Here is a 68,306-nt window from a genome sequence, read left to right as displayed (position 1 = left end):
AGCAATGGCAGACGGTGACGGGTCTCGCATCTCTCACCTTTTCGTTAGAGGAATCTATATCTCACTAGTCATTTTAAATGTATATTGCCATTTCTAATCAATCTTTAACTATGCTCGAGCTTGTTTGAACTAGGAACTCTGCGCCAACGGCAAGTGATTTCGATCATCTAATATAAGCGGACAAAATTGTCGCGTGGAAGCGTCCAATCCTGGGCACTTATCTACGACCCAGCGCCTAGTTGCTGCTGAGAAGTATTTGACGAATGATGAGGGTGAGCGAGCTTATCACTACCGCCACTCGGCGACTGCCATGTCAAGAGGAAGCCATCACTGATGAGTGCCTCGTAGTCTCTGGCGTTCACCTCTTGAGACGCCCCTAGCACTGGCACAGCGGTGGCGCTGCATCCCTCCAAAGTGTACCCGCCGGTCCAGTTGTATCGCCCTCCGGCACAGACAAAAGTGTTGTTGCGGCACACCGTCTCCACCAGCCCTGCTTGGCCTGCCGGCACCTTGGTGCAGTTGTAGAAGACGAGGTTCTGATTCGGAGGACTTAACGAGAACGGAGGCCCGACTTTGGTGGCGGTGTTGGCCGTCGGGACACGGCATCCTTTCTTGTCGGAGAGATTGAAGCCTCCGATCTTGTGGACGTCGGAGACTAGAAGGACCATTGTTGTAGAAGATGTCGAGGATCTTAAGCCCGTACTCCGGCTCGTAGTACCCAAGGTAGGGGACGCCGTCGGTGCAGTGGACCTGGAACCCGAGCTGGGCCTGGGCGCACCTGTTCTCCTCAGAACCTGAGACGACCCCGAACGGGGCTGAGATGCTCAGGTTACCACATCGCTCGGGTTCGCAGGCTGCCGCGAGCAACAGCGCCGGCATCGTGGAGATGATGAGGAAGGATAGGAAGAGGCATGGAGGCCCAAGCCATGGGAACATCGCGGAGAACTTTGGTCGACAATTTTTTGCCACAAGTCCATGAACTGCACATGTATATGAGGAGCGGGGGTCAGTGAGCGAGTCGTGTGTGCAGGAACATTTGACTGCTTTGTGACTTGGCAACCATCGTCCACACACGATAATTCCATCGCCGGTGCCCGGTCTCGATCAGGTCCATCAGTGCTGGCTGGTGCATGCACTTGTTGACCATGGTTGAGTTAGTTGGGTGTACTTGACTGGTAAGTGTCTGTAGTCTGTACACAGTACAGACGTGAATCGGCCGGTGAACAGAAAGCACAGACTGGTAAATTAATGAACTTCCGTCCTGGTACACATTCAACATTCTAAAGTGTGGGATGCAGAGACAGAAAAGCAGAAAAGGACACCAAGAAAAGAGCTATGGCACTGTGTGGCTAGAAGATTGCCCCAAAACATGAGGTCCTCTTTATCCTGTTGCCTAGTAGCTCTGCAGCACCAGAGACGGAGCAAATCTGCTGCATAGAACCTTATGTAAGATTCAGTCCGTGATCGTGAGTTAAAGGTCCGATCCTTCCTCGCGTGCCAAAGACTGATGGCACAAGCTGCAAAGGCCACATTCCATTTGCGCCTGAACCTTAGATGAGTAGCAGCTTGTTGAACAAACGACAGTATGTCCGGTGATCTGCAAGCTAGAGATGCCAGGTGCAACCGATGCCAGAGGGTAGACGATGAACACATCTAGCCACAGAAATATCAGTCCTAGAGAACGAGAAGGCCAATATGCATGGAAGATCGGAAGGACAACACTAATTATCGCAAGGCCAATATGCATGCCACCATGCAGCCAAGATATATTCCGTGATGCCGAGATGCCATGGAGTATTGGCCAGTGGCCAAGTCGCCCCACGGCTGGGCGGATGCAGCGAACATCGGCCACACGATCAACTAAAACCTTATTCTCGGTTGATTGGTTTGTTCAATTGTGCGGCAAATCCAGCAAATTAATTAGCACTGCGCGTCCTAGTAGCTTAGCTACGAACTTCATGAAAAGATGATTTGGCGGCTGAAGAACTTACGTGCAGGGGGTGGATCCCATGTCAGGAGGAAGCCATCGCGCTGATGACACGCTTGTAGTTACTTGCTTTCCCTTCACCTGACGAGCCTGGAACCGGCATGACAATAGCATCACAGCCGTCCAAAGCGTAGCCGGCATAGCCCCCCGTCATATGTCGTAGCGCACTCCCGCGCGGACAAACGCGTTGCTCGTGTTCACGCATCTCACCTCCACAAACGCCACCGTCTTCGTGCAGTTGTAGAAGATGAGGTTCAAGTTGATGGGATTGACCTTAAACGGGTGTCCTAGTTTGCGGGAGGTGTTCCACCTCAGGAAATTGCAGCCGTTGGAGACGTTAAAGTCTTCCTCTTTGTACAGTTCAACGACACGCAAACTGCGTTCCTCGTTCAAGATGTCCTTGATTGCAAAGCCACTTTATCCCCAGTGGATCCAAAGCTCCGGAAAACTGGGATACTGTTATTGCAATTGAGCTCGAAATCCAAGGAACCACACGATCTTCTTGCTGCTCCTTACCCCCGGCGAACATGAATGGCAACCAGCAAACCCAGACGAAAACTAAGAGCCAGCAGGCCATAGCCATCAGAGAATAAGCTTGAAATTTGGTGCAGCAAAAAAAAGAAGGGGGCTTGTGGGGAGATACAATACGATACAAGAGAGAATACTGTGCTTTAGAATGAGTGATACTATATACAGTAGTATATACTGGCGTAGTGGAGTCCTTTCCAGTCATAGTACGTCTAACATGCGTATTCTCTGAGTATCCCAATTGACGGGGCAAGGGAAGACTTGAGACAAAAAAATACTAGTCCCACGCGGCCTAACAATTGCCGCAACCGTCCACGGTCAAAGTATCATTGTCTTTTACTTTCTCATGACTTGAAAATCTTCATTGGTCAAATATCTTTGTGTGGAGTTCACAGATCGGAAGGATCGTGCCATTTTGCCACTAGCAATGACAGACGGTGACAGGTCTGGCATCTCTCACTTCTCTTCTTTGGAGGAATCCATTTATCACTAATCGTTTCCAGCTTGGTTGAGACTAGCAGAGGCACGCGAACTGCAGTGCAGAGGCACGCGAATTCCGTGGCAGGACTGGCTAATGCTAGAGACGCAGGTAGTGCCCGCCCAATCCAGGACGGTGCACAGACGGTGCCATATCGCCACTAGCAATGACAGACGGTCACAAGTCTCACATCTCTCACCTTTTCGTTGGGCGAATCCATATCTCATTTTAAATGTATTGTCATTTCTAATTAAATCTTATACTGTGCTCCAGCTTGTTTGAAACTGGGGATTCTACGCCAACGGCAGGCGATGTTGATCATCTCAGTGGGCAAAATTGTCGCGTCGATGCGTCCAGTCCTTGGAACTAATCTACTGCCCGTCGCCTAGTTGCTCCCGAGAAGTATTTGACGACTAACGAGGGTGAGTGAGCTTACCACTACGGTAATTTGGCGGCTGCCATGCATGTCAGGAGGAAGCCATCGCTGATGAGCTCCTCGTAGTTGCTGGGGTTCGCCTCTCCAGATGCCCCCAGCACCGGCACAGCATTGGCGCTGCATCCTTCCAAATTGTAGGTGCCGTCTATCACGCCCTCCCGCGTTATAACGCCCTCCCGCGTGGACAAACGTGTTGTTCCGTCACAACGTGTCCACCAGCCCCGCTCGGGCCGCCGGCGCCCTGGTGCAGTTGTAGAAGATGGGGTTCTGATTCAAGTTGCTTACTGAGAACGGGTGCCCAATTTTGGTGGCCGTGTTGGCCTTCGGGACATGGCACCCTGTCTCGCCAAAGAGATTGAAGTCCTTGAGCTTGTGGACGTCCCAGACGAGCAAGGAACCGTTGCTGTAGAAGATGTCGAGGATCTGGAGCCCGAACTCAGCCTCTTAGTACCCGAGGTATGGGACACCGTCGACGCAGTGGACCTGGAACCCAAGTTAGGCGCACCTGTTCTCCTCCGATCCCAAGGCGATGCCAAATGGGGTTGAGACGGTCAGGTTGCCGCATCGCTCAGGCTGGCAGGCTGCTTGTGCTTGCACGCCTGAACTAATGTCTGCGATGCAAGCCAAACATACAGATAGGAGCAGCAACAAGCTGGTTGGGTACAATGGCGAAACTAGCAGCCAGTTACGTCTAGGGGTGAGCAAGCTTGGACGACAATTTCTTGAAATTTTGAGAACTTTGTAGAAAGAAATTACCGGGGATCTTGGTACTAAGCCTAGGGCTATAGCCCTAGTTGCCCTAGGCTTGTCTCCACCACTGGTTGGGTACATCTGGAAACGTTGGAGATTTGGTGATGAATTGGGTGGTTGATATATATGCAATGAGAAATAGATTAGACCCTTTACAGTACATCAAGTCAATTTGGGCCGTTCATTTCTATGGTTTGAAGGGTCCAAATGAATCAATACTACACCTGGTTTTGGGTAGTATATTTACTGATTAAGGGCATTTTGGGTTCTTCAATGCTTATGGACAAAGGAAGCTGACGGCCTTAGATTCGTTCTCCAAGCTGGAATGTGCCCCGTCACATCGATGTAGAAAAGCTAACCTCGCTCGCAAACTCGCCGCCGGCCGGATACACAATGACCTCACGCACGTATGCAACAAGAACACACAAACGCACGCGAGACGTTTGTTGATGGTCACAAGCACATATCGTCCCTGTGATTTTCTTTATTGCATCAACTCACAGTGTGATTACAAGCTGGCCGGCAGCGGCGAGCAGAGCTCCGTGAGGGCAGGATCGAAGATGGGCACTTGATGTTTTCCGTCACATTTCTGCCATGCCGTCGGGTGGCGCCGCGTCGCACGAGCAAGGCGGGTCGACGAAGTCGCACGAGCAAGGCGGGTGGACGAAGACGACGTCGAGCTAGCGCCGACGTGTAAGTAGACCAGCTCGGCGTTCTCACCCCACCTGGCTACAGAGGCCCGTCCGTCTGGGAATACTAATCTCCTCCTGCTGAATCGTGAGTGGATGCAACGGCTGCATGTGTGTAGACCTGAACATCAAACTCGATGAACACGAGCTTGGGGGCAGGGCGGGAGCAGAGCCGAGGAGACGCAGTGGGGGCTAGCGACAACCGTGAAATAGGAGGCGGGAGGTCGCAGGGCAGCCTAATATGAAATTACCAAGCTGCCCTCAATCTAAATTCAGCCATTGGATCTGCTTAATACTACCCCTTAAATTCGGCAGTATGATGTAGCGTAAAAATTCACAAATAGATGGAAGTGGGGGACAGCCAGAGTCCGAAGGAATTGACTGGCTGAGCGATGATTTTTCAAAAGAAAATAATTAGTTCTACAGAACCCATTGGATAAGTCTTGACTAATGAGATGGTGCGGTGCGATGTGACCGCCAACTGTGTGCAAAGTGTGCTCAGCAGCTGTAAAGACAGCAGCGACATGGACCCAAGGATAGTGTGCTCTGTATGCAGCAATGCCATGGTTAGAAATTTCTGTTTCAGGATTCAGCATTTGAGCTTTCTTTACATAATAAGTTCCTCAAGTAATGCAAATCATGAGTTCCAGTAATTAATCATGGATAATTAGTTCAACACCTGAAAGCAAATAATAAGGGGCGATGAGGAGAGAAGGAAGATGACTGATTTTGGCGTGAGAACTTACGTACAGGTTCTGCGAGAGGGAGCGGATCCCATGTCAAGAGAAAGCCATCGTTGATGAGCTGCCTGTAGTCGGACGCGTTTGTCTGGCCCGACGATTAGCCAAGCACCGGCGTGACCACAGCGTTGCAGCCCTCCAAAGCGTAGCCGCCATAGTTCCCGGTCGCGTCGTAACGCACTCCCGTGCGAACAAACATCTTGCTCTCGTTCCCACATCTCAGGCTCGTCTGCACCAGGTATCTGTCCCGGTGCGCCGCCGCAACCGCCATGCAGTTGTACAAGATGAGGTTCAGGCCGACATGGTCGATGCTTAACGGTTGGGCCACTTTGACGGAGGTGTTCAATATCGTTACTTGGCAACTGTTGGAAGCTTGCAGTAATTCCAGAAGGCCTCGATCAACCACGCGCAAACTGTTTTCCTCATAAGAGATATCGATGATTGCAAAGCCGAAGCTTCCGAGTATAGAGCTCCGTAGACCTGGAAAACTATTGTTATGGCAAGCGACCTCAATATCCATGGAACCACAAGATCTTCCCACCTCCTCGTCGGTTGCCGCACGCTTAGGTGAACCATTATGTAACGAAGTTGGAGCATGATTTATTTATTAATTGTTTTTCTTGTGAGTGACGAGGACATGTATTGGGGGTAGGGTAACCGGCCTGACCTAAAGACCCTACCCATGGGCACCGTACACTTTGTACTGGGCCCCTGGGCCAGATCGCCGTCCAGATGTACCGCAACTTGAAAGTCACTTGGACGGCATCAACCACACAGAGCACGTCACTCCACTCGACGAACTCATTCCACTCGGCCGTATAACTCACTCGGATATGCGCAGACCAGCAGTCGACAAGGCACACGAAGCATCATCTTAGTAGTAGGCTGAGTTATGGCATTAACGCCCTCACTTTGTAACATAGGAGGTGAGAGGGTGGCGCACTCTATATAAGCCACCCCCCACCGTTAGACTAAAGGGCTCTGGGCTTCCACCTCTCTCTCTTTTGACCATTAGTCTCAGGACTACGGGGATCCGTTCTTCTCTCATTGTAATCTCTGAATACATACTAAGATAAAACAAAACCTCTCCGGAGCACGAGACGTAGGGTTGTTATCTCCATCGCGAGAGGCCCGAACTCGATAAAATCACCGTGTCACCCATATGCATCTCGATAGATCATGCTCCTTTATCCTACCCCTCTCTTACTGTCGGAATCGTTCCCACGACAGTTGGCGCCCACCGTGGGGCATGGCGTCTATCGGACCATGGTGCATATGGTTTTTTCTTCAATCTTCAACAGCGGATCAACTACCAGCACCCGAGAAATTGGCCGCTAGAGCTCTGGTTATCGTGCCATTCGTACAAACAAAAGGATCAGGGAGTTGCTCATCTCAACTCATCCTCTTTACAATCAAACATTGCAATGATCTAACTATGGTTTGTTCTTTTCCTGTATGCACACGAGCTCATACAAAAGGACGCCTCCCTTTGTTCCGATTGGTGACTCGGCTCCCGGATGATGAAGCGTCGTCGTCCGCCCGTCATCATCTCGCGTACTCATCGACGATGCCGTCGCCAAGCGCCCACACACGCGCATCCGCTAAATGCTCGGCCTGGTTCCCGGGCCGGTTGAACATGTCGACCGGTGGTCCGGTCAACCCGGCTCCTCGGGCGACAAGGCCCAGTTGACGGCACTCGACCCAGCTCCACACGCGTCGAAGCGCGACTCCGACATGTGCACAGCTCCGGCTCCCCAAGCAGCGAAACGCAAGCACCAGCGCTCGCGCCGGCCTCGCCCTTGGATGCGCCGGCCCGCGACTGGACTGCGGAGCTGCTCATCCTCCTCATCGCCACCTCTAGGCTGCCGTCCGGTTCCGGCCAGACCGGCCGTTTCCGCCGCAGCGAAGCTCTCCTCCGGCGTCCGCACCAGGTCGTATTCTCTCTCTCCTCCTCTAATTAATACCAATCTATACACATCACTGCATACAAAATATTTTCTTCCATCCTCGCGGCTGCATGTACACGGGATCGGTTAGGCTCCCGAGCCCTTAACTGCGTACATAACGCAACACCCGATACACGCCGTAATTGCAGCCATTGGATCGGTTAGGCTTCCATGCCATTAACTATATAACGCATCAGCCCATGCATATCGTAAGTACAGCCAGCATTAAATGGGGACTTGATTGGTAGCATGCAAAACGGAAGCATGCATGATATCATTTACTGTTGCCACACTTTCAAAACTCACGTAATTAACATTAATGCTTTGCCATGACCTCCGAGTTTCACGGACCAGTTGAACTGAGTATCTGCAGGTCTCCTGCGTATTTTTCACTCGGACTTGCTGAGACACACCACTCGAACATGCATGACGTACAGGTCCTGCTCTATGCACTCGGCCGAGCGTTAGATAACTCAGACGCTTTGCGTGACGCCACTCCGCGGGACGCGTCAACCTCACTTGGGCATCTGTGTGTCGTCGCTCTGCGGGACGCATCAACCTCACTTGGACATCTGTGTGTCGTCGCTCTGCGAGACGCGTCTACTTTACCCGAACGCCTCGCGCGTCGTCACTCCGTGGTATACGTCTACTTCATCCGGATGCCTTACGCGTCACCACTCTGCGAGACGCGTCCACATCACTCGAACGCCCCGCTCGTCGGCACTCCACGGGTCGCGTCTACATCGCTCGGACCCCACGCGCATCGTCACTCCGCGGGTCGCGTCTACATCGCTCGGACCGGGCGCGGGACAAGTCTACTTCACTCAGCCGCCCCGCGCGTCGTCATCGGTTGGTCACCTCATAACCACTCGGCCGCCCCGCGCGTCGCCGTCGGTTGGTCACCTCATCACCACTCGGCCGCCCCGCGCGTCGCCATCGGTTGGTCACCCCATCACCACTCGGCCGCCCCGCGCGTCGCCATCGGTTGATCACCTCATCACCACTCGGCCGCCTTGCGCGTCGCCATCGGTTGGTCACCTCATCACCACTCGGCCGCCCCGCGCGTCGCCATCGGTTGGTCACCTCATAACCAATCGGCCGCCCGCGTGTCGCCATCGGTTGGTCACCTCATAACCACTCGGCCGCCCCGCGCGTCGCCATCGGTTGGTCACCTCATAACCAATCGGCCGCCCGCGTGTCGCCATCGGTTGGTCACCTCATAACCACTCGGCCGCCCCGCGCGTCGCCATCGGTTGGTCACCTCATCACCACTTGGCCGCCCCGCGCGTCGCCATCGGTTGGTCACCTCATAACCACTCGGCCGCCCCGCGCGTCGCCATCGGTTGGTCACCTCATCACCACTCGTCGCCCCGCGCGTCGCCATCGGTTGGTCACCTCATAACCACTCGGCCGCCCAGCGCGCCGCCATCGGTTGGTCACCTCATAACCACTCGGCCGCCCAGCGCGCCGCCATCGGTTGGTCACCTCATAACCACTCGGCCGCCCCGCGCGTCGCCACTCGGTTGGTAACCTCATCACCACTCGGCCGCCCCGTGCGTCGCCACTCGGTTGGTCACCTCATAACCACTTGGCTGCCCCGCGCGTCACCATCGGTTGGTAACCTCATCACCACTCGGCCGCCCCGCGCGTCGCCACTCGGTTGGTCACCTCATAACCACTCGGCCGCCCCGCGCGTCACCATCGGTTGGTCACCTCATAACCACTCGGTCGCCCCGCGCATCGCCATCGGTTGGTCACCTCATAACCACTCGGCCGCCCCGCGTGTCGCGATCGGTTGGTCATCTCATCACCACTCGGCCGCCCCGCGCGTCGCCATCACCAAAATCCCCCAGTGGGTGACTTAGCTGCGAATCTGTTTCGCCTAAGTTCAAGAAATCCTACCGAGTGGAGAGCAAACCTCTCACTCGGGGGCTTAGCTGCAGTCCAGTACTCGCCTAAGTTTAAAAAAAATCCTACCGAGTGGAGAGCAAACCTCCCACTCGGGGGCTTAGCTGCAGTCCAGTACTCGCCTAAGTTTGAAAAAATCCTACCGAGTGGAGAGCAAATCTCCCACTCGGGGGCTTAGCTACAGTCCAGTACTCGCCTAAGTTTGAAAAAATCCTACCGAGTGGAGAGCAAACCTCCCACTCGGGGGCTTAGCTGCAGTCCAGTACTCGCCTAAGTTTGAAAAAAATCCTACCGAGTGGAGAGCAATCCTCCCACTCGGGGGCTTAGCTGCAGTCCAGTACTCGCCTAAGTTTGAAAAAAATCCTACCGAGTAGACAGCAAACCTCTCACTCGGGGGCTTAGCTGCAGTCTAGTACTCGCCTAAGTGTTTGAAATCCTACCGAGTGGAGAGCAAGCCTCCCACTCAGAGGCTTAGCTGCAGTCCAAAGACTCGCCTAAGTAGCCAAAATCCGACTGAGACAAGAGCAAACCTCTAATTCAAGGAGCTGCATCACAAGTATAATGTGCGCTCCATCCCTATCCGCAAGGACACCGAGACGAAGGTCGACTGTCACCATCGCCTCGTCACCACTCGGCCGCCCCACGCGTCGCCACTCGGTTGGTCGTCTCATCACCACTCGGCCACTCGCGCGCCTTCAGACAGCTAAGTCATTTTACATTCTGTTATTTCCCTCTTCCCGAGTATCCCGTAATTCACACATCACGTTCACTCGGAGGCCACGCCATCAAGTGTACCTCTACGCTCGGCTGTTTATTTTCACATACTTGCTTAGTACTGGTTATGTGACTCCCGAGTCCAACTTCCATTTTTCGCACACATCATTCACGAACACCATGTGTCGTTCTTCATTTCGAGTTTGCATCGGTCCTCCGGGGCTGCAACTCAGTTGAAACACTACACTTCCATTTTATTTTAGCCAGTATTCCAACGAGTTCAGTAGGATCTATCACTTCGACAAGTTCGAATGAATCCTTCGCTCTTTTAGACTCTTTAACCAGCAAGCCCCTTGCACTCCCAGCGGGTGTCTATGGGTGTTATTCACACAAATCATTTCAGCACACATCAAATTTCCTAAAGAAATTATTTTGTTGACTTGTGCCATTTTTTACACAAGTTACGCGATCACTCGACGGCCCTATGCGCCAACTTCATCGCTGCTCGGACTCGGTAACCATACTGGTCCTAGCGCACCACAACACTGACCTTGTCGCTCTGTTGGCTTCAAACACATCCGGCCAACCCCTCTGTGGAATCCTCTTCATCGATAATATAGACCTCGTCAGGCATGAGACAGATAAGTCCCTTTTATAATTAAACTTCACACGTCACTCTTTTTGCGAGTTTGCCTCTTTTGAGTATCACTCGGAAATTTCTCCTCATCCTTACCCGAGTCCGACTCGATGAATTACAAATTATCCATTCAACACTATATTTCCCGTATTCCGACATGTCCGTTGTTGAAGCCTGTAGTACGCTCGGGAGCTACGCCACACTCGGGGGCTGCAACTCATTTGGAATGACACTCTCCTGAGTGGTCGAGTGCTTCGTCACCAGTTAGATCCTTCACTTCAACAAATGCATTCGACCCACCACTTTGACAAGTTTTATAATTACCCAGACGCTCTGCGCGCCATCTTCATTCCTACTCAGACTCAGTTGTCACGCCGGTCTTGTTGCGTCGCAACCACACTACATCAACCTCGTCGCTACATTAACTTCGAAAGCATCTGGCTAACTCCTTCGAAGACAATTTCATCCACTTGGCTGGACACGTAGTCCTTCACTCGGCCACCTCACATATCTTCACTTGGTCGTCCCGCGTGTCACCACTCGGTTGCGCACGTCTTCACCACTTGGTCGCTCCGCGCGTCGCCTCTCGGTTGTGCATGCCTTCACCACACGGCCGCCCCGCGCGTCACCCGTTGGCTGGACACGTAATCCTTCACTCGGCCACCTCGTGCATCCTCACTCGGCCGTCCCGCACATCGCCACTCGGTTGTGCACGTCTTCACCGCTTGGTCGCTCCGCGCGTCGCCTCTCGGTTGTGCATGCCTTCACCACACGGCCGCCCCGCGCATCACCCGTTGACTGGACACGTAATCCTTCACTCGGCCACCTCATGCATCCTCACTCAGCCGTCCCGCACGTCGCCACTCGGTTGTGCACGTCTTCACCACTTGGCCGCTCCGCGCGTCGCCTCTCGGTTGTGCATGCCTTCGCCACACGGCCGCCCCGCGCGTCACCACTTGGCTGGACACGTGGTCCTTCACTTGGACACCTCGCGCATCCTCACTCGGCCGTCCCGCACGTCGCCACTCGGTTGTGCACGTCTTCACCACTTGGCCGCTCCGCGCATCGCCTCTCGGTTGTGCATGCCTTCGCCACACGGCCGCCCCGCGCGTCGCCACTTGGCTGGACACGTAGTCCTTCACTCGGACACCTCGCGCATCCTCACTCGGCCGCCCCGCGCGTCGCCACTCGGTTGTGCACATCTTCACCACTCGGCCGCCCCGCGCGTTGCCACTCAGTTGTGCACGTCTTCATCATTCGACCACCTCGCACATCATGACTCGGCCACTCCGCGCGTCGCCACTCGGTTGTGCATGTCTTCACCACTCGACCGCCCCGCGCGTCGTCACTCGATTGTACACATCATCGCCCCTTAGCCACCTCGCGCGTCACCATCAGTTGGGCATGTCTTTACCTCTACACCCCCAACACGGGAACGACTAAGTTACTCATATGATCAAACCTCATATCACACTCTGTAGCAAGCTTACCTCTTTCGAGCATCACTCGGGGGCTACGCATAGCCGTTGGCCATGCTGCCCTCAGGGGTTACACCCATTCGATTAACCCATTGACCACATCAGGAATATCTTTCTGACCATACATGCTCGTTCTGCCGAACATTTATAAGGGTAGTACTGTCCACTCGGACGATCGCCCAAATCATTTCTTGAAGTCATCTTAAGGACTGCAAAAGGGTGAAAATGGCGGTCCTTTACGAATACACTTGGCCCTTATCCTAGGCTCCAAGGCCTCAGTATCACAAACTTGGACTCAGAGATGGCATGTGCTAGTGTTCCCCCGTGATAATGAGTGGCATCTCTCAGGATAGTCAGCCCACACACTAGCCTCGCCACTCGGGTTTCATGGCACGTCCACGTCAGACCACTAGTCTATCTCCTTCGGGAGAAATACGAGTGCCACCGAGTTTTTCCTTGCAGTCAACATACCCCGATCAGTTGGGAAGCACGTCTACTCGGACAAACACCCCTTTCACGCAAAATCTAATGGTTATAAGAAGTATTACTGGAACGATTACTCCCTGGAGTGTCCAGCTTTTTTCTACAGTCGGCAATTTCAAAGCCGAATTCATTCACCGTGCCGAGAGCACAAAGATTCAGCTGCTTGACCGAGTTCCAGGCTGAATTTATTCCATGCCGAGTGCACGAAGATCAGTTCGACTGACTCAGCTCCAGGCTGAGCTTACTTTCCATGTCAAGCGCCTGAAGATGCATCTAATTGACTCAATTTCAGACTAAAAGATATTTACCATGTCGACTGCATGGAGGTTTACCAGGAGACTTGAACCCTCTGCCCGACTCATCTAGTCCGTCAGAGGCTCGGGGACTACACCCAGTGGGTGCACTCAGCGTGCCCCCACTGGAAGAGAACTCATAAAGAAACATTTTGCTCAATGCAAAACAAGATCCAGAATTACTTGACCTCAGAGTCAGAGAAGAACAAGTTTGATCAGTACCAGCTAAGAAGATTTTTAGTTCTCTCAGACCCCCGCCGACTGCCCGCAGTCGACGGCGGTCTCGGGGACTACACCCACTGGGTGCACTCAGCGTGCCCCCACTGGAGTAATCTCCACTCGGTACGGCCTGACCAGTCCGAGTGATGAACAACAACAAAAAAGATAGGCTCTAAGACTCCCACCGACTACCCCCAGTCGACGACAGTCTCGGGGACTACACCCAGTGGGTGCACTCAGCGTGCCCCCACTGGAATGGTATCCACTCGGAACGGTCCGCCCGGTCCGAGTGACGGCCAAACAACAAAAAAGACACGTTCCAGGCATGAAGAAATTCCGAGTAATCAGTTACTCGATGCAGGACCAGCTCCAAACTCAGCGTGCCCCCACGGGAATGGTATCCACTCAGAATGGTCCGCTCGGTTCGAGTGACGGCCAAACAACAAAAAAGACACGTTCCACGTGTGAAGAAATTCCGAGTAATCAGTTACTCGATGCAGGACCAGCTCCAAATCACTCCAAAAAAATTGCTATATGGTGAGCTTAACGCTCTTCCGCGGACCCGTTTGATCTCATTTCACTCGGACACCATGCAGTCCAGAATCCGTCAAGGCAACATGCGGAGATAAGACCGCCGGGTGACTAAAGGGAGTTCATAAGTGCCTCCGTAGCACTCGACTCATCTAAGAATTCACCTCGACTTGACCCGCTCAACCTCGACCGATTCGGGGGCTAATGACGAGGACATGTATTGGGGGTAGGGTAACAGGCCTGACCTAAAGACCCTACCCATGGGCACCATACACTTTGTACTGGGCCCCTCGGCCAGATCGCCGTCCAGATGTACCGCAACTTGAAAGTCACTCGGACGGCATCAACCACGCGGAGCACGTCACTCCACTCGACGAACTCATTCCAGTCGGCCGTGTAACTCACTCAGATATGCGCAGACCAGCAGTCGACAAGGCACGCGAAGCATCATCTTAGTAGTAGGCTGAGTTATGGCATTAACGCCCCCACTTTGTAACATAGGAGGTGAGGGGGTGGCGCACTCTATATAAGCCACCCCCACCGCTAGACTAAGGGGCTCTGGGCTTCCACCTCTCTCTCTTTTGACCATTAGTCTCAGGACTACGGGGATCTGTTCTCCTCTCATTGTAATCTCTGGATACATACTAAGATAAAACAAAGGCTCTCCGGAGCACGAGACGTAGGGTTGTTATCTCCATCGTGAGAGGCCCGAACTCGATAAAATCACCGTGTCACCCATATGCATCTCGATAGATCATGCTCCTTTATCCTACCCCTCTCTTACTGTCGTAATCGTTCCCACGACAGTGAGTGGCGGTCGGGGACGAGCGACGGTCTTTTCCTACCAATCTATCCCCCTAGGAGTATGCGCGTACTACTTTGTTTCGATAAATAATAGATTTTTTTAATAAGTATGTGAGTTTTTTATGACTAATATTGAGTCTATAGATTATACGCACTCTCACCCTTCCATCAAGACCGCGCAACTTTCGCCGGTGCTATACACCCACCTATTACATTCCTCAAAACAGCCATCATACCTATCTATTATGGCATTTCCATAGTCATCCCGAGATATATTACCATGCAACTTTCCACTGTTCCATTTTATTATGACACGCACCATCATTGTCATATTGCTTTGCATGATCATGTAGTTGACATCGTATTTGTGGCAAAGCCACCTTTCATAATTCTTTCATACATGTCTCTCTTGAGACATTACACATCCCGGTACACCGCCGGAGGCATTCATATAGAGTCATATTTTGTTCTAAGTATCGAGTTGTAATTCTTGAGTTGTAAGTAAATAAAAGTGTGATGATCTTCATTATTAGAGCATTGTCCCATGTGAGCAAAAAAAAAGAGAGGCCAAAAAAAGCCAAACAAAAAAATAAGAGAAAAAGAGAGAAGGGACAATGTTACTATCCTTTTTCCACACTTGTGCTTCAAAGTAGCACCATGATCTTCATGATATAGAGTCTCCTATGTAGTCACTTTCATATACTAGTGGGAATTTTTCATTATAAAACTTGGCTTGTATATTTCAATGATGGGCTTCCTTAAATTGCCCTAGGTTTTCATGAGCAAGCAAGTTGGATGCATACCCACTCTCCATAACCCGTTGATATGCCTAGTTGATGTGAGACTATCTCCTTCTTTTGTCTTCTCCACAACCATCATATTCTATTCCACCCGCAGTGCTATGTTCATGTCTCACGCTCATGTATTGCGTGAAGGTTGAAAAAGTTTGAGAACATCAAAAGTATGAAACAATTTATTGGCTTGTCATCAGGGTTGTGCATGATTTGAATATTTTGTATGATTTTGTAGGGATAAACTTTCTTTGTCCATGTTATTTTGAGAAGACATAATTGCCTTGTTAGTATGCTTGAAGTATTATTGTTTTTATGTCAATATTAAACTTTCGTTTTGAATCTTATGTATGTGAACATTCATACTATAATAAAGAAAAAAATTACATGGATAAATATGTTAGGTAGCATTCCACATCAAAAAATTCTGTTTTTATCATTTACCTAATCGAGGACGAGCAGTAATTAAGCTTGGGGATGCTTGATAAGTCTCCAACGTATCTATCATTTTTAATTGTTCCACGCTATTATATTACCTGTTTTCGATGTTTTATATGCATTAATATGCTATTTTATATTATTTTAGGACTAACCTATTAACCTAGAGCCCAGTGCCAGTTTCTGTTTTTCCTTGTTTTTGAGCTTCGCAGAAAAAGAATACCAAATGGAATAAAACATTCGCGATGATTTTTATTGGACCAGAAGACACCCAGGAGACTTGGAGTGCAAGTTAGAAGAGCCACGAGATGGCCACAAAGGTGGAAGGCGTGCCCCCTACCTTGTGGGCCCCTTGGTGACTCACTAGCCTAGATCTTCCTCCTATATATTCACATATATTACCAAACCACCAGAAGTACCCACAAAATCACTTTTGCATCGCCGCAACCTTCTGTTCCCGTGAGATCCCATCTTGGGGCCTTTTCCGGCATCCTGCCGGAGGGGAATTCGATCACGGAGGGCATCTACATCAACCCTATTGCCCTTCCGATAAAGCGTGAGTATTTTACTACAGACCTATGGGTCCATAGCTAGTTGCTAGATGGCTTCTTCTCTCTCTTTGATTCTGAATACCATGTTCTCCTCGATGTTCTTGGAGATCTATCTGATGTAGTCCTGTTTTGCGGTGTGTTTGTCGAGATTCGATGAATTGTGGATTTATGATCAGTTTATCTATGAATATTATTTGAATCTTCTCTGAATTATTTTATGCATGATTTGATATCTTTGTAGTTCTCTTCGAACTATTGGTTTGGTTTGGCCAACTAGATTGGTCTTTCTTGCAATGAGAGAAGTGCTTAGCTCTGGGTTCAATCTTGCGGTGTCCTCACCCAGTGGCAAAGTAGGGGTAGCGAGGCACGTATTATATTGTTGCATCGAGGATAAAAAGATGGGGTTTACATCATATTGCTTGAGTTTAGTCCTCTACTTCATGTCATCTTACTTAAAGCATTACTCTGTTCTTCGTGAACTTAATACTATAGATGCAAGCAGCAGTCAGTCGATGTGTGGAGTAATAGTAGTAGATGAAGGCAGGAGTCGGTCTACTTGACACGGACGTGATACCTATATCACATAATCATCGCCTTGGATATCATAATAACTTTGCACTTTTCTATCAATTGCTCGACAATAATTTGTTCACCCACCGTATTATTTGCTATCATGAGAGAAGCCTCTAGTGAAACCTATGGCCCCGAGGTCTATTTTCCATCATATAAGTTTCCGATCTACTATTCTGCAATCTTTTATTTTTAGATCTACAAACCAAAAAACCCAAAAATATTTACTTTATGTTTTGTTTATTTTTATCTATCTCTATCAGATCTCACCTTTGCAAGTGACCGTGAAGGTATTGACAACCCCTTTATCGCATTGGGTGCAAGTGTTTGATTGTTTGTGCAGTTATTGGTGATTTGTGTGTTCTTCTCTTACTGGATTGATACCTTGGTTCTCTAACTGGAGGAAATACTTATCTCTACTTTGCTGCATCACCCTTTCCTCTTCAAGGGAAAAACCAACGCAAGCTCAAGAAGTAGCAAGCGGCCCCATGCATGCATAGAGCGCGATGGGTGGTGTAGCTTGCTGCATGGATGAGCGGACCAAATGCCAGCTCAGCTTCCCTCCATGCCTGGTCTACCATCACATCATATCCTTCATGCCTAGTCCACGTTGCCTCAAACTAGAAGAGGCGCGCTACACTCGGCCATGCGTGAGGAGCCGTCACCATAACACGAATCAAAATGGCCATATGATCAGATTCTATAGTAGTGAGGTTCTCAACATTTGTAGCTGGATACATGGACATACAATTACTATTGCACGTTGCCCTGTCCAGCCTGACTTGGATGTTTTCATCATTCTCTCTCTTATTATGCCATGTAAATGAATATCTTGTATATCCCAAATCTGCCAAGCCCTAGTCGGATAGGCAATCTCTAGAATCTTGGGTTGCCACTGCATTGCTCCTCCTGAGTAAGAACCTCATTAAAATCCCCCGCACACAACCACGGGAGCTTAGCTTGTGCTTTCAAGTACCGCGGAGCATACCACGATTTTCTCCGTAACTCCATCTTTGGCTCCCCATATAAACCAGTGAATCTGATGGTTTTGCCATCAACACTCTACTCCGCATCAATGAATCACCTTTCGCCACCCATAATTGTTTTAGCATGCGCTTCCTCCACTCCTGACTAGCAGAATCATGTGGTTCCTTTGGACGGTACACCCCATCCTCCTTCCTTTGTTTCCTAATATACCCGCCCCTCCTCTTGCCTTCCCTCTTAGTTGATGCCTCGAAGTTACTCACAGTCTCTTTTCCGCGATGCCTAGCTTCCTTGTCCCTCTCTGCATACCTATCATTCTTCTTGTTGAAGCACTCTTGGTGGAAGTCATTCTCCCTCTTTCTGTCTAGCTCATACCATAGATCTTTCGCTCTGGCTTCATCAGCTCTTCTCCTATCCTTGGGAGGACTATGTACTTCTCTCCTCTCCCTCCCGTAACCCTCACCAGTGTGGGATTTATTTGACCGAGAGAACTCTGAGGCCAAGTTTCGTTTTGTAGGGAGATCCCTAACCCTACCATGCATGAATCTTCCTTGGTCACTCCCGCTAGTGCGAGAGTTTTCAACACTGTTGTTGCTATTGGTAGCTCCACTTCCCATCCCTCCTTTATAAGATGCATTCCTACTCAGGGAAGCTCACATCCACTCACCCCATTGAGCTGACTTATCAGACGGCAGGCAGTGGCGGAGCTAGGATTTGAAATCAGGGTGGTCCTTCTCAAGAAACTTTTTTTTGACAACAAACATGACATATGAAGGTTCTAAGCAATTACCAATACCACACATAAATAGATCAATATAGCCTTACAAACATACTAAAATTCTTAATTAAGTCTTAGGTTCGCATAAAAGAAGCCTACATAGTAAATACCTTGAGAAGTTAAAAAGACTATGTTTCTGGCCTATGCTATTACATGGGCATGAAAGTATCAATTATACCAGCTTCATTCACCTTGGAGAAAGCTTGATGACCCACAAGTATAGGGGATCTATCGTAGTCCTTTTGATAAGTAAACGTGTCGAACCCAACGAGGAGCAGAAGGAAATGATAAGCAGTTTTCAGCAAGGTATTCTCTGCAAGTACTGAAATAAGTGGTAACAGATAGTTTTGTGATAGGATAAGTTGTAACGAGCAATAAGTAACAAAAGTAAATAAAGTGCAGCAAGGTGGCCCAATCCTTTTTGTAGCAAAGGACAAGCCTGGACAAACTCTTATAATAGGAAAATCGCTCCCGAGGACACATGGGAATATCGTCAAACTAGTTTCCATCACGTTCATATGATTCGCGTTCGGTACTTTGATAATTTGATATGTGGGTGAACCGGTGCTTGGCTGCTGTTCTTACTTGAACAAGCATCCCACTTATGATTAACCTCTATTGCAAGCATCCGCAACTACAACAAAAGTATTAAGGTAAATCTAATCATAGCATGAAACATATGGATCCAAATCAGCCCCTTACGAAGCAACGCATAAACTAGGGTTTAAGCTTCTGTCACTCTAGCAACCCATCATCTACTTATTACTTCTCAATGCCTTACTCTAGGCCCAAATAATGGTGAAGTGTTATGTAGTCTACGTTCACATAACACCATTAAAGGCTAGACAACATACATCTCATCAAAATATCGAACGAATACCAAATTCACATGACTACTAATAGCGAGACTGCTCCCGTGTCCTCAGGAACAAACGTAACTACTCACAAAGCATATTCATGTTCATAATCAGAGGAGTAATAATACGCATAAAGGATCTGAACATACGATCCTTCACCAAATAAACCAACTAGCATCAACTACAAGGAGTAATCAACACTACTAGCAACCTACTAGTACCAATCCCGGACTTGGAGACAAGAATTGGATATAAGAGATGAACTAGGGTTTTGAGATAAGATGGTGCTGGTGAAGATGTTGATGGAGATTGCCCTCTCCCGATGAGAGGAGCGTTGGTGATGACGACAGTGATGATTTCCCCCTCCCGGAGGGAAGTATCCCCGGCAGAACAGCTCTGCCGGAGCCCTAGATTGGTTCCGCCATGGTTCCGCCTCGTGGCGGCGGAGTTTCGTCCCGAAAGGTTGCTTATTATTTTTTTTCTCGACGAAAGACTTCATGTAGGAGAAAACGGTCATCGGAGAGCCACCAGGGGGCCCACGAGGTAGGGGGCGCTCCCCCACCCTCGTGGACAGGGTGTGGGCCCCCTGGCCTTCATCTTTGACGAGGATTTTTTATTATTTATTTTAAGATATTCCGTGGAGTTTCAGGACTTTTGGAGTTGTGCAAAATAGACCTCTAATATTTGCTCCTTTTCCAGCCCAGAATTCCAGCTGCCGGCATTCTCCCTCCTTATGTAAACCTTGTAAAATAAGTGAGAATAGTCATAAATATTGTGACATACAGTGATGTAACAGCCCATAATGCAATAAATATATAAAAGCATGATGCAAAATGGACGTATCAAAGCTCAATGTATGTGAATTTGTTTGCTGATTAGAATGACAACATGCACGTCAATACTAAAGAAACACAAGATGCACCAACTAAATCGGACAAAAACCAAGGTAACAAGTAGGGTACTCCAGTAATATTTGTAGAAAGTATATAAGGATTGCTCTACACCAAATAGCCCACTGGTGACAACGACAGAGCCTAATAGGCAGTTAGCAGGCTATGTGGCTAACACAAACAAATACGGGGGGATCTCATAATGCAGAGCTTAGCACGAAAGCAAAGAGATTTTGGCTGCACGAATCAACCCTGCCGGGCGCCGGTGAGCTTCACGTAGACGCCCTTGTCGACGAACTCTCCTTGCACTGGCAGGGGTGGCTGGGCACGCCCACGCCGACGCTGTTGTGCAGTAGTGTTGCACTTCCGGTGGAGTTGCAGCCGGTAGCCGGCAGCCCGGCAGGGACTAGCGGGAGGGGCCTGCGAGGCGGCGGCAACGACTCGAGGAGGCACTGAGGCAGGCGGCTGGCGGCGGATCGAAGCACGTAGAGCAAAGGGGATCAGAGGAATCAGCTGGCGTCGACCGTCGAGAGGCACGGAATGCACAGTGTATGCAGTAGGCTGTTGCTGGGCTCTTTTTTCCTTGGCCCATCCTCCTAGTAACCCTATGGTATATAGGCTGGCCCAAAATCCCAGGGTGGGCCACACTTATCATCGACATGGACTAGTCTACCACATCTCAGGCAAAAATGCGGTATCTTCTCATTGTAAAAATTGAACCATGTACTCTCTTCATCATCTTCCGATGCGTTCCAACTGAAACACCACACCAGCGGTTCATAACAGAAATCTTGGCCTGAAATCTCAGATATTTCCCCCTTACAAAGCTATCATCTTTCACATCAACCTTCACCACATGGCCCAACCAATTACCCAAAGCTTCCCCAAACTCCTTCGTCCTTTTACCCAGTGGTAATCCTCTACAGGGACCCAGACTTCTATCGTATTGAAAATCATCCCTGAAGGCCTGGTCTTACCATCGTAATCGTTTAGAATCAGAACATTAAAATCAGATTGCCAGGGTCCGTTATTTCTTGCATGCTTCCAGTCTCCTTCCCCTTCAAAGTGAACCAGGAATAGATTGTTTCCCATATCCCAAAATTGAGCGTCTCGGTGTAAACCCCACGCCCTCCTCATATAGCATTCCAGGGCGATCTTGTTCATGGGTCTTGACGAGCACACTTTTCTGAACAGAGACCACCTCCTCACGGCCGGGATCTCCTCCACTAGTCCTTGGAAGAGGAAACCCTACATTTCCTTCTTCGTTAACACCATCCTGCCGAGTCTGGTCGAGAGGCTTGCCGTCGCATCTGGCATTCTGCTCACGCCAGCGAGTCCGCGTCCTTCGATCGCCGCGTCGTCTCATCTTCCTTAGCTGCGCCCTGCGCCGTCGATCTCGGGGTCGCCGTCTTCTGCTGTGATACATCAACTTGCCGCCCGCCTTCCTTCTCTGCTATAGCCCCACATCTCACCCTAGTCGATCCGTGCTTTGGGAGGCGCCGTCGCCGCCCAGATCACCACCGTACCCCGAACACCTCCGATGAGAAACCCTAACCCTAGCGGTAGCCCGGGATCGCCAGTCGATCGCCTCTTGTCGCCTGAGGTGGACCTGCGTTGTTCTATCTCTCGTCATGGTCTCCCATAAATGTTAAATAATTTTCTGTCGATGTAGCATTTCTAGTATGAATGTGTGCATCTGCGGATCAAAGCCTTGGAGGAGCCATTCTTTTTGAATGGAAACATAATCATAAAGCGATCTTCTAAAAAAAAGAGGAAAAGGAAAAAGTAAGGCCGTAAGGGCAGAATTGGTTTGCGAGAACAAACTGGGCCTGGTTGCTTCCTGGGTCGTAATACTACTTGCCATCTTCGAGAAGGGCTGTAGCCCAAAACCTCCGACGTGGATCGGCGTTGCGCCGCCGCTGACTTGCCGGTGTGTGCCCCTATTCCCCGCACCATCTCCCATCGCGCTCGCTCCCTTGCCGGCGCACGCTGCAGCGTGCGGCTGCCGTCGTGGCCCATGCAGAGAAGAGCCTGGCCTCTCGCCGCGGCGTCCCCTGGGGCGTGGACCTCCGCCAGTCCGCCACCACGGGTGAGATCACCAACCAACCGCTACGGACCCGCTCGGCGGCTACAGCGGCGAATGAGGGGCAGCGGATGCGATGTTGTCTGAGAAGCGGCGCAAACCCTCGGCTCGCCAGCGGAGGGAGAGGAATACGCGGGCGGAGTTGGGCGGTGGTCGCCGGCAGGGTTCTGCGCAAGTCAAGGAAAAGCACGGCTACAAACTACGGAGAAGCACGGCTTGATTGAGTGGATACAATCTACGAAGAGGACCAAGGGCTTGTTCGGAGTCCCTCCCGCTCCGTAACTCCGCTCTCGGAGCAGCCGGAGCAGCAGTTTAAATTTACGGAGCGGGGAAATAGGTACTCTGCGGATCTTTGAATCTGGCGGAGCTGGAGGCTTCCCGAACAGCTCCCAAGTATGTATACGCGTTCCGCTTTTACGATTAATCTGTTTGCTATGAATTGGCATATAATGTTACAATGCTTAGATGGATATACATTGTATGCATCCGGATTATGAAATTTTGGGGGCTGTAGTTACAGGCAAGAAGGCCTTGGTGGCTGTCTGCCTCCGATGCCTTTTAGCAGTTGGAAGTTGGAACACAAAACTCATCACAATAAATTGTATTCCTTCTGTGGTCGGTAACTTAGGACGCTGGTACATGGATGCTCTTGACTCTAGGTCATGCATATATGGAATATGGTCTACTACAATGCCGAATTTCACTGCGCTTGTTCAATTTCTGAATGTACTCTAGTACAGGCCACCTTCTCACAGTCTTGATTCACAAGGCCTATCTGCTCAAAGAGTTGGCGATTGTTGTAGGATTTTTGAATTCACAAGGCTGATCTCCTCAGATCTGGTAGAACTTGAATTTTGTACATCCATATTGTGAGCTGAACTTTCACTGTAATGAGAGATAAACATGCAGGTCAGGTTGTTGCAAAGAAACAAACTAACAAAAATATGAGAGAAATATCTTACAGTAGTTCACAGAAGTTCTGCTTTGGCGGCATGTCCAGATCATCTAAGCTTCTCTCAAACATTTCTAGAACTTTGGTTATAGTAGGGCGATACATAGGTAACACTTGTATGCACCACAAGCCAATGAATGTTATCTTTCTCGCAATCTCCTCAATTTCTCTTGTCACTTCACATGCTTGTAGTCCATCATCTTGTGCAAAGTGATCGTAAATCCAATCTGGAAAATACTTTTCGCTGGATTTTGCAACAATCGATTTTACGTTTCTCCTACCTCCAACCATCTCCAGCAGCATCATTCCGTAACTATAAACATCCGACTTTGTTGAAACCACCCCGAAGGTTCGAGAGTGAACTTCTGGGGCTATAAATCCAATTGTTCCTCTAGCTCCAGTCATTGAAAGATTGCTCTCTTTTGTATGACACAATTTAGCTAGACCAAAATCAGCAATCTTTGGGCTAAAATCTTTGTCTAGAAGGATATTTTGGGGCTTGATATCGAAATGGACAATACGTGTATTACAGCTATGGTGCAAGTATTCGAGGCCACGAGCAATCCCGATTGCTATCGCATAAAGCCTCTCCCATCCTAAAATTTCTTTGGGGTGCTCTGAATAAATGTACTGATCCAAGGAACCGTTGGGCATGTACTCATATATAAGAGCTCGTTTTGATCCCTCCAAACAAAACCCAAATAAACTAACAACATTAACATGAGAGGTCCTGCCAATGCTCATGACCTCATTCACAAACTCGTCCCCATTTCCTTTGCAGTCATGCAAGAATTTCACAGCCACCAGACGACCATCATGTAGTCTTCCTTTGAAAACCACACCATAACCACCTTTCCCAAGCTGATTGTTGCGAGAAGACGTTATCTTCAGTACCTCTGAGTACGTGTATCTTGTTGGAGCTAGGGATCCATATGACACTATCATTGCCTCGTAATTCTTTTCAGTGTTGCTGCTAGTCTTCTTGCAAAGGAGAAACCATGATCTTTTCCCCTTTCTATGCCATATCAGCACATAAAGACATGCAAAGAGAAATGCTGCAGCTGCTGATGTCATACCTGAGATGGAAGCAGATGTTATTTCCTTTTGTAGAACAGAGGTTATAATACTATGATTTCCAGACAGTCAGCAGTTTAAATTTCTCCTTCCACAAGAGTACATGGTGGCAAAAGTAGCAACATTATTTTTGCCACACTTGCCTAACTTGAGTTGCTCAAATTGTTAGCCACACTTTGGCTTGCCTAAGGAAATCTTGCGACACTTTTTATGCGTATGACACGTGGGGTTCACTTCTCATAAAAAAAATTCTTGCCTTAGGTGTGGCTCAAACCAAACACCCACCTAACTTGATCAAATTTTCCTAAGGTGGGGTGTGGCAAAGTGTGGCAAGATGTGGCTAGAAATCAAACAGCCCCTAATTGTCAAAAATTGACCAGTCTTGTTATTAATCACAAACTTAGATTGATTGTTTCAGATTGGAGACTGTTTTTTCTAAACACAGCCGCACTGCCCCCCTTATCTGAGCTTTTCAATACTGCTTTGATGTGTGCTACTCAACTAACTTACTACATGGAAGTTTCTCTCGAATGAAAAAACATATGGACTTCAGACTTTGCAGATCAACAAAATTCGGAACTACAATGTGTGAAAAAAGTTTCATAGTCTATTGGTCCGGAAAAAATATACGAAATCAGATTTTTCGGTTAAGAAATATTATTTGTAGTATATATGATGTAAGAAAAAGTTGAAAAGTTTTTTTCCACGCATTGTAGTTTTAGTATTTTGTTGACCTGCAAACTTTGAAATTAATGTGCTGCTTCATTTGAGGGAAACAAAAAAAAAGTAAAGTTCATGCACGGATCAAAAACCAACAAATAGATGGTTGGATAAGGGGGTGCAGTGTGCCTGAGTATAGTCACAACCTTCTCTTCAGTTTTTTCTTTTAGAATCAATTTTCAGTGATTACAGACATGATAATTTTTTCTAAATGTTTAAGTTCTTATTTTATCATAAAGAATCACTATTAGTGAACTACTTATATTCAAATTGTTATATATGAAAAAATGGAAAAAAATTACCTACCTATTACCATAATCTTCTTCCCTCTCCTCTCGCGACCTGGAATATAATGTAACAATTAGAGTAGAAACAATGTCACCTAATAGTACTACATTGGTTACTTTTCCAAAAGAAAGAGATAAGCATCGTATATGAATATCCAATATTCTGCTGATGAAGTATACAAAAAAAAAATCATTGCAAGATAGTGAAGAAAAGAACATGGGCTTTCTTTTGACTTAGCAACTATGTCGCTCAAATACAGGTTTAACAAAAAATATACTTTAATTATAGGCCTGTGTAGATTTGATAGCCAATATAAGAGATTGCATAGACTGTGAATTATGAGGATGTGTTTCAATGACATTGCAATGAACGCGGTACCAGCATGATCCACAGTGCACCAAAACGGAAGAGTACTTAGGGTACAGAACTGGACCGATCGCACTAGTTATTACTACATTTTAGTACGAAGTGTAGTAATTAGCAGGTATAGATGCATGATGTGTTCACTTCTCCTGTAAATCTCCTCTATACCAGAAGTTACTTATTTTCAGATAAAAAAAAGAACTTACTAATCTTGCCAAAACTGAACTAAACCGCAAATGTTCAAACTCACTGTCGCTATTATACGTGTGAAGCTCACCGCAAATGTTGGACGGAGACACGCGGCCTTTGCAGGTGGCACTCGAAGATATCGTAGGTGGTATTAATCAGGCAAAGCCCTCCGCTCTCCTCGCACGCCTTGCAGTCACCCACCATGTACTCCAGAAGAAACCCGCTCTGCATCAGCCGCCCGTAGTCCGCCCCGGACGCGCCCTCGTACCCTAGCACCGGCATCATGGACACCCTGCAGCCCCCTGGCACCGGACTCCAATGGTTGTTGGGCTTGTACGCTCCGGCAAGCCATGTGAACGAGTTGGACGTCGGCAAGGTGAATCCATCCGAGCAGTTGACAGGCGCCCACGCAGGTGGTGGCGGCTGTGACCGGAGCTCGGTGCAGTTGTTGAGGAAGAATAGCTCCTGGTTGGTCGCACTAATGCGGAAGGGCGTGAGGCCGAGGTCGGAGGAGGCATAATGTTGAGCTCGGTGTCACAAATGCCCCCGTAGGAGATGTCGGGCTTGATGACCCGGAATGAGTTGTCTTCGTAGGAGATGTCGAAGATCTGGTACGGCTCGAGGTTGGCCCTGCCATCTATCCACATGACATGGAAAGCGCTGTAGCCGCACTCTGGCGGGTGTGTGCCGTTGAGCCAGAAGGGGTACGCGATGCGCAGCTCCCAGATTTTTGGCAGGAGGGTGAGGGTGAGCAGAAGCATGGCTGAGCAGAACATGCCAGCTGTATGGACGTGAAATGCATTCATCTTCTTGCTCTTGCACCCTAGTAGTAGTAGGGGACTGGGAAGGTAACAAGGAGTTGGAAGACTTGTTAACGCGGCTTAGTTATTGCTGCACCAGTCCACGGTCAAAGTATCGTTGTCCTTTAGTTATGAACTTTGGGATGACTATACAAAATCTTGAGTGATCATTTTGGTCAGAGTATCGTTTTCATTTTCCACCGGCATTGACCGACTGTTGCAGGTGTCACATCTACACTTTTTTTGTTGAGAAATTCTTTTATCACTCCAGCTTGTTTGAAACTGATGGTTTGATCATCTTAGTGAATAAAATTGCTGCGCCGAAGCGTGTGATCCTAGGCACCTAGCTAGTACTCCCTCCGTAAAGAAATATTTCACGACGGATCAGTGAGCTTACCACTAATAAATGTCGGCAGAGGGGGCTGATCCCATGTCAGGAGGAAGCCATTGCCGATGAGCCGCTCATAGTCGCTCGCATGCGCCTCGCCCGACAAGCCCATCACTGGCATGGCTGTGGTGCTGCAGCCGTCCAAAGCGTAGTTGCGGTCGACCCCGCCTGTCTCATTGTAATGCCCTCCCATACGGACAAACGTGTTATTCCGGCACGCCGTCTCCACCAGCCCCGCCATCCCCGGTGCCTGTGCCCTGGTGCAGTTGTAGAAGATGAGGTTCCGGTTGAGGGTGCTCATAGAGAATGGCGGCCCGATCTTGGTGACTGTGTTGGCCCTCGGGACATGGCAGCCTTTGTGGCTTGAACCATCGAGATCTCTGAGCTTGTTGATGTCAGAGACACGCAGGGAGTGGTTGCTGTAGAAGATTACGAGGATCTGGAGGCTATACCCACGGTCATTGTACCCGAGGTATGGGACGCCGTCGGTGCTGCAGTGGACCTGGAAACCGAAGTGCGCGCACCTGTTCTCCCCAGGACTTGAGACGATCCCAAACGGAGAGGAGATGTTCAAGTTGCCGCATGGCTCCGGTGAGCATCCACTGTCTACCGTCGCCACAAGCATCGGTGCCAGCATTCTGGAGACGATGACGAGGAAGAAGAACATTATGGCCCGACACGCGGGAACACACGAGGAGAATTTTGGTCAATGGTTTCGGTGAGACAAAGGTCTATGACACGAGGAGGATAATTTTTTTGGCGGGGGGAGATGTGAACCAATCCTGAACTGCATAATTCATGGTAGGAGGAGGGGATATGAAGTGGGAGAAATTGCGTGGATGATACCAAGATAATGAAATGGAGGTGAGATGCAGAACGAAGGACCAAAGAAGGGAAAACAGTGAGGTTGAATACATGCCAACAAGTTTGATTGGTTCCGTCGACTGAAGATATAATATTGAAAATATTGAAGGGCGATGATAAGGGAGAACAAGTTTGATTTGAACATAGTGCAAGTGGTGTTAGCCAACAAGTTTGACTGGTTCTGTCGACGCATTTACTTCTCCATACTCACTACAGAGAGTCGATGTTGTCGTGCTGTTTTGGTTGCTAGTGGCGGTGCTGGAGGGTGAGCAGAAGCATGGCTGAGCAGAACATGGCAGCTGCAGAGATGTGGAATTAATCGATCTTCTTGCTCTTGCACATGGCAGTAGCGGAGTATTACATACAAGTGGGCAAACTAGATGAGAGGCAAGAGGGTCTCACGCGGCCTAACTATTTCTGCACCCATCCACGGTCAAAGTAGTTATCTTTACTTTCTGATGACTTCAAAATCTTGATTGCTCAAACATTTTCTTGTGTGGACTGAAGTGCACGATTGGAAGGACCACGTGTCGCTGGCCAAAATATTTATTGGCATAGCTACCTAGGTCGGCGGTGCCATTTTGCCACTAGCAATGCCTGATGGTGACAGGTCTGGCATCTCTTACTTGTTTTTTAGGAATCCAACATCTCACTAGTCATCTTAAGGCTGTGTTCGGTTACGCCCAACCCCGCGAGGTTTTGGGTCCAATCCACGCGGGTCTGCAGGGATTACCCCCGCCGGGGAATAAACCCGGCCCACCCAGTTTTCTTTCGTTCGGTTAAGCCCCGTGTGGTATTTTCCCGGCCCAAACCTCCCCAAACCCACGTGGAAAAAATCATCGACCAGCACCCCGTGGAAGGAATCCCCGAGCGAGGCGCTCGTCTCATCTCTCCCGAGCGAGGCGACAGAAGCGGAGGCGGCGGGGACTAGTGGACAGCGGCGGCGCAACCTGCCCGGAGGAGGAGGGCGCCCTCCTGCTTCGACGAGCCGCCACGAAGCCCGCCGGAACCCTGCCTCCGATTGTCCCATCTCCCCCGCCACCCCCTTGCCGCGGCCGGAACCCTAGCTCTGGAGTGGTTGCTGTAGGCGAGGAGATCTCTGGTTGGTTCTCGCTCTCCCTCCTCCTCCCCCTCCAATTGTCTTTCTCTCTAGCAGCACTGATTCGCCCCCTCCATGAAAACCTAGCCGGATCTTGATCTGTCTTCCAGAATGTGGTCGTCAAGGTCGAGACTTTCTTGGGGTTTCCTAGGAACTACCATCAATTGTTATTTAGATAGGTAGAAATGAGAAAGGAAGGTCAGCCTGATTACCTATTCTGATATGTCGTTGTTAGTAAATTGTATTGGAGTCAGTAGTACAATTTGGTGTCAGTAATTTGTTTGTATATGTCTGTTGTGATTTGTGGGTAGTACTCCAGCTTCAGTGTTAATTTTGTGGTTAGACAGACAGATGACAGGTCGAGAGAGAGGGAGAGGATTGTCTCTAGGGTCACCATCTCGATTTGCATGATTGGACTTGTATGCAAAGCCAATGCACTTTCCTAGACTATCATCAGTTTATTTTATTTTTCTCGACAGAATTAGTATAATCGTTAGTCTATTTCTTGGTATAAAGAAGGACTAACTAATCCGAAGGAACAAAAATGCATGTTGTTTTTGCTGCTTGCTGCTGATAGTACAGTATGATGTTCGTCCCAAAATATAGTATATGAACCTAATCTCTGTTAGCAGCAGAGCACATACTTCTAAATTGTTTTGATGTGTGAACATAAGATACTTTTGGTATGATCATTGGTATATTATATAAATTGTTCTCTTCATGGTGTGATCATCATCTATTCTTGATTCTTGTTCTTGATTATCTAAATACACATAGTGCAGTCTGTGCATAACGAAAATATAGCTAAATCTGCATTTTGTCTTCATTTTCTAGAGGCTAGCTTCGTCGCCTCACAGCTGCGGCAAGACCCTGAATTGGGCAGCATCGCGAAGGACAAGGTAGATTAATCCTCTTGTTTTAATCTTCTCCTTATTCATATTACTGTAGATTAGTATTGCTTGGTCAATAGATCTGTGCTACAAACTGTTCTTTTTTGGTAAGCTGAGAGCTATGTTAATAGCTGACATTACTAGACATTGTAGTTGTTGAAGAATTTGAGCTCATTCATATACTCATGTCATTGTTTTATATTTGTTTACTCTTTTAGTTTGAAATCTTATATTTGATTGTCACTTTAACTTGTAGGCCAAACTGCTGAAGGGACATATAACTTCACCTCTATCGAGTCATCACATTGCTCAACCCAACCACATCTCGAGAATCTTGGAGGAGCTGGCGAGAATCAAGGAGAAACATCAGTTGATGGTGAGAATCTTGGAGGAGAAAGGGTGCAGATTGATGAAGATGTTGAGGAGGTGTACGTGCAAGAAAACATTGCTGTGGAGCCCCAGCAAACTCAACCAAATTTGGCTACGGCACCCTCAAGAAATGGAGAAGAGAAAGAACCAAAGAGGCGGAGGGGAGCGAATGGTGATGTGGCTGCAATGATGGAGAAGTACATGGAAATAAGGGCGAAGCAGGTGGAGGATGAGAGGAATAAGCCAAGGGTTGTGGATGAGTACTCTATCAAAAATTGCATCGATCTGCTGAAAACAATGGACATCACACCTGAGGAAGAAGTCAAGGCTTTCCGAGTCTTCAAGATCCCCAAGAACCGAGAGATTTTCATGAGTGCCAGACCAGAGACTACTCTTATGTGCCTGAGAGCTGAAAAGGAATAAGTTAGGTACTCAAATTCTGCTTCTATTTAATATGCCCGTTGTTAGCATGTAGTTTTGATGTACAACCTTGGTTTTCATGGTACCCCTACTGGGACTCGCATGTTCATCTAGCTCACATGAACCTGCCTTGTTCATCTAGTAACCTGAAGCTGATGGTTCAACTAGCTCACATCAAAAGGTCCATTTCTTATTCTGGTTGTTGATGATAATAAAACAAAGTTCTATAACTTCTGCAACTTGTTAACTATTCTTCCTTTTAACTATGGTTGTTGATGCCTCTCATCGTGCCGATGCTGTTTGATAACTAAGCAAAGACTCCAATTTTCTGTGCCTGGATCAATGCATGTGTTGTAAGTTTTTACCATATAGTTGTGATCTGTTTGGTGCATATGGATACGATGTTGCTGTCCATTTGATCTTTTTTGCTAGCTGGTCAACATATATCTTGTCAGTATTTCTTTGCTCACTTGATTGTTGATTGCCAAAAGTAAGACATCTCATTTATTTCTTTGTTCATGTATACCGCTCTCATATTAGTCCTTTGATATGGACTAACTGCCTTTATTGCCAATGCAGTGCATCAGTCACTACAGAAGCGACATCGGCAAGATAAATTATGTAACATCTGTATTATGTCTTGCATGATTTTGCAGAGATGCTAAACCATATTCTGAAAGTGACCGGTTCCAATTTGGGACAACTGAGAATTTTTAGAATTATTTTGCTGTCTATTTGAGATAAATTATGTAACATCTGTATTATATCTTCACCGATTTTACTGTTTATTTAAGATAAATAAATCATGTAACATCCGTATATCTTGTACAGTTTCTTCTCTTATGTTCTGTCATATTTTTGTACTGCAAAAAAACGTGTAGGTTGTGTGGTCTTTTAATTCTATGGAACAGTGTTGTTTTTGTGTATGGATTAGCAGGGGAGCAACCGAACAGGTTATGCACACAGGGATTTCATATGGATGGGGAATGGTGGAGGTTGGGTGACAAGGCGGGGATCATCAAATCCCTGGGAGGTTAGAAACCACACGTGGATTCTACCATGAGGCAACCGAACAAAGCCTAAACGTATTCTCATCTTGTTTGAAATATGGGACCTAGATGCCAACGGCAGGCGATTTCGATCATCTAAGTGGGCAGAACTGTTACGTCGAAGCGTCTAATCCTGGGCACTTATCTAGTGCCTGGCGGCTAATTGCTTCACTAAAATGTATTTGACGACAGACGAGGACGAGTAAGCTTACCACTGTGGTAATTTGGAGGCTGCCATGTCAGGAGGAAGCCATCACTGATGAGCTCCTCGTAGTCGCTGGGGTTCGCCTCTCCAGACGCGCCCAGCACCAGCACGGCGTTGGCGCTGCATCCCTTCAAAGCGTAGCTGCCATCTATCACGCCCGACACGTTATAGCGCCCTCCGGCAAGGACAAACGTGTTGTTCCGGCACACCGTGTCCACCAGCCCCGCTCGGGCCTCCGGCGCCCTGGTGCAGTTGTAGAAGACGAGGTTCTGATTCAGGGGGCTTACTGAGAACGGATACCCCATTTTGGTGGCCGTGTTGGCCTTCAGGACATGGCAGCCTGCATTGGTATCAGAGCCTCGACGATCTATGATCTACGATGACGGACAGCGACAAGGAGTCGGTCAAGTCCGGCAACGGCGGTTCCAGGGCAAATAAGAACGGCGACAAGGTAAAGAAGGGCGGCAAGTCAGCAACCAGTGGTGGAGGAACGGGCGGCGCATCGCAACATCCCCATCCAGTACCCGATGCTCACCGATGCATCGTAACCAGTGGTGGAGGAACGGTTGAAGACGCGACCAAGGAATGCTGGCGTCAAGCTATGGACGAGCCGACGATAAGAATGGTGATCCCTGAAGTGCTACAAGAAACGTTAAAAGCAATGCCTATGAGTAACAACACTCGCGTTTGGGATCCAGGTGGTAACAAAGATGTCGTGTTTAAGAGGGTGAATATTAGAGTTAAGCACAAATCCAAGATTGCACGGCACGTGCATGTGTGTTCTAGTTTGGTTAGTATTGTAAACCGAGTAGGATTAGCAATACTACACCGAGACGGATAGCTAGTACTAGTCTATCTTATGCATATATATATGCGTGCACCCCAGCCCTGTAAACATAACGAAAAAAGATCAAAGCAATAAAGAGAAAAGAGCAAGGCTCGATACGAGCCTTTGGCAATACATCGATCAGTTTTGTTCGCCGAGACATTCCGTCGTGATAGAATCGATCCAATTGCTAGGCAGCAAGCTTACCCAGGTGCAACACGAAGTGTGCTAGCGTGCCATTGATAGAGAAATCAATTAAGCAGCTTGCTTGCTAGCTTACAAGCCAGCTTTATTTTTTTTTAAAACGGAGGCAAAATCTTTGCCTCATCTTATTAATAAAAAAGAAGAGAGTTGCCCGGTTAATAAACGGAAAACCGGGCGAAAACCGTCACAAACCGCTGAGCGGCACACTCATAATCACACACACCTCACATAGAGAGTCTCGTCAACATCACACACCGGTGTCATCGTCATCACTTCTCCCCAACAGGCGTCATCACCCTCCCTAATCCCGAGCAAGCGACTCCGACTTCTCCGAAGACAAATGTAGACCCAACCCACATCGTAGAGGCTATGTGAAACACAAGAAGCCCCGCGCCAAACTCAGCCACCCGCGCCAAGGACAACACAACTCTGACTCTGAAAGATAGCTCCGAAGGAGAACTAGGCAAGGTTGGCGCCGCGGAAGACCACCGAACAGACCGCCTGTTGCCTGTCATCGTCGCCACAGGGGCCCCGCCGCCACAGCTCCGACTTCACCGCAACAAAACAACCCGAGGTAATCTGCCCACGAACACGCCAAAGAAGAGCCGACTATCGCAACCATTGCCGCGTCTCCGACATCACACACACCCATCATCGTTGCCACAGAAGCCTCAACGCCAACTCCACCAACTTCCATCGGTCCCGCTTGATGATGCCTAGCTCCAAAGACGAAGCCCTCGAGAGGGGATACGATGCTAGAGCACCGTCATCATCTGATCCCATGGATCTAAGGTTTCCCCCAAAGCTGCAAAGATTGGAGCTGAAAGTACCTCGACGATGCCAACAAGAAGGAAACGACGCCTGAAAGCGTCGCCATCGCCGGCTCCGGACACGCCGGAGACAAGCTTTCGCCCGGGTCAACCTCTCGAGCTCCGCACATCATGCATCAGCAAGCCCTCCATCGAGCCACCGATGTCAAATCCGGCCGGATCTGACCACCCTCACCCTTCGCGAGCTCCGAGCAGCAGATCCGCGCAGCCCCACGCACCCAGCACCTCAATACTGTGTTGCCTCCACCCGGGCTGCCGCACTGCCCGAGCAGCAGCCGCCGACCACGCCGCTGCACATCCTCACGACGACAGAACCAAGCCGCCGGGCACCTCGTGCCGCACCTCCCCGCACGGACGCACCGCGACCCGGCCGCACCCGCACCTCAAGCTTCACCTCTCGTCTGACGCATCTTCCTAGCCAGAGCACCACCGGGCCACGCCCGCGCCGGACCAGATCGGCCGCAACACGGGCGCCATCCCATGGCGCCAGGGCCGCCGCTGCAGGCCGGCTCCGCCCACACACCATCAGATCCGGGCGCGAGGGCCCCGGATCCGCCACCCCCGCCGGAGGAGAGGGGCTTCAGCCCGCCGACGCCGAGCTCGTGACGACCATGCGCCGGCGCCGCACGAGCCAGCCACCAGCCGCCCGCCCCGTGAAGAAGAAGCCCCGCCGCCACCGCTGTCACACGGGCTTTGCCCGGCGGCGCATCCGGGCGGCGGCAAGGGAGAAGAAAGGGCTGTCGGCGGTGGCTTGGGTCGCCGCCCGTGTCGCTCGTGCGGAGCGACGCGGGGGCCTGTTTACAAGCCAGCTTTACATGTATGTGTGTTTGCTCCGGGTGATTTGATCTAGCGTTCAAAAGCCAACAGCCTGTCTCGCCAGAGAGATTGAAGTCCCTGAGCTTGTGCACATCGGAGACGAGCAAGAAACTGTTGCTGTAGAAGATGTTGAGGATCTGGAGCCCGAACCCAGCCTCGTAGTACCCGAGGTATGGAACACTGTCGACGCAGTGGACCTGGAACCCAAGTTGGGCGCAACTGTTCTCCTCCGACCCCGAGATGATGCCAAACGGGGATGAGACGGTTAGGTTGCCACAACGCTCAGGTTGGCAGGCTGCTTGTGCCTGCACGCCTGGTCTAATGTCTGCGATGCAAGTGAAGCATACATACAGGAGCAGCAACAAGCTGGTTGGGTACATCTGGAAATGTAGGAGATCTGGTGATGAATTGGGTGGTCGATATATATGCAATGAGAAATAGATGGAGGTGGGGGACAGCTAAAGTCCGAAGGAATTGACTGGCTGAGCGATGATTTTTCAAAATAAAATAATTAGTTCTGCAGAACCCATGAGACAAGTCTTGACTAATGAGATGGTGTGATGCGATGTGACCACCAACCGTGGACTAAAGATGGACCCAAGGACTGAGTCTGCTCTGCAGCTCTACAGACAGTAGCGAGATGGACGGCCCAAGGATTGTGTGCTCTGCACGCAGCAATGCCATGGTACGAAATTTCTCTCTCAGTATTTCACTTTTAAGAATCTTTATTTCAGCATTCTTGACATAATAAAGTTGTGATCCGTAAAATATCTAACTAAAACAAGCATGTTACAATTTGATTGATTGCTTGTTCGATACGGCAAATCCAAGCAAAATAGGCACTGTGCTCCCTAGCTCACCTACAAAATAATTTAAAGATGATTTGACGAGTGAACTTACGTGGAAGGATAGAGGGACGAAGCAGGGGATCCCATGTCAAGAGGAACCCATCTTTGAAGAGCTGCTCATAGTTGCTCGCGTTCGGCCCGGCCGACGAAGGTCAAGGACGCTGGAGGGCACGCACAGAGGAGCAAGGGCCCGATTGCTTTTTCCATAAAACATTCAGGGACCTGATTGCCTTTTTAAAAAGTTATAGGGACCCGGTTGCTTTTCTAAAAAACTTACAGAAATACAGACATGTGGGCCCTACATGTAAGGTAACAGTCAAACAAACGGTTCTCTTACGTGCGGGTCCCAACTGTCATAATCACGATCAATTTTAAAGCACCGAGTGATTAGGGGTTTTTTGAAACAGCCAACCCCTGACTTGGTAGTTATCAGCGAAAAATTAAAAACCGGTAGTTTTTTGGAACCCTAGCCTGTAAAGTAGTACTTTTATGCCATTTACTCAATCTTGGGCACTTATCTACTACCCAACGCCTAGTTGCTGCCGAGAAGTATTTGACGAATGACGAGGGTGAGCGAGCTTACCACTACCGCCACTCGGCGACTGCCATGTCAGGAGGAAGCCATCACTGATGAGTGCCTTGTAGTCTCTGGCGTTCACCTCTTGAGACGCCCCTAGCACTGGCACAGCGGTGGCGCTGCATCCCTCCAAAGTGTACCCGCTGTTGATCCCGCCGGTCCAGTTGTATCGCCCTCTGGCACGGACAAAAGTGTTGTTGCGGCACACCGTCTCCACCAGCCCTGCTTGGCCTGCCGGCACCTTGGTGCAGTTGTAGAAGACGAGGTTCTGGTTCAGAGGACTTAACGAGAACGGAGGCCCGACTTTGGTGGCGGTGTTGGCCGTCGGGACACGGTATCCTTTCTTGTTGGAGAGATTGAAGCCTCCGATCTTGTGGACGTCGGAGACTAGCAAGGAACCGTTGTTGTAGAAGATGTCGAGGATCTGAAGCCCGTACTCCGGCTCGTAGTACCCAAGGTAGGGGACGCCGTCGGTGCAGTGGACCTGGAACCCGAGTTGGGCCTGGGCGCACCCGTTCTCCTCAGAACCCGAGACGACCCCGAACGGGGCTGAGACGCTCAGGTTGCCACATCGCTCGGGTTCGCAGGCTGCCGCGAGCAACAGCGCCGGCATCGTGGAGATGATGAGGAAGGATAGGAGGAGACATGGAGGCCCAAGCCATGGGAACATCGCGGAGGACTTTGGTCCACAATTTTCTTGGCACCAAGTCCATGAAACGGCACATGTATATGAGGAGGGGGAGTCAATGAGCGAGTCGTGTTTGCAGGAACATTTGACTGCTTTGTGGCTGGGCAACGATCGTCCACACACACGCTAATTCCATCCTCGGTGCCCGGTCTCGATCAGGCTCATCGTGTCCATCACTGCTGGCTGGTGCACGCACTTGTTGACCATGGTTGAGTTAGTTGGGTCTACTTGACTGGTAACTGTGTCTGTACACAGTACACCCGTGAATCGGCCGGTGAACAGAAAGCACGTAAATTAATGAACTTCCGTCGTGGTACACATTCAACATTGTAAAGTATGTTTTATTTAAGTCTTAACTGTAAAATCTGCAGCGCTGAACACATATAGCCACCTAAATATCAGCCCGAGAGAACGAGAAGGCCAGTATGTATGGAAGATCGGAAGGACAACACTAATTATCGCAAGGCCAATTTGCATGCCACCATGCAGCCAAGATATATTCCGTGATGCCGAGATGCCATGGAGTATTGGCCAGTGGCCAAGTCGCCCCACGGCTGGCCGGCTGCAGCGAACATCCGCCACACGATCAACTAAAAAACCTTATTCTCGGTTAGGCCTTGTTCGGTTAAGCCACTCCCCAAGTGGACTGGAGTGGAATGAAGGGGATTTGAGGGGGATTTGAACTAGATGGGATTTAATCCCTGCCAATACCTGTCAATCCCTCTCATTTGTCATGGAACCGAACAAGGCCTTAGGGAGTAGTAATAGTAATAACATGGTTGATTGGTTTGTTCAATTGTGCGGCAAATCCAGCAAATTAATTAGCACTGCGCGTTCTAGTAGCTTAGCTACGAACTTCATAAAAAAGATGATTTGACGGCTGAAGAACTTACGTGCAGGGGGTGGATCCCATGTCAGGAGGAATCCGCCGCTGATGAGACGCTTGTAGTCACTCGCGTTCCCCTCGCCAGACGAGCCCAGAACTGGCACGACAATAGCATCGCAGCCCTCCAAAGCGTAGCCGGCATAGCCCCCCGTCATGTCGTAGCGCACTCCCGCACGGACAAACGTGTTGTTCGTGTTCACGCATCTCATCTCCACCAGCGCCACCGTCTTGGTGCAGTTGTAGAAGATGAGGTTCAAGTTGACGGGATTGACCTTAAACGGGTGTACCAGTTTGCGGGAGGTGTTCCATCACGGGAAATTGCAGCCGTTGGAGACGTCAAAGTCTTCCTCTTTGTATAGATCAACGACACGCAAACTGCGTTCTTCGTACAAGATGTCCTTGATTGCGAAGCCACTTAATCCAGTGGATCCAGAGCTCCGGAGAACTGGCATACTGTTATTGCATTTGACCTCGAAATCCAAGGAACCACACGATGCTCCTGTCTCCAGGTCAGTGAGCCAGAATGGGTGGGAGATGGTGAGGTTGCCACACCTCTTGGCCGAGCAGCCTTCCCCTTGCTGCTCCTTAGCCCGGGCGAACATGAATGGCAACCACCAAACCCAGACGAAAACTAAGAGCCAGCAGGCCATAGCCATCAGAGAATAAGCTTGAAATTTGGTGCAGCAAAAAAAAGAAAGGGGGTTGTGGCGAGATACAATACGATACAAGAGAGAATATTGTGCTTTTGAATGAGTGATACTATATACAGTAGTATATACTGGCGTAGTGGAGTCCTTGCGAGTCAGAGTACGTCTAACATGCGTATTCTCTGAGTAATTGAGTATCCCAATTGACGGGGCAAGGGAAGACTTGAGACAAAAAAATACTAGGTGCCCTTGCCAGTCAGGGTTCGTCTGTCCAGACGCCCCCAGCACCGGCACAGCATTGGCGCTGCAACCTTCCAAAGTGTAGGTGCCGTCTATCACGCCCGACGCGTTATAACGCCCTCCCGCGTGGACAAACGTGTTGTTCCGTCACACCGTGTCCACCAGCCCCGCTCGGGCCGCCGGCGCCCTGGTGCAGTTGTAGAAGATGGGGTTCTGATTCAAGTTGCTTACTGAGAACGGATGCCCAATTTTGGTGGCCGTGTTGGCCTTCGGGACATGGCACCCTGTCTCGCCAGAGAGATTGAAGTCCCTGAGCTTGTGGACGTCCCAGACGAGCAAGGAACCGTTGTTATAGAAGATGTCGAGGATCTGGAGCCCGAACTCAGCCTCTTAGTACCCGAGGTATGGGACACCGTCGATGCAGTGGACCTGGAACCCAAGTTAGGCGCACCTGTTCTCCTCCGATCCCAAGGCCATGCCAAATGGGGATGAGACGGTCAGGTTGCCGCATCGCTCAGGCTGGCAGGCTGCTTGTGCTTGCACGCCTGAACTAAAGTCTGCGATGCAAGCCAAACATACAGATAGGAGCAGCAACAAGCTGGTTGGGCTTGGGTACATCTGGAAACGTTGGAGATTTGGTGATGAATTGGGTGGTTGATATATATGCAATGAGAAATAGATTAGACCTTTTACAGTACATCAAGTCAATTTGGGCCGTTCATTTCTATGGTTTGAAGGGTCCAAATGAATCAATACTACACCTGGTTTTGGGTAGTATATTTACTGATTAAGGGCATTTTGGGTTCTTCAATGCTTATGGACAAAGGAAGCTGACGGCCTTAGATTCGTTCCCCAAGCTGGAATGTGCGCCGGCACATCGATGTAGAAAAGCTAACCTCGCTCGCAAACTCACCGCCGGCCGGATACACAATGACCTCACGCACGTATGCAACAAGAACACACATACGCACGCGAGACGTTTGTTGATGGTCACAAGCACACATCGTCCCTGTGATTTTCTTTATTGCATCAACTCACAGTGTGATTACAAGCTGGTAGCGGTGAGCAGAGCTCCGCGAGGACAGGATCGAAGATGGGCACTTGATGTTTTCCGTCACATTTCTGCCATGCCGTCGGGTGGCGCCGCGTCGCACGAGCAAGGCGGGTCGACGAAGACGACGTCAAGCCGCGATTCCCACCAGTCAAGCGCCAGCGCCGACGTGTAAGTAGACCAGCTCGGCGTTCTCACCCCACCTAGCGACAGAGGCCCGTCCGTCTGGGAATACTAATCTCCTCCTGCTGAATCGTGAGTGGATGCAACGGCTGCATGTGTGTAGACCTGAACATCGAAGTGAGATGACATGCATCTCAATTCCTATAGAGGAAGAGATATCATTTGGTGTATAGGATATGATTTTTTCCATTGAGTCTAGGCTAATGTTTTTTTCCCTCCAAAACGTGAAGGATTGATTCCTATCCTACATAGAAATAGAAATTCATTCCTACAAACCAAAGGACTTCAAAGGAATTTTTCCTTTGCAAATCCTATCCTATAGAATTCCTACAAAAATCCTACAAATCAAAGGAGGCCGATGATTTTCCTATTCCTATAAAATTTCTATCCTATGAACCAAAGGAGGCCTTAACTCTATGAACACGAGCTTGGGGCAGGGCGGGAGCAGAGCCGAGGAGACGCAGTGGGGGCTAGCAACGACCGTGAAATAGGAGGCGACGAGGTCGTGGGGCAGCCTAATATGAAATTACCAAGCTGCCCTCAATCTAAATTCAGCGTTGAACCATATTAACCGTTGGATCTGCGTAATACTATGATGTAGCGTAAAAAATCTCAAATAGATGGAGGTGGGGGACAGCCAGAGTCCGAAGGAATTGACTGGCTGAGCGATGATTTTTCAAAAGAAAATAATTAGTTCTACAGAAGCCATGGGATAAGTCTTGACTAATAAGTCTTGACCGCCAACTGTGTGCAAAGTGTGCTCGGCAGCTGTAAAGACAGCAGCGACATGGACGCAAGGATAGTGTGCTCTGCATACAGCAATGCCATGGTACGAAATTTCTGTTCCAGGATTCAGCATTTGAGCTTTCTTGACATAATAAGTTCCTCAAGTAATGCAAATCATGAGTTCCAGTAATTAATCATGGATAATTAGTTCAACACCTGAAAGCAAATAATAAGGGGCGATGAGGAGAGAAGGAAGATGACTGATTTTGGCGTGAGAACTTACGTACAGGTGCTGCGAGAGGGAGCGGATCCCATGTCAAGAGAAAGCCATCGTTGATGAGCTGCATGTAGTCGGACGCGTTCGTCTGGCCCGACGATGAGCCAAGCACCGGAGTGACCACAGCGTTGCAGCCCTCCAAAGCGTAGCCGCCATAGTTCCCGGTCGCGTCGTAACGCACTCCCGTGCGAACAAACATCTTGCTCTCGTTCCCACATCTCAGGCTCGTCTGCATCAGGTCTCTGTCCCGGCGTGCCGCAGCCGCAACCGCTGCCTCCTCCGTGCAGTTGTACAAGATGAGGTTCAGGTTGCCAGGGTCGATCCTAAAAGGTTCGGCCAGTTTGACGGAGGTGTTAAATATCATTACTTGGCAGCTGTTGGAGGCTTGCAGTAATTCCAGATGGCCTCGATCAACCACGCGCAAACTGTTTTCCTCATAAGAGATATCGATGATTCCAAAGCCGGAGCTCGAAGGTACAGAGCTCCGTAGACCTGGAAAACCATTGTTTTGGCAAGCGACCTCGTAGTCCTGGGAACCACACGATCTTCCCGCCTCCTGGTCAGAGAGCCAGAATGGGTCAGAGATGGTGAGGTTGCCGCACCTCTTGGCTGAGCAGCCTTCGCCTTGCTGCTCCTCAGCTCCGGCCAGCATCGGTGGCAGCCTCCAAACCGAGGCGAAGAACAAGAACCAACAGCTAGTACTAGCCATCGGAGAATTAGCTTTGGTATCTATTGCTAGCAAACTGAATAGATGATATAGTAGATGGGAAGCAAACTGAAGTAGATGATCATGGGCTGTGGAGGAGATACGGAAGACAAACTATGGCTAAGAATGGTTGCATGAGAGTATATGAGGCAATGGAGCCCTTTGGCGGTCGTCGCACGTCTATGCATACGAATTCGCTGACTACACCATTTGACGGGGCAAGGGGAGAAAATTATGAGTGGGTGTGCACATCAAGCTAAAAAATTCCTCGGAAAATGCTCACTTTCCATAGGACTTTTCAGAAGGATGGTGAATAGTCGCTGTGTGAGATGCCGTGAGTGATCGGGCAGGTGCATACCTCCGCGTCTCCAGCGGGGTAAGATCATTTTCTCATCTCCTGAGGTTCAATTTGTTTTTTTCTCATCTCCAGCGGGGTAAGATCATTTCTCATCTCCTGAGGTTCAATTTGTTTTTTTCTCATCTCCAGTGGGGTAAGATCATTTCTCATCTCCTGAGGTTCAATTTGTTTTTTTCTCATCTTCCGCATCTCGGGGTACTGCATTACGGCCCAGGTTGGAGCATCAAGCTGTTTGTGCCCGCGGGTGAGCGATAAAGCCCAGAGCCCAATCCAGCCAACATTACGCCACCGGCGGCTGGTATGCTTCCTTTCACCGGCACCATCTCCCGTGGCCGCTCCCGTGCCAGCGCCGCTGCGTACTGCTGTCGTCATCGTGACCCGCACAACCAAGAGTCACCAGTCTTCTAGAATCTCCGCGATAGTCTCCCGCGGCGTGACCCCATGGAGAGTGTTAGCTTAATCTTGATCACTTGTATCTGCATATTTGCTTTAGTCGTGCATGTAGCATGGGTTAGGGAGTTCTTCTCCGGCGAGGTCTCGGCTGAGCGGGCAAAGAAGGCGAGATGCTAGTTGCCGTGTGATACGGCGTCCAAGGTGTGATGCCGTGATGCTGTGCGATGCAACACTGCCGTGAGATGCGGCAAGCAGGCGCAAGACGGATGGAGTGGCAGGACAAATCAGTAGAGTAAAATGAGTAAGTCTTTGTAGTTTGTTAGGATGCATGAGTCATTAGTCGTGTGGCCGTTGAGGAGCCTACGGAGGTGCTGAACTTGGCCGATTGATTCGGTCAATCAGCTAGTGGTTAAACGCATGCATGGTTTAGTGCGTGAGTTAGTTAGCCGGCTATGCGTACGTGGGATTAGTTGCCGAGAGAGTTGGTGGCTAGTGCGTGCGTGGGTCCTTTGCACTAGCGTGAGTTTAGATGGCATGGTTACCAAGTCTTGTATAAATACATTGCTATGAGTTAATGGAAAAAAAGGCCGTGAGGGATGAGGTAAAATGTAGTCTCTTGTTTCACCAAGGTGAAGAGCCTCCCGGCCGGCAAAGCTAGCTAGCGGCTGGTCTGCCTTGGCGTGTGTGTGTAGAGTTTCCTGGTGTGTGTGAGTCCATGTGATCTTGAGAGAAGATAGAGAGGAGAGAGAGAGCTGTGCGAGGCAGCTCGAGGTAGAAGAAGAGCGGCGCTGCAAGGAGAGGCGGCGCCAACAGAGAGTGCCGCCGGCAACAAGGAAATCAACGAGCAATCGCGACATGGCATGAGTTGTCGCCGACGAGGCAGCGACGAGGAAATGACGGTGGTGGTGAAGAGCAGCTCCTAGTACTTACCAAGTAAGCATGCCCCTTCAACTGCTATGATTATTACTATGGATTTCTTCTTAGTGCGGATCTGCTGAATTGAATAGGTTATAGGCAAACTTTGGTTATAGGTAATATTTAGTTGGGTACACTGGCAAGGACACTTTGGGGATCTGAATTTTAGCTAGTTCTTCTCTAGCCTGAATGGCATCTTACTGAATTTTGAAGGAAATCAGCAATCTGGAAGCCTCGTTGTTCCCAAAAGATAAAATAATAGGTTTCCTTGCAGTTGAAACTTGAGCACCCAATTCCTCAAACACCTGTTTTGATTTCTTGATTCGTATCAAATACAGTAATCTGGAAAGGTCCTGGCTAACACCAATGTGAACTGGTAATGGGGTGACCAGTGTTAGAACCATGGCTGATTTTCGGAAGTCGAAACATCATTTAGTACTATCACCTATTTCCCCCTATTTATGTTTCTCTTCTGCTCAGTACCATACTATACTTCTGAAAGGAAGCTAATATTAATTCTTTGACAGAACTAACCAGTATGTGCAAGAGAATTAGCAATGCAAGTTGGCCATCACTACTCCTATCTATGATGAACACGGGTATAACATCATATCCCCTACTTCTTGACATGCTCCATGTGACGAAGTAATGTTTTTCTAACTTGGGCAGTATGTTTGATTTAATGGAAACTCTGGAAACATCTGTCCGAGTCTGTTTGTTCAAGGTAGAGCCACCCATCTGTGCATATATGAAATATGTCTTATGATACAACTTGAATATGATGTTGCTTTGTTTAATTTCTGAATCAAGTCCATTGAACAAATTTTGAATTCATAAGGCTCAAATCTTCTGAAATGGTAGAACATGCACCTTGTACGCTCATATTGTGTGCCGAATCTTCACTGGAACAACAAGTGAACTTGTCGGTCAAGTTATTTAATAATGAACTTCAGCAATACATTTATCCAAGTTCTGTTTATAACCAGAATAGCAAGCTATACATTGTTCCAGATAGTGCTAACTTACTCTAGTTTACGCATGCCTGGAATAAGGGTCTGTTGCACAGGCTACTTAAATTTTAATTTCCACCTTAGATTCCCACCATATTGCCCTTCTCTCTAATTTCTATAAGCAAAAGAAGGAAAGTGGTGGTATCCGAAAGCAAATTTGAAGTCTGAGATGGTTGACTGAAACCAAGGAATTTCGAAGCAATTATGCATTAGCAATTATGTGTGTTTTATGATACAATGCCGAACTCCACTGCGCTTGTTTATCTTAGGTACAGGTCGCGTTCTCAAAGAGTTGGCAATCGTTGTAGAATTTTTGAATTTACAATCAAATCTCCTCAGATCTGGTAGAACTTGCACTTTGTACATTATAATTGTGAGCTGAATTTTCACTGAAAAAGAGAGATAATCACGTATGTCAAGTTACTGAAATAAATCATTCGATATAGTAACTTGAATGAAAATTAATGAAACAAAGATGCATGGAGAAATATCTTACATCAACCCACAGAAGTTTTGCTTTGGTGGCATGTCCATGCCATCTGAACTTCTCTCAAACATTTCTAGAACCTTGGTTATAGTAGGGCGATATGCAGGTAATATCTGTATGCACCACAAGCCAATTAAGGTAATCTTTCTCGCGATTTCCTCCATTTCTCTTGTGATTTCACATGCTTGTAATCCATCATCTTGCGCAAAGTGGTCGTAAATCCAGTCTGGAAAATACTTTTCGCTGGAATTTTCAACAATTGATTTTACATTTCTCCTGCCTCCAACCTTCTCCAAAAGCATCATTCCATAACTATAAACATCTGACTTTGTTGAAACCACTCCGAAGGTTCGAGAGTGAACTTCTGGAGCGATGAACCCAATTGTTCCTCTAGCACCAGTCATTGAAAGCTTGCTCTCCTTTGTATGACACAATTTAGCTAGACCAAAATCAGCAATCTTTGGGCAAAAATCTTTATCTAGAAGGATATTTTGGGGCTTGATATCAAAGTGGACGATACGTGTATTACAGCTATGGTGCAAGTATTCGAGGCCACGAGCAATCCCGAGTGCTATCGCATAGAGCCTCTCCCATCCTAAAATTTCTTCGGGGTTCTCTGAGTAAATGTACTTATCCAAGGAACCATTGGGCATGTACTCGTATATAAGAGCTCGTTTTGAGCCCTCCAAACAAAATCCAAATAAGCTAACAACATTAACATGAGAGGTCGTGCCAATGCTCATAACCTCATTCACAAATTCGTCCCCATTTCCTTTGCAGTCATGCAAGAATTTCACAGCAACCAGGCGACCATCGTATAGTTTTCCTTTGAAAACCACACCATAACCACCTTTACCAAGCTGTTCGTTACGAGAAGAAGTTATCTTCATTACCTCTGAGTACATGTATCTTTTTGGAGCTAGGGATCCATATGATACTATCATGGCCTCGTAATTCTTCTCAGTGTTGCTGCTAGCCTTCTTGCAAAGGAGAAACCATAGTCTTTTCCCTTTTCTATGCCATATCAGCACATAAAGACATGCACAGAGAAAGGTTGCAGCTGCTGATGTAGTACCTGAGAGATGGAAGCTGATGTTATTTTCTTTTGTACCAGAAATTATAGTACATTCATTATGATTTCCAGACCATCAGTGGTATAAATTTCTCTTTCTGCAAGAGTACATGGTTGCAAAACTAGTACTACATATGGAAAGATGGCAAAAAAATAGCATACCTATTAGCATAATCTTCTTCCCTCTCCTCTCACTACCTGGAATGTAACATAACATTTATGAGTAAAAACAGTGTCACGCAATAGTATTACGTTGGTTGTTTTTTCATAGGGAAGAGACAAGCATCGCATATGAATATTTAATATTCTGCTGAAGAAGTATACCAAAAAAAACATTGCAAGATGGTGAAGAACAAGAGAACATGTTCTACTTATCTGACTTCCTTTTGATAGAGCAGCTATGTTGATGAAATACAGGTTCGACAAAAAAAGTAGTTATAGGGTTTGTGCAGATTTAGTAGTCAATATGAGCGATCACATAAACTGTGATCTATAAGTATGTTCAAATGGCATTGTTGGATGGTACATTTCAATCTACATGCAGGAAAATGCATGCTATGTTAATTTTTCCTGCAAATATCTTATTTACCAGCAGCATGAACCGGTGTGGCTAAACCGAAGATTGTGTGCTTATGCTACAAAACTAGACCAGCAGCGTGCATACTGTTGGGTTTACACTAGTCAGGCATTTTAGTATCCGTAGTGTAGTAATTAGAAGGTATGGGCATGCTTTTCTTAGAATTAAGGAGGTCCCACCCCCAATTTCATTTAGTCAATGAGACTGATAAGACTTAGTTTTGTGATCGACCCCAAAGGTTCAATCAGGTATTACAACCTCAGCCCAAATCTTTTCCAGACCCCGTAATCAATGCTGCAACTTACACATATGAGCTTAAAATGGTGATACAAAAGATCTCACAAAAACGATCAGAACCCCCTAACTAAAAAACAGAGTAAACCAGCCATACTAGTAGGAGATAAATGGAAACCATTTACATCTAGTAGGTACGCACATGTTGTGTTCATTTTTCTTGTAAACCACCTGAATTTAGTGCGCTAAAATTGAAGACTATTTAATCTACAGAAGCGGTGTATCTTATTTTACGATCAAACTCACCGTCACTATTATATATGTTAATTCCGCCCACAGATGATGGACAAAGACACGCTGCTGGAGCAGTGGCACTTGAAGATATCGTAGGGGATATTGATCTTGCAAATTCTCCCTGCTTTGCAGCCGCCGGCCAACACTGGCATCATCAGGAACATACAGTTCTCTAAATCGGCCTTCAAATGTCACCAGGCTTGTACGCCGCAACAAGCCACACAAATGAGTTATTGAGCGACCTGTGTTGGATCCACTGGCATGGTTCGTGGATTCCTATGTAAGCGGAGGCGGCCGCGCATGCAAGGCGCAGTTGTAGAGGAAGAAGAGCTCCTCGTTGGCAGCGTTAATGCGGAATTAGAAGAGGTGTCCATGTGGAGTTCTATGTCACGCACACTATTGGAGAGCTAGAGGTTGGTGACACAGATGGAGTTTTCTGGGTAGGAGATGACGAGGTTCTCATCCAGAGGGAGGCCTTGTCGGTGCTGTCGCGGGTGAACTGGAGAAGGTATGGTGGCCACACTCGGGTAGGTAGCTGCGCAGAGCCACAAAGAATACACGATGTGGATGTCCCCACACAAATGTTGCCTATGTAAGCCCTAAACCCTGACCATATACAAAGGATTTCGGAGGGGAGAACAATGATAACCAGTTGAACACTGAACTAGACTAAATTCAGCTAGTGGACAGGTAACAAGAATCGAAGACGGATCCGCATACCGGGTTGAATCCTGGTGAGCTAGGTACCCCTATCACCAGAACCCCTGCCACCAGACAATTGGTGGATAGGAGGATGAAAGAACTAGAGATATTTCGGTGAGAAATGTAAACTGCTAACTAGATAATCACATGAGAAAGCAGAAGGAAAAAAAAACAAATATGCGGAAGATTGATATTTCGTCAACCTTATCAATATTTTGACAAAGACAAAAGTGAGAGTTAATTGATAGATTTAAAATTTCAAATAGAGAAATATTTCACTCCTCGCTGAAATGACAGAAATTTCATAAATGTTGTAATTATTTCGAATTTTTTAGACAAATTCTATCAGATCCGCCACATGGATCCTCTGGGCCCAATTGCCAGTGACCGGAGGAAGGCCGTCGGTCCGGGTTTTGGTTTGAACTCCTCCTTACCTACTGCTCGGGAAAAGAAAAAAACCAACCATTCCTCATCCTCCATTCTTTTCTTTGGTCGTTACCGACGACCTGAGAGGCGGTTCCTGGGTGTTCGTAGCCTATCTATCATTGTCATGTGGGCGAATAATACAGTGGGAAGTGGATCAGCACACGTGGATTATTCTTTCGCAAGCATGCATTACTGCACCTGCATGCATCCACCAGGAGGCAGCCTATCCAAGCAAACATGAGAGCACACGGTGCCGCGCCAACTCCACCATGTTTGAGCCGCCATCGATGACATGACCAGGAGGCCACCGCATGACGCTGGCTCGCAGGACGTCGACGACGAAGCATCACCGCACTGCCCGATAAAGCCCTAAGCCGACGGCTTTTTGTCGGGGCCGTCAGCATAGTCCGAGAAATGCCGACGGCCTAGGGAAAGCCGTAGGCGTATGCCGACAGCTTCAGGCCGTTGGCATAGGGTTTTATTCCGGTAGTGCCGGTGGTGCTAGAGAGGAGGGTAGTGAGCACTGAGCAGCTGCAGGACATGAAACAGGTCCACCTTCTTTCACCGTTGTAGCATGTACTTACAAGTGTGCAAACTAGAGAAGAAGATCCCTTTTCCAAACCTATGAGAAGCGAGGAGGAAACAACGAATGCGGACTTGGTCAAAGTATCATTGTCGTCGACTCGTCAATTTTCCGGTGACATCAAAATCTTTGATTAGTCTATTCTTGCGATGTGACATCTGCCGTGGACTAAAGCTTGACCGAGCGCACTATTCCACTCCACGCTCTACACAACAGATATCGCTCAACGAAGACAACTATTGCATTTTTCACTATAGTTTATCCCCATGTTCTGGAAACTGGCTATGTATTTCAAGTTTTCAGCAGCTATATGTTGTGGACGACGACGAAGGAGCTGGTGGCGTAGTCGATGTTAAGGACGTGGATGGGGGAGCCGCTCATGGAAGCTGTGGTGTTGCTGTTGATGCACCAGAGCTCGAAGGCCGGGTGGCCGCAGGAGTGCTCCGGCGGGGGTCGGCTGGGCGCGCCGAGCCAGAACGGGTACTTGATGATGAAGTTCCCGCACGCCACCGGCTCACACTCGGCATGTGCCTGTTGATGGAAGAGGAACAGTGACATCAAGATGAAGAGCAGTGAGGTTGGATACATGCCGGCAGTTTGATTGAGGAGACTGACTTTGGTAATGGGGAAGGATGGCTCTAGCTCAAGAGATTGAAGGACAAACATAACGGAGAAGATAATATGAATGGTGTTAGTCAACGACTTCTTTTGCGGAGATTCGCCAACGACTTTGACTGGTTCTGTGGGCACATTTACTTTTCTATTCCCACTAGCTAGAGAAGAGCCAAGATCCAAATGTCTTGATCCATAGTATTTAGTAGGTGCACTGCTTGATCGCGAACGTGTTTTGAGGTTAATCTATTTTTATGTTTAGATTAAGGAGCTATTGCCGTAGAAGATGCCGATCTGGGCACATTGACTGGAAGCATGGTGCGTTCTCACTGTCGGTAGAGTCCCATCCATTTTTTGAAGCAAGTGGAACATTGCAAGTCTTGGGTCAATTAGGTGTACTTCGTTCCAACTAGCAGTGTGTAGTCTAATCTTGTGAATTTGGATGTAGGAAATTCGGAACAGCACCGACGGCAAGCTGGTTGGGCACATCGGAACGGTAGGAGATCTGGTGTCTGGTGATGAATTGTGCGGACGATGTGAGCAAAGACAAATACTCCCTCCGATTCTAAATATAAGTTTTAGATATTTCAATATGGATTACATAGGGATGTATATGGACGTAGTTTAGATTGCAGATTCACTAACTTTGCTTCGTATGTATATTGAAATCTCTAAAAAGACTTATATTTAGGAAGGAGCGCTGCCATGGTACGTTCCTGTTCTGTATTTCTCTCTCAGCATCCCATGATAACTTTATAAATTGTTTGTATTGCAAACCATGAGTTTCAGTAATAACTCGTGGTTGAGCTACGAGTAATAAGTGAGTGACATGATTGGTTGCTTGGTTCCACAAGGGAAATCCAAACAAAGGCACTGCACGTTCGAGCTTAGCTATGAACTTGTTAAAAGATTATTTGACGGGTGAGCTTTCCAGCAAGGCAGGAGGCTCATCCCATGTCAAGAGGAAGCCATCGTTAATGAGCCGCTCATAGTCGTTTGCATTCACCTCGCCCGACGAAGAACCCAACACCGGGATGACAGTAGCATCGCAGCCCTCCAAGGCATAGTCACTGTAGTCACTCGTCTCATTATAACGGCCACCTGCGCGGACAAATACCTTGCTCTCTCCCGCACCTGATGCTTGTCTGAACTAGGTCTCTGTCTTCATGTGCCATGGCGACCTTCTCTGTGCAATTGTACAAGATGAAGCACAGGTTGACGGGGGCGATCCTAAACCGGGGACCCAGCTTGACGGAGGTGTTCCAGATTGAGGATTCACACCTGTTGGAGGCACTCAACAATTTCAACTTGCCTAGATCAACGAGGTGTAACCTTTCTTCCTCGTAAGAGATGTTGATGATTGCAATATTGAATTTATGCACCAGCCAACTCATCCAAAAGTCCGAACTGATGGAGGAAGGTGGGCAGTATATTTCAACACTCCCCCTCACGTCTAGGCTATTTTAGTCCTTAGACGTGGGATCGATGTAGGCCACAGAATCGTTTTATTTAATGCTGCGTTGGCAGAGTCTTGAACTCAAGACCTCTTAGCTCGGATACCATATTGAATTTATACACCAGCTAACTCATCCAAAAATCCAAACTGATAGAGGAAGGTGGGCAGTATATTTCAACATGCAAAGCCGAAGCCGGTGGGTTTAGAGCTCAGTAGAACTGAACTGCTGTTGTTAAAGCAAGTGACCTCGAAGCCCGAGGAGCCACATGATCTTCCCGTCTCCCAGTCGTCGAGCCAAAATGGGTGGGAGATGGTGAGGTTGCCACAACTCTTGGCCAAGGCCGAGCAGCCTGCTTCCACCTGTTCCTCAGCCGCCGCGACTGCGTGCATCAGTAGTAGCCACAGGGCCCAGAAGAACCAGCAACACGGGACCATAGGAGTGGAAGACTTGGGAAGATTAAAGTGAACAACAAAGGGGGGCTGGATCGGTGGTCATGGGTTATCCGGACATAGACTACACGTATGAGAGAATACCGTGGTCTAAGCAAAAACGATCATCGTCCACAAATTCATGGTGTGACCCCTTGAACTGGTAAGCCATGATGTCTTAAAATATCAGGGTAACCCCCTTTGACGGGGTAAGCCATGACCACCGTGAGCCCCTGATGTGACTGGAATCAGGATGCTTAGTCTTGTTCTTTCGGTATCTGCTACTTCATGCTTTTGTCCGCTAGTATCTACAATAATACTACCAGTTGTAACCTAAAACGTCTTATAAAAATTTACAGAGGGAGTAGATTCTAATTTTTGTACAACCTTTCACACTTGGTAGGAAACAATATCTGATAAAAAAAAGCGGTCTGACCTTCAGTTCGACAATAATATACACGTGAATTGGAACCAATTTATAGCCTTGACATATTCTTCTAGTCGTATCATGTTGCCGGGAACAGGACTTGGATAAGGCTCGTTGTTTATTTTTCTCTTTGTTTGTACACATTTTGTTTTGGACGCCGATAAGTGCCACACGTGTGAGTGTTAGGAGGTCTGCCCACACATTTTATGTGGTGTATAAGAGGAACAGCCCACACACCTACGTGTGGGCAAAACAAGTAATGCCCACACACCTCTTTTTTTTCCTCCCGATCCCTCTCACACGCGTGCGTGTGGGCGAAATAGATAACGCCCATACGCCCCGTACGTCAGGCCTCGTACCTCGTGGTCCCGCACGCCCCGCGTGATAGTCAGCGCGCGTCCCGCAGTTGCCATGGTCCAGACCCTCGTCCATGTTCGTTTAACTACAGTTGCCATGTCGTTGAACTTCAGTTGCCATGTCGGACAACTACAGTTGCCATGGTTGCTCAACTGCAGTTGTCATGTATGGTCTGGTCTACTGCAGTTGTCATGATTTCAAAATTTTAGGACCCACCCACTAACACTAGGCAGTTGCCATGTAGCACTACAAAAAGGCATGGCAAAAAAACATGTTCGGTTAAAAGAGAGAGTTGCCATGTGCTCACAAGCACGCTAGGGCAGTTGCCATATAAAGGGAAAGAGTTGCCATCTGCTTACGTGCACGCTAGGGCAGTTGCCATGTACCATGTAAAAACACATGACAACTCGGGTAAAAAAGAGTTGCCATCTGTTTACAAGCAAAGCTAGGGCAGTTTCCATGTACCCTGCAGAAACACATGGCAACTGCCAGCTTTGGGTGTGGGCGAGGAGACGGGTGTGTGGGCGAAGTGATAAACACCCACACACCAGCCCCCTCCGTGTGCGTGAAAACTGGTGTGTGGGCGAATTACTAAACGCCCACACACCAGCCCCCGTGTGGTGAAAAAGAACGTGTGGGCGACCGGATGAATGCCCACACACCAGCTTAGTCCTACAATGCACATAAAAACTGATACAACGCGCCAAGATTCGTGCAGAATTGATTGGACGGGCATTCATGCGTGTGGGCGAGTTGCCAGACGCCCACACGTGTCGGTGTTAGTGTTTTCGTTTGTTTTACATTAGTTACATAAAAACATTACTGTTCTTAGTTTAAAACATCGCATTTTACCTCCTAATTGGCAGTTTTGACACCAGGTACCCCACTAGCACAGTTTCATCCATTATACCTCATCAATCAAAACTGTTGCCATATTTTTTCCTTTTTAAAATTTTGTGACCGTTATGTCTCGTGGGTCCTGATTGTCAGGTTAGTGAGGCATGCAATGCCACCGGTTTTCTCCTAGCACATTTTCTCCACGACGGACCCGTCTACGCCGTTGCATCCGACCGCACACAATCATGGCCAAGTTTCCTAACCCAGTCTGCCTTCCGCACCCTGCACGCCTCCAATTGCATGCATTGCTCTTTTTTTTTCTCGAATACGCATGAGTGTGCGTATCATATATTATAGAAGAAAGGGGAAAGAACCCTCTGCACGCCTCCAATTGCATGCATTGCTCACCTAACTCCCCAAAGCTGCGTGCTATATCCTTTATTTCTAATATAGTTTTGGTGTTATCAGAGATGGCTAGTTCATTTGATAAGAGAAGCTGCTACATGATTTGAAATAAAACACCCAAGTCTTGTACACGAAACTATTTAAGTACCATCACGTGTGATTTCATCGAGTGGGAACCATGGTGACTTCCTCTTAGGCATCCTTTGGTTCATAGGATAAAAAAAATCATAGGATAGAAAAGTCATACAAAATGAGACGACATATATCGATATCTCAAATCCTATGAATAAGAAAAGGATAGGAGATGTCCTTTGGTTCATATCATAGGATTTTTTTTCATTGAGTCTAGGCTAATGTTTATTTTTCCTATGGCAAACGACATCGAAGTCCAGATAGTAAGGATGACCACATGATCTTTCCGTAACCTTGTCGGTGAGCTAGAACCGATCGAAGATGCCGACTTTGCCGCACTTCTGGGCTGAGCAGTCTCCACTCTAATGCTCCCCGGCCACCACTAGCATCAGCGGCAGCCACCAGCCCACCACGAAGAGCGAAAATTCTATATCAACGGACCTTTACGAACTATTACGGGGCTTCTCTTCGTTAACTAATCTCCACCCCCTGATTTTCAGGGAGTGTGGGTCCCCCATCTTGATTTCTTCAAATTAAATGATTCCAGCTCAGCTTCCCCGTAATAGTCAGTTGCCATGTCTCTGTGCGTGTAGCAAAGCTCCACGAAGAGATATATAATACCGTGGTCGTGGGCTATGGGAAGGTAGAGACTACACGTAAGAGATAATATTGTGGTGTTCTTTTTTTGAGGGGACCAAACATAAAATATATGTGGACGGCAGAGTGAGTATCAGGTGATACGGGAGCTTAAACGCTCCCATGATACGAGCTCCTGTGAACCGTTGGATCTGAGATCCAATGGTCAAGGGCGCAACTCCTGCAACTTTGCAACAAAACCATCCAAAAATCTGATATTTACGTACACGTCCAAGAATGTGGCTGTCAACCTTAGATCTTGGATCCAACGGCTCGCGAAATCCCGTATCATGGTAGCACCTAAACACCTGTATCACCGACGGCAAGTGAGCGGGGTACCACTATTAGCCAGATTATTTAACCGGAAATTTGACCAAGCAATCATCTTCCACGAAGTTCCCCAGTTGGCCTCTTGGACTGGTAAGCCATGGCTTCTGAAATTTCAGTGTGACGACTTTGACGGGGTACATGGCGATGACTTCCGCAAGCCAATGATGTCGCTGCGACCAGGATGATTGGCCTGATTATTTCGGTTCCGGCTGCTTTATGGTCGTGTGTGCTACCTAGCTAGATTCTAATATTGGTAGTACAACCTTCACACTTTAAACGCACAACACAAAAAAAATCTCACCTTCAGTTGCACATTTCTACATGTAGACATCACGCCCTTTTGACTGTAAAAAAGTTAGCCATTTTGTTGTGCAACTTGGCCATGGTAGGAAAAGTAATTTCACAGCTAACTTTGAAGTAGCAAATCCATGAAATGAATAGGGTATTTTTTATTCAACGATTTACAACGAATTTTGCAGGGATTTAGTTCTTAGAATTCTTTCTATAAAACATATTTGAATCTCAGGGTTAGAATTCCGAGAATTTTTTCTACTTGCCTCCTTGTGCCCAATTACAACAGTATCGGAGGCGCCAAGCGTTATCAGTGTCAGTACAGTCCCATATATTTTTTGAAGCAAGTGGAGCACTGCTCGTTTCTGGTGTAATAGATGATACTTCAGTTTTTTCAGCTACACAATACAAAAAAAAGTTTTTCAGCTAGCAACATGTTATGCAATTTTGTGAGTTTAACGGGATTGTGAGTTTTGAGGCAAATAGATAGCGATTCGACGGAAGACTGGGGCCGGAGGACTTGAGTACTTCTGGGTGAAGAATGACTTTTGGAAAGGATAGGTGCGATGTGATGTTACTTCTCCGAATACCATTGTTTCGGCACTTCAATTTTTACATGTGAATAACCTAGTTTGCTTTGCAAGTTCAAAGGTGTAAGAATTGACGAAGCAATGAGATTCAGTGCGCAGAGTTAATTTTCTGATCTTGTTTTTTTGGAACTATGCAAGAGCGCTTCATGTAAAATTGTAAATAAACATTTAAAGATATAACTGGAGAGCCGAGCTAGTTAATTTTCTGGACTCACCGCACTTCTCGGGGTACACGTCGCCGGAGCAATTGCAGAAAAACCCGGAGCCGTCGTTGGCATACCTGCACAGCCCGCGGCTTGCCTCGCACTTGGCACAATTATCTGACGGAACTGCCCACTCAAGCAGGAACCCTTGCCTCATGCTGGAGACGTAATCGTCGCCATCCGCAAAACCAAGAACCGGCACGACCGAGAGACGGCAGGCCAGCGGGACAACGCCCGGTTCACGGTGACTGCCGTACTCCCCGCCAAGGCGGAAGAAGGACTGATTGGCGCAACGCGTGCGGTTGAATCCAGGCGGCGTCACCCGCTGTTCCGTGCACTTGTCGAGGACGAGCAGCTCGCTGTTCTTGTTGCTGATGACGTACGGACTCAGCCCGAGATCTAATGAGATGTTGAACCACCCCTTGGGGCAGCCGTCATCTAGCGGGAGGTTGTTGTCCACGGCGATGAAGGAGGAGTTCTCGGTGAAGACACTAACGACCTGGTAGCCCCCCAAGCTGGAGCGACTGAGGAGCGCTTGGCTTCCATTGCAATTGAGCTGGAACGACGGGGACCCGCAGGGCGGCCGGCCGGGCTCCTCCAGCCAGAACGGGTAGGTGATGTTCAGGTCGCCACATCTCTTGGATGAGCAGGTCGCGCCGGCAGGCGGCGTGAATCAGAGAAAGAAGGAAGCGAAGAGCAGCAACAAGAGCGGGATCATCATATCGTGGATTGGAGACGGCAACAAGTGCAGTAAAGCGGGGCTGGAAAGAGGAAACCAACGACCTGAAGAGTTGTCGGGTGGTAGGTGCGACATATGCCAACGGGTGGCTTATCATTGTGGGAGCTAGTAAGACGTCGCCGGTGCCTGGAAGCGGGATGAGGCGAAGACATGCACGCCAGCGAATCTTACCCAGCTTCGGGGCTCTCCGAGGAGATAACACCCCTACTGCTGCTCCGCGGGGTCTCCGTATGATCACTAGATGAACGAGTGGCTACAAGATGCTCCTTGAGCTGTTTGGCGAGAGGAAGAAGAAGGGCACGGCTTGCTCTCCTCTCCTCTCTATGTGGCGTCTAAAACTAGCTCTCATCCACCCTTTGCATGGGTGCCCCGGGGGTTTATATAGGCCCACTCCCCGGGGGTACAATGGTAATCCGGCTGGGCGTGGGCCCCAGCCAGCTGTGTCTACGCTCGCCGGCTTCTGCACCGGCTGCTGGGGCCCGCCGGCTGGTGGGTCCCGCCGGCTGCCGGCTCCTTGGTCGACAGGCAGGCCCCACTGTCCAGGGCCTTGTCGGTGGCTGGTTACTGTTGCCTCAACCTGGTGACGAGGGTTTCGCCGAGGTGGGCGTGGCTACAGTGCCGCCGCCCGGCGTGCGATCGTTGTAGCCTCACCGCGTCTTGTCTCCTTAATGGGGCGTCTCCTTCGTGGGAGGAGGCAAGCCGGTTGCGGGAAGCCGGCCCTGTCTTGGGCCGACTGGGGGAGGCCTGGCCGCCTTCGGGTGTCTCTCTACCTGAAGGGGCCCACCGCCCGTGGGCCACGCTGACAGCCCATCGTGGGTGGCATCAGGGTCAATATGGCTACAGTGCCGCGCCGGACGGGTCATGGCCACCCCGTACGGCGCACTGTGCCAGGTGTGCTCTGGGATTCGGAGGTGGCAGGCTTTACTGTGGATGCATCGCCCCGCCACATCGCCGTTATGTGGATGCAGACTTCGAGGGTACGATCTTGACCGCTTTGTGGGAGCCGGCCTCTTGGAGTCGGCCTTCTCGTGGCCGGCTTCTTGGAGCCGGCCCTCCCGCGGCTTTCTTCATGAGGACTAAAGCTGGGCCGCCTTCCGATAGTCGGCCTAGGAGACAGCCGGCAAGGGGAAGGCGGCCCCACGTCTTGGATTCTTGAGGGCCGGATCGGCTCGTAATTTTTTTAGAAGGGCCAGGGGGGCCGGCTAGGCTACCCGTGGTTATTTACTCCGACAGTAGTCCTCGAAGCTGATCGAGCTTCAAGGCTGACAAAGGGACGAGAAGCTTGGTCAGCTTCCTATCTTGAGGAACCGGCTTTGCTTATGCGCGCCGTCTTCGGAAAGCTCCGTTTCTTGCAGGTGGGAATGTGGGTCGGCTTGCGAGCTGACCGCGCGGCATCCCGCGGGCCACGTGGCAAGGAAAACCTGCCAACGCACGCGCGCGATGGGACGCCGCCGCAGGCCCAGGCCCGCCACTCCTAGGCCTCGGCCCGAGCGCGGATCTTCTGCGGCCATAACGGACCGCTCGCCTTCCCGCGGCGGTTTTATTACGCCATCAGGGCGCAATAATCGCGGGACGTGGGGGAGTGGGCGCAGTTGATCCCACGTTCCCCCACACCATGCCTCCTCGGCTCCCCCGCGCGGGTCTATAAGTAGGGGGAGGAGGGGGAGCGGCAGAGGCTCGCACGCTCTCCCTCGCTCCGCCCCTTCTCACCTTCCTTCTTCTTCCCTTCGCCACCGTAGCGACCCATTACCGCGCCGCTCCGCCGTTGGACCTTTCGGTTCCTTTGGTCCCGCCGTAGCGGGGTCGTGCGCATCTCCAACGTCGTATCGTCTTGTTCCTCGCCGCGTCGTTCCCATGGCGTTGTGGAGCTCGTGGGATGGCTCCAACGTCCACGAGGACCATGTTGAGTTCCTCCACCGGACGCGGCGTTTGCCGGGCGAGAACTACATGCAGGTTCGTCGTGCGCCGGCGAGGGAGATTTCGCCGGCACCGGAGGAGGGCGAGCATGTAATCTTCCGCTCGCACTGCCTGCGCGGCTTCGGACTCCCGGCGAGCGGATTCCTTCGCGCTTTTCTTGAATTTTACCACCTCCAGCCGCATCACCTCACGCCCAATGCGGTGATGCTGCTGTTGGCTTTCGTCACCTTGTGCGAGGGCTTTCTTGGGGTTCTCCCCACTCTCGAGCTCTGGGGAGAATTCTTCCAGAGCAAGCTCGGCACCGTTGTCGCGGGCGTGCCCGCCCCCTGCGGAGCCTTCATTGCCATGAGGCGGACGGGCGAGAACAATCCGTTCCCGCCCATCCCGCTGATCCAGTCGGTGAAGCTCTGGCAGAAGTCCTATTTTTACGTGAAGAACGTCGCCCAGCAAGGCGACTTCGTCAACTTGCCGGCTTACGTAGCCGGCCCGCCGGTTGGGAGGTAACCCTCGTGGAGCTACTGGGCCAGGTCGTTGTCTCAGGCCGGGAATGCAGCCGTCTCCTGGCTCCGGGTGATGATCCAGTCGGAGGGCCTGACCGGAGCCGACCTGGTGGCCGCCTTCGTGGAGCGCCGAGTACTTCCGCTCCAAGGCTGGCCTCACATGATTTGCCAGATGAGCGGCCGCTTCGACCCGTGCCGGCTGAGCACCAGGGAGATGCCTCATGCCGAGGTGTCTTACATGGTGAACTACATCTCCAATTGCAAGCTCGCCGAGGATTGGCGATACGGCAAGGGGTCGTATTCTCGCGCCAACCCTCCGCCTGCCGTAAGTTTTTTCTTCTTTTCTTATTTTTTGTAGCCGGCCTCATGATGGCCGACTTCTGATCAATTGGTTTGCCCTTAGCAGAACTCTCTTCTTCCGCCGACGGCCGGGACCGCAGGGGTAGAGCGCCAGCTCCTCCCCGACCGCATGGTGGACGACGTCGATGATCCGGACCTGGGAGCGGCCGCCATGGAAGACGCCATCATGGGGGAAGGCGACGAGGCAGGAGGCGCGGGGCTCGGGGCCGGCCTCGAGGACTGGACGGACGATGACGAGGTCGAAGCCGCCCCGCACCGCCAGCCGGCGCCTGATCATCAAGGCACGGGCCCGTCTGCCGCGCCGGCTGCCCGTGGCAGCGTGCAGAAACGCCGGGCCGCGTCGACCTTCTTCGGCAGCCGGCCGAAGAAATCCAAGGGTTCCACGATGGCGACCAAGCGGGATGAGGCGGCCGTGATGGCGGCCCGCTACCACAAGGCGGTGAAACAGCCGCAGGCGATCTCGGCGTAAGTCGTCAAACGTCTTGTATATTTTTTTTCCTCTTTGATTGAGGCTCTTCTAAACCTTTCTTTGCTCGCCGGACAGGGCACCGCTTTCCCTCGAGCGAAGTCCTGGCGGCTCCGTAGTCGGGCCGACTGGGGGGTCCTCAGGCTCCCGCCTCGTCGATCCCCGTGCCGACCTCATGGAGGCCACGGAGCGGAATGCACGGGAGGTGCGGGAGGAGTGGGAGGCGGCGGAGCGAAGGACCGCCCAGGCGGCGAAGGAGCAGGCCGACGTGGCGGCCATGGCCCGGGCGGAGGCGGTAGCCGCGGAGACGGAGGCGGAGGCTTCGCACAACCAGTCTCCACTGCTCGTCGTTCCCCTCCGCGCCGTGGCCCCCGACATCCCCGTGCCCCCGTCGGAGGAGGTTGACCAAGACCCGCCGGTGATGGAGAGGAGGGAGGACCACGTGGTCTTCGTGGAGGAGGCGCCGCAGACAGCGCCGACTGGAGCGGGCCAAAGCGGCCAACCAGCCGCGGCGCCAGAGCAGCCCGCCGGGGGCGAGCCGGAGGCAGGGCCGGCCTCGAGGTGCATCCGGCATTTTGCCGGCACGCAGGGGGAGCTACTTCCGCGCCGGAGTCGCACCGAGCTGCGGGCGCCAGCCAGACGGCGGAGGCCCTGGAGGCGGCCAGCGCCAGTACGTCCGAGTGGACACCTAGCGGGGGGACGGCCGAGCTGAACACGGCAGCCCAGGAGGTCCGGAACCGGCTTCAAGCCTAGGCCGCTTCGCTGCAGCGATATAACCAAGAGTTCCTCACGACGCGGGCCGTCATCCAGGTGAGCCTTCTGGCCTTGGTTGTTTTGATTTTTTGATTTCTTCCGTGGGGGCGCGTCAGCGCGCCCACTGGGTGTAGTCCCCGAGTTCCGAGTCGGCTGCTGAGCAGGCGGCTTGGAACTTACTAGGTCCTGACAGCTATCTTATTCTTGCATCTTGTCTGATCTTCCAGGAATACCATAACCTCCGAGCTACTGCCTTCAACTCCCAGGCTCAGGAGCTGGGCCGGAAAACCGAGGACTTGACCAGCAGCCGGAGTGCGTGCTTCATTTCGTTCATCTCCTGTGGGGCGTGTCAGCGCACCCACTGGGTGTAGTCCCCGAGATTCGGGCCGACTGCTGAGCAGTCGGGTCGGATCTTCCCTGATGACTTCTTCCTTATTGATTTTTCCTTTGTCTTCATGCTTGCAGGAGCCAATGCCGACTTGAGGGGGCAGCTCAGCAGGGCCCAGGCCGCCCTTCGCGCCAAGGAAACCGAGTACAATGCCTTGGTCCTGGAGCGTGACCGCCTGGCCAAGAAGTTGGCCGACCTGGAGGAGAGCTACAAGGCGGCCCTGAAGAAGGCGCAGGACAGCGAGGACACCCTCAAAGCTGAGTTTGAGACCGAAGCGGCGGGCTGGGCTGAGGCAAGACAAGCGCTGAGCGAGGGCTTCGGCCGGATTGAGGATCTGATCGATGGTAAGCCGCCTTCCTCCCTCCTTGCTTGCCCCTTGCCCCCTGATTTGTGTTCTGACTTGTGCTACTTTTTGTTCTTTGTGCAGACTACTTCCCCGGCTACTTCGTCTTTGCCACCCAGACCATCGAGGCCCACCGCGAGGCACGCCTGCAGGCGGGGGCTGAAATCGTGCGGGACGCGAGCCGGACGCTTGAGGAGCAACTCTTGGCAGTTCAAGCCCGGCTGCAGCCGGCTCACCGCATGCTCCGCTGCCTCCAGCGCGCCGGGGCGCAGGTGTTGGCCGCCCTCTGGCCAGGCGAAACGATTCCCCGCACCCCGAGTCGGACTGCCGACTGGCTGGAGGTTGCGGTTGGCCGCTTCAAGGCCTGGAAGGCATCGGCGGCCCGGCTTGGAGCTGGGCGGGCGCTGGAGTTCGTCCGAGCCTGGTATCTCGGGCTGAACCTGAACCAGCTACGCACCTGGCGGCTGGAGGCCGACAAGGAGATGGAGGAGGTGCGGCCGGCTATCGCTCAGCGTGCCTCGACGATCGCCGAGTGCACTGACATCAGCGTCTTTGCTCCTGAGATAAATGACGACGGCGTTGCCCAGCCGGAGGACTGGTTCGGGCTGGACCCGGCAGCGGGTGAGGACTCGGCGGAGGAGATCGCTTCCAGCGATGAAGGTGAAGACGACGAAGGGGAGGAAGGCGACGACGTTGAGCCGGCCGGTGAAGTGGCCAGCCAGCCCCAGCCTGACCGTGCCTCCAGCAACGAGGTGCGTGCTAGCGCGCCCTCTACGGGAGGTGGTGATCATGCCGAGGTTCGCCATCCGGCCACTCCTCCAGCCAGCACTGCCGTCTCTACTGACCTGCCCGACTCGCCAGTCGCTCCCTTGGCTTAATCTGCCATCCTTGCTTTTCCTGCTTGTTATTCTTTGAATAATTTTTTTATTAAACTTGCACAGTTCCACCCACTGGGGGTGTATTCAAACTATATTGAATGCTGGCCTTTCGAAGGCCCTTTGTGTAAATATGATCGTGTGTGTGTTTGGCTTCCATTCGCGTATGCTTTTTATCTTTAGGCTGTTTCCTTTGCCGCCTTCCCCTAGCTACTGCCTTCCCAACCGGCAGCTGCTCTGCAGCCTGCGGCTAAGGAAGAACTTGCCTATATTTATTTTTTTATTTAGGGAAGGCAAGTACTCGAGCTTTCTTAGATTAAAGCGAGGTGAATGGAAGCCGGCCGGCCGGCTACTCTGGTAGTCGGTCGGTGGTGGGAGAGAAACCGGCTTTTGTTATATTAGTCCATTAGTCCCTAGCCTTTTTTCGTGTGGGTGTTCCTGCCTTTAACTTTTGCCAGCTGGACAGCCGGTTCTTCGAACTGTGACTTTTGGCAAGAGAAGGCTTGGGTGCCGGCACACTACTTGTCTGACCGCGGGTAGGACTTCTAATATAACTCAAGGCGGCCAGTCCCCGAGCCGACTAGTCGAACCCGGTGCCGGACGAAAAAAAGTGAATGTAATGACATGATCATAAGCATGATACTCTTCATTTATAGATAAAAGATGGCAGTCCCCGAGCTCTCCTCGGGGGTCCTATTGTCTCGTACTTAGTACAAAAGTTAGCGTGATACATACTGCATTTCAACTATAAAATCTTCGGAGGAGGTTGGCGTTCCATGGTCGTTCCGATTCCTTGCTGGAGTTGTCTCTCTTTCGTCCCTTCAGCTTCTGTGCGTCGATCAGGTAGTAGGAGTCATTTCCCAGCGCTCTGCTGATGACAAAGGGGCCTTCCCAAGGGGCCGAGAGCTTGTGCTGGCCGGCTGTTCGCTGGATCAGCCGGAGCATGAGGTCGCCTTCTTGGAAAGATCTTGGCCTAACCTTCCGGCTGTGGTAGCGGCGCAAGCCCTGCTGGTAGATGGCGGACTGGCTGAGGGCTAACAGCCGGCCTTCTTCCAGCAGGTTGACGTCGTCTTCTCGTGCTTCCTTGGCCTCCGCCTCTGTGTACATGGTTACCCGAGGCGAGTCGAACTCAATGTCAGTTGGGATGACCGCCTCGGCACCGTACACGAGGAAGAAAGGAGTGAAGCCGGTTGACTTGTTTGGGGTAGTGCGCAGACTCCAGAGGACGGCCGGTAGCTCATCGAGCCAACAGCCGGCCGAACGTTCCAGTGGTACGACCAGTCGGGGCTTGATGCCGGAAAGGATGAGGCCGTTGGCTCGCTCAACTTGGCCATTTGACTGTGGGTGGGCAACGGACGCTAAGTCCAACCGGATGCCCTGCGTCGCGCAGAAACGTGCCAAAGCTCCCTTGGCGAAATTCGTGTCGTTGTCGGTGATGATGCTGTATGGCACGCCGTAGCGAGTTGTTATATCTGCGATGAATGTCATGGCAGTCGGCCCATTCAGCTTCTTGATCGGCTTTGCCTCAATCCATTTGGTGAATTTGTCCACGGCGACAAGCAGATGTGTCATGCCGCCGCGCGCCGTCTTGAATGGGCCCACCATGTCCAGTCCCCAAACGGCGAAGGGCCAAGTGAGGGGAATGGTCTTGAGTGCCGAAGCCGGCATGTGTTGCTTGGAGCTGAAGACTTGGCACCCTTTGCAATGTTTAACTAACTCCTTGGCGTCATCCAAAGCCGTCGGCCAAAAGAACCCATGGCGGAAAGCTTTGGCGACGAGTGATCTTGAGGCCGCATGGTGGCCGCATTCTCCTTGGTGGATGTCTCTGAGGATTGCAATGCCCTTCTCTTGCTCGACGCATCGCTGGAAGACTCCAGTGACACTGCGCCTGACGAGCTCTCTGTTGACGATTGTGTATGCTCCGGCTCGGCGTTGGACTTCTCTTGCCTCTGTTTCGTTAGCTGGCAGATCTTGGTTTATTAGGAAGTTGAGGATGGGCTGAGCCCATGATGGAGCTGCGACTTCTTCTATTGCCAACACGGCTACTGCGACCAGGGCGGGCGGGCTGGGTGGTGAAATGCTGGAGTCGGCCGCCGCCTGTTGTGTTGGTGCAGTCCCCGGGCCGACTACCGCGGTCGCCGAGCCGGGTGTAGCAGTCCCCGGGTCGGGCGTAACTACGGAAGTCCCCGAGCCGCCTACTGACGTCCCCGGGCCGACTACCGAAGTCCCCGGGTCACCTGCTTGGTTATTCGAGCCGGACCCAACCGCGTCGGGGTCAGGCGGCACGAAGATGGAATCGGACTCTGTAGACGGCTTGATAGACGGCTTGAGGAGGCGTTGCAGAGAGACACCGGTTGGTATTGCCTGCCGAGTGGAGCCTATTCGAGCCAGGGTATCAGCTGGCTCGTTGTCGACTCGCGGTACGTGGAGGAACTCGCATCCTTCAAAGTACCCGCTGATCTGCTGAACGAGGAAGCGGTAGCTTGCCATATTTGCATCCTTGGCGTCCCAGTCGCCGGATGATTGCTGGACTACCAAGTTCGAGTCGCCGTAACATAGGATCCGGCGTATGCCAAGCTCTTTGGCAAGCCGGAGCCCGTGTATGAGCGCCTCGTACTCGGCCGCGTTGTTGGAGGCGGCAAAGTGAATTTGCAGCGTGTATCTGAGCTTGTCGCCTTTGGGAGAGGTGAGGATGACGCTGGCTCCCAAGCCGGTGCGCATCTTGGACCCGTCGAAGTGCATGCGCCAATGAGTGGAGTCGGGAGCTGGCGGTAGGTACTGGGTCTTGGCCCAGTCGACGAGGAAGTCGGCTAATGCTTGGGACTTGATGGTGGTGCGAGGCTGGTAGAAGATCATGTAGGGGGCCAGCTCGATGGCCCATTTCGCCACCCGCCCGGATGCATCCCGGCTGCCTATGATCTCGTCAAGCGGGGCGGTGCATATGACCATGATGGGGTGCTCTTGAAAGTAGGGCTTCAGCTTCTTGGCGGCGAAGTACACGCCATAGCACATCTTCTGGTAGTGCGGGTAGTTCTGATTCGAGGTAGATAGCACCTCGCTCAAATAGTACACCGGCCTCTGGACCGGCTGGGCTCGGCCCTTTTCTGGGCGCTGGACTACGATGACGGTGCTAACCACCCGGCTGGTTGCAGCAATGTAGAGGAGCATGGGCTCTTTCTCAGTCGGCGCCGCCAGGACAGGCGGCGTGGCCAGCATCTTCTTCAACTCGTGAAAAGCTTGGTCGGCTTGGTCGTTCCACTCGAAGTGAGTGGTCTTCTTCATGAGGCGGTAGAGGGGAAGAGCTTTCTCTCCGAGCCGGCTGATGAAGCGGTTCAGATAGGCCAAGCACCTGGTGAACTTCTGGACTTCTCGAAGTTTGGTGGGAATCGCCATTCTCTCAATGGCCTTGATCTTTATTGGGTTGCATTCGATGCCGCGTTCGGAGACCAGGAAGCCTAGGAGCTGGGCGGCTGGCACTCCGAACACGCATTTCTCGGGGTTGAGCTTGATCTGGAACCGGCGCAGGTTCTCAAATGTTTCCTTGAGGTCCTCCAACAAGGTGTCGCGCTTCTCCGTCTTCACCACAATGTCGTCTACATAGACGTGGACATTTCTGCCGAGCTGCTTGAGGAGGCACTTCTGCATGCAACGCTGAAAAGTGGCACCGGCATTTCTTAAGCCGAATGTCATAGTCAGGTAGTAGAAAGCTTCGAATGGCGTGACGAAGGCGGTCTTCAGGCGGTTAGCTGGATCTAGCTTTATCTGGTGGTATCCTGAGTAAGCATCCAAGAAACTCAACAGCTCGCATCCAGCCGTGGAGTCTATCACTTGATCAATCCTTGGCAGGGCAAAGGGATCTTTGGGGCAGGCCTTGTTGAGGCTCGTGTATTCTATGCACATGCGCCACTTGTTGTTCTTCTTTAGCATGAGGACCGGGTTGGCGAGCCACTCTGGAAAGAAGACCTCCATAATGAAGCCGGCTGCCAAAAGCCGGGCTATCAACTCTCCCACAATCCTTATTTTCTCTTACGACAGTCTGCGGAGGGGTTGTTTGACTGGTTTTGCACCTTCTCGGACGTGTAGCTTGTGCTCGGCGAATTCCTTCGGAACACCCGGCATGTCCTTGGGGGACCATGCAAAGATATCCCGATTCTCACGGAGGAAGTCGGCGAGCTCGCCTTCCTATTTGCTGTTTAGGTTTGCCCCGATGACAGCAAACCTTTCTGGGCGCTCTGGGTCAAGAGGTATCTTCTTCGTCTCCTTGGCCAGCTGGAAAGATCCTTGGGCATCACACTCCTTGGGATCGGAGGATGCCCTTGGTGCTCGGCATCTTCATCTTGAGGTAAGCATAGTGGGGAACAGCCATGAACCTGGCCAAGGCGGGACGACCAAGCAATGCGTGGTAGGGGCTTTCCAGGTCCACCACTTCAAACCAGATCGCTTCTCGGCGGAAATGATCCTTGTCCACAAAAAGAACATCAATCTTGATCTTGCCAATGAGGGCGCGGGACAGGCCAGGTACAATGCCATGGAACACAGTCCGAGTAGGCATGAGTTGCTTCATCTTGACGTTCAGCTTCTCCAGGGTGTCACGGTACAGGATGTTGATGCTGCTCCCGCCGTCTATCAGCACGTGGGAGAAACGGGCGGCACGTCTGTCCGTTGCAAGGGTGGCATCCAAAACCAACGCATAAGAGCCGGGAGATGGCATCACCTCTGGGTGGTCGGCCTGGCTCCAGCTGATAGGCTTTTCTGACCAGTGCATGTGCTCGGTGGGGTTGGCAGCGACCACGTTGACTTCCTCGTGCTCTCGGCGTCTGCTACGCCGGCCTTCGGGCTGGCTTGTGAAGACGACATAGGCGGCATGCTCGTCGGGGAACTCATCGTGCACAGCTCCGACTGCTGGCCGAGCGGTCGGCAGCTGCAGAGCCGGAGGCGACGGACCAGCAGGCGGAGGCGGCGCGAGCCCTTCGCCTTTGGAGATTCGGGTGAGCCAGTGGCACTTCCGGGTTGTGTGGTTGGACGGCTTTGCGCCGCTGTGGAACTTGCACGGGGCGTCGAGAGTTTGCTCGTAGGAGAAAGCCGGCTGCCAAGCCGGCCTGCCGCCCTTCTGCTTCTTGGGTGCGGGCCGCACTTCGGGCCGCTCGTCTTCGACTGTGGCCACCTGCCGACTGGTGGAGAGCGGCACGGGGCCCTTGCGCTTGTGGTCGTTCTGGTACGGGCGTCGGCCGGAGTCCCTAGTCGGCGTCTTGGGCGCCGGGTTGATTACCTTCCCAGACGTGTCTACCCGGAGTTCAGTCTTCATTGAGGAGTCGGCGGTGGCGTACTTGTCCGCTATGACCAGAAGCTCGTCGAGGGTAGTCGGCTCATCGCAGAGGAGCTTGTGCTTAAGGAGGGTGCCTTCTCGGCATCCGGCGGTGAAGTAGTCTATGGCTTGCACCTCGTGCACCCCTTCGCAAGAGTTGCGGAGTTCGGCCCAACGCGTGAGGTAGTCGCGAGTGGATTCGGCGGGGCCTTGTACGCACAAGGAGAGCTGTCTGGGCTTGGGAGCCTGCTTGTAGGTGCTGGTGAAGTTGCGGACGAAGGCTTCTGTGAAGTCTAGCCAGCTGTTGATGCTGTAGGGCCTGAGGCTATTGAGCCAGGTCCGCGCCGTGCCTTGCAGCATGAGGGGCACGTACTTCACGGCAACGCGCCTGTTGCCGTTTGCTATGCGAACCGCTGTGGAGTAGTTGATCAACCAATGTTCCGGCTTCACGGAGCCGTTGTACTTGGGCGTGTCTCTTAGGAGCGAGAACCCTTTGGGGAAAGGCTCGTCGCGGATGCGGGGGCCGAAGCAAGGCGGGCCGACATCATCATCTTCTTCTAGCGCCAGGGATCGCGCTAGGCGGTCGATCCGATGGCGGGCGTCATTCTCGCCGACTCCCTTGCGGCGACCTAGTCGGCCGCTGAGAGTCGGATGCGCGACAGGCGGTAGTGTGGGATATCTCTCCCCACGGGGCGGAGGCGGAGGCGGGTTGCCCCGCCGCTCCACGGCCCGGGGGCGGCCTTCTGCGTCTCGCTCGATGGAGGTCCGGGTTCGGCTTCGGCTGGCAGCCGACTCTTTCTCGTGTCGCGCGCGGGTTTTACCCGCAGTTGGCGTCCGGCTCGTCGCGCCGTGCTCTCGGCGCGGGGAAGGGCTTTCCACGCGGGCGTCGGCTTCGTGCCGCTGTGCGGCTGCATCGATTAGTTGCTGGATGCGTCTGTTCATGTGGGGGAGTTCTTCGGCCCCCAGTCCGTCTAGCTCGTCTACGGCCGCTTGGGCGGCGCGCAGGTTCTCGAGCGGAGTGGCGTAGACTGGGCGGTCGACTCCTAGCGTGTCGGCGAGGGCAGCGCCGCGCTGTCTGACAATGCCGGCTCGGCTTGGCCTGCCTGGGGGCGGCGTGCCAAAGGCGGCACGGTCGGCTTCGCGCTGGTGGGCCTCGGTGAGGCGTC

General features: G+C 50.5%; 2 protein-coding genes, 1 long non-coding RNA gene and 2 pseudogenes across 3 annotated transcripts; 1 reads left to right on the top strand and 4 right to left on the bottom strand.

The window, feature by feature from the left end:
- Nucleotides 1-22,998: 22,998 nt before the first annotated feature.
- LOC123059992 (LEAF RUST 10 DISEASE-RESISTANCE LOCUS RECEPTOR-LIKE PROTEIN KINASE-like 2.5) lies at nucleotides 22,999-37,041 on the bottom strand. The gene is made up of 4 exons (XM_044482553.1): nucleotides 36,341-37,041; nucleotides 25,616-25,651; nucleotides 23,526-24,591; nucleotides 22,999-23,448 (listed from the first exon to the last, which is right to left on the bottom strand). The coding sequence occupies exons 1-4, from the start codon at nucleotides 37,002-37,004 to the stop codon at nucleotides 23,343-23,345; spliced, it is 1,872 nt and encodes a 623-aa protein (XP_044338488.1). The 5' UTR covers nucleotides 37,005-37,041; the 3' UTR covers nucleotides 22,999-23,342.
- Nucleotides 30,137-31,220, top strand: LOC123059996 (uncharacterized). Its single transcript, XR_006427682.1, has 2 exons — nucleotides 30,137-30,199; nucleotides 30,447-31,220. It is a non-coding gene; the product is annotated as an uncharacterized lncRNA (long non-coding RNA).
- Nucleotides 37,042-37,148: 107 nt separating the features above from the next.
- LOC123056672 (uncharacterized) lies at nucleotides 37,149-38,558 on the bottom strand (annotated as a pseudogene).
- Nucleotides 38,559-40,735: 2,177 nt separating this feature from the next.
- Nucleotides 40,736-41,832, bottom strand: LOC123059993 (uncharacterized). Its single transcript, XM_044482554.1, has one exon. It carries the CDS (start codon nucleotides 41,739-41,741, stop codon nucleotides 40,965-40,967), a length of 777 nt encoding a protein of 258 aa, XP_044338489.1. The 5' UTR covers nucleotides 41,742-41,832; the 3' UTR covers nucleotides 40,736-40,964.
- Nucleotides 41,833-44,697: 2,865 nt separating this feature from the next.
- Nucleotides 44,698-57,182, bottom strand: LOC123056671 (LEAF RUST 10 DISEASE-RESISTANCE LOCUS RECEPTOR-LIKE PROTEIN KINASE-like 2.4; annotated as a pseudogene).
- Nucleotides 57,183-68,306: the final 11,124 nt, after the last annotated feature.

Source organism: Triticum aestivum, chromosome 3A (assembly GCF_018294505.1).
Source record: "Triticum aestivum cultivar Chinese Spring chromosome 3A, IWGSC CS RefSeq v2.1, whole genome shotgun sequence".
NCBI lineage: Eukaryota > Viridiplantae > Streptophyta > Magnoliopsida > Poales > Poaceae > Triticum > Triticum aestivum.
Note: the sequence above shows the minus strand (reverse complement) of the source record. Positions and strands in the feature narration are given on the sequence as shown.

Excerpts from the sequence above, each read along its gene's own strand:
- LOC123059992 (XM_044482553.1), bottom strand. The coding sequence starts at position 37,004 with ATGTTCCCATGGCTTGGGCCTCCATGTCTCCTCCTATCCTTCCTCATC. Across the intron at positions 24,592-25,615 it reads GAAGAAGATTATGGTAATAG|GTATGACATCAGCAGCTGCA; the intron begins GTAGGTAATTTT and ends CTTCCATCTCAG. Across the intron at positions 23,449-23,525 it reads CAGAACTTCTGTGAACTACT|TGAAAGTTCAGCTCACAATA; the intron begins GTAAGATATTTC and ends CTCTCATTACAG.
- LOC123059993 (XM_044482554.1), bottom strand. The coding sequence starts at position 41,741 with ATGGCTAGTACTAGCTGTTGGTTCTTGTTCTTCGCCTCGGTTTGGAGG.